Here is a 72,089-nt window from a genome sequence, read left to right on the forward strand (position 1 = left end):
CAATTTCTCATGTACACATACATCAATAATCATTGGACATACATATTTCATTTTCGTTACTAAGGCTCAAACGCAATATAATCACAAGCATATTCGCCTTCGGGACTTAGTTCGGGTAGAATTCAAACGCTCATACATACATAATCAATAATCAATACACATCCATACTTTATTTCACATAATTCAAGTAGGGTCACTTCTTGAGGACTTACCTCGGATGTTGTCGAACGGCTTTTTCGGCTATTCGATCACCTTTTCCTTCCCCTTGTCCAATTGTGGCCCTCTTAGCTCTTGAGCTAATTCAAACAAATTCAATTTATTAAAACCTCATTGTGCTTGCTTATGGCCGAATATGACAAGGAGTTTAAATGGTCATATGGCCACTCTTTAGCTTGAATACACAATGGTCATGCACATTTTATACTACATCAAGCAATTCAATACAATTTATTTGAGCATCAAGGAAAGGCTAAGGCCTTCAATAGGCTACCCAAGGCCGAATATTCAAGATGTCCATAGCCATCCAAAAATACAAATTTTAACTAACATGCAAGAGGCATGAACCATGTTCAAGGATGCATCATGGCCGAATATGAAAATCATGCTCCATTCAACTTCAATCATGGTTAAACACAAAAAGAAAACTCAAAATCTTACTCAAGAGTAGACAATCCATCATTGCATGCATCATCATCAAGCTTCACACTTAGCATGCAATGGCTTTATCACCATAACAACTTTGGCCAAATACCATTTCCATGGCATAACAAAGATTTGAGCCATGGCTAACATGCACATCAAGTTAGCAACCAAAACATGCATGAAACTCCTAACACAACCTCATACATACCTTAATCTTGATGCCAATTTAGCCAAATCACCTTCTAGATCTCTTCTAAACCAAGCATGAAGCAAAAATCCTCTTTCTTCCCCTTATGATTTTCGGCCAAAAAGGATGAGAAAGGATGAACACAACAAAATTTTTTTCTTCCCTCTTTCTCAACTCACACAGGGGGGGATTACCACACTCACACACATTTTTTTTTTTCATTTTTTTATCACCCATACACCTTTGTTTATTATTTCACCCTAATGCACCAACAAAACATGTTTCATGACATGTTTAGCCCATCCTCTCTTGTCATGGCCGGCCACCACCTATAAAAGGGGGAATTTGACATGCAAGTCCTTTATTTTGCATGCATGCTTTAATTAGTCATCACACATTTCCCCATCATACTTTCAAAGTTCACTACTAGGTCCTTTCTAGTGAAATTCACCTTTATAACACTAAACCAATCATCAAAAAATGTCATACATGAATACACACATATTATAGGCATCGAAATAAATTTTAAATTATTTTTATGCCTCGGTTTTGTGGTCCCGAGACCACCTTCCGACTAGGGTCAATTTTGGGCTGTCACACCTATGGTAATGACTTTTCATTATTGACTATTGAGTGCTTCATTTATTGTCCTTAAACACCTCGAGTGATTTGAGTGAATCTTTAGTGAGGATGTGAAACTCTGTGATATTCTGAATCGAAGGTAATTACTTAGATGAGGGGAGACACCTATGTTTTCGGAATAAAATGCTCAACTTTGAATGTTTGAAACTTTTATGTTCTCTTAGTTGAATTCTCAATGTATGATTACCTATGGATTAATTTGAGATATTATTGATAGAAATTATAAGTTGAGAATTTTGCTTAAGGACAAGCAAATGCTTAAGTGTGGGGGTATTTGATAAACCGTAATTTATGCATATTTTTACCCCATGCTTAATGCATTTTATGGATGATTTCCTATTAGAATTGGTGAATTCGATGCTCCTAATGCTTTAATTTCATGTTTTGTACTTAGGAGAGTATAGGAGAGCAAAATGAACGAGAAACGGGCCAAAAACAGAGAAAATGGGACAAAGTACGAAATCAGCACAACCTGGACCTCCTCACACGGGAAAACCACACAGCCGTGTCAATTTGGCAGTTTCGAAGCACGGTTCACACGGGCGTGTCCCTACCAAGCCCAAGTTGAGTCTAATTCAGAAAAGGCCAATTTTGAGGGCTCTTAGGCATCCCAAAGCCTATAAATACACCCTAGAGGAGGAAGAAAAGGGAGACGGAGAATAGGGAGTAAGGAATTGCTCCAAGGAAGCCGATTGATCCATCTCAGAAGTCGGATTCACCATCAATACTGAAGATCTCCCCTTAATTTCCCCTTTAGGAGTTTTGGGTTTTCTTTATGTTTTGTATTTTTTATTATTCTGAGATGTTTTCTTATTTAGTTATAAACTAAAACCCCTAAATACCTAAGGGGAATGAAACCTAAGACGAATCTTGTTATTATTTTCTGAATTGTATGATAAATATTCAACTTGTTCTTAATTATGTGTTCTTAGTTCTTGTTTTGATATCCCAGAATACTGATTCAAGATAATCTCTTATTCGGAGGAGGAATAGATCCTCTCTAAGAGTACATTTGACATAATTAAGCGGAGTTGTTTGCGCACCTAGACATAGGGTGACAAGATTTTGCCGGATTAGGGAGAAACCTAATAAGGGGATCCATAGATCGAGTTAATGCAACCCTAGGGTGTTAATTAGAGAAAGTATCAATTATTCAATCTAGGGATTAGACGTTATTAGTCTTGAATAGGGATAATAACATAACTTAGGGATCTCTACGAAACAAGTTAAATGAATAAATCATCCGATTCGGAGCCAGAATAACAAGTACCGTCTAGGTGGATTTTTCCTTAGGTATTGTCTTAATTCAATCGTTTTCCAAAAGTAATCCCCCAATTCTACTTTTTATGAGTTCTTAGTTTAGATAATTAGTTAGTTAAAACAAAACCTCTTTATTCTTAGGCTAGATAATAAAAAGACAGACATTACTAGTACTTTTAGTTTCTTTGGGTTCGATAATCCGGTCTTGCTAAAACTATACTACTGTTAGATAGGTACACTTGCCTACAATGTGATAATAGTTAGTTCAAGAACGAGTAAGTATAAATATTTAAAACCTATCATGAAATAACGCGATCACAAGTCATGAGATCGAAGCCAATGAAAGTAATCGGTGTTTTTAACGTAGATGTGGTCACCATGTTATCGAATCAGGTAGAACTTTTGAATAAATTGATTGATAGTTTATATGGTTCTACGCAGGTGATGCAATGCGGCACAAATGGAAGAGGGATGAATAATCCAAAACATCGATCCTACAACCCTAGCACAGAGAGCGAACAAGTCAACTATATGGGTAATAATTCTAGACCTCAGAATAATCCCTATAGTAACACTTATAATACAGGTTGGAGGAACCATCCCAATTTCTCGTGGGGTGGTCAAGGAAATCAAAGACCACAAACCCCTCCAGGCTTTCAAAAACAACCATACTAGCAAGAGAAGAAGTTGAACCTTGAGGAGATGCTGACGAAGTTTATTTCAGTGTCAGAAACCCATTTCTAAAACACCAAAACAACACTTAAAAATAAACAAGCATCAATTTAAGGGCTCGAGAATCAAAAAGGTCAGCTTACTAAGATGATTTCAGAAAGACCATAAGGTAGCTTACCTAACAACACCGAAACTAACTCAAGAGAACAGCTTTATACAATTACGGTTCGAGATGAAGAAGGGTTAGTTGAACCTGAACCAGAACTAAGGCAAGAAAGTGTGGTAAGTCAAGGTAAGTTGAGGTAAGCGACAAAGAACAAAAATCAGTAAGTAAGGAGTATAAACCTCGTGTGCCATACCCAAATGTGACAAAGAAAGACCACATAAATGAACAATATGGTAAATTTCTTAAACTTTTGAAAAAGTTGCATATTAACTTACCGTTTATTGAAGCTCTTTCATAGATGCCCAATTCGTAAAATTTTTAAAGGAGCTTTTGGCAAACAAATGGAAGTTAGATGATTCGTCGCACGTGGAGTTAAATGCAATTTGCTCAGCTATCTTGCAGAATAAACTACCCAATAAGTTGAAAGATCCAGGGAGTTTTACTATTCCTTGTTTAATTGGTAGTTTAAGTGTTAATAATGCTTTAGCTAATTTAGGGTGAGTATTAATGTCATGCCCTATAAAATGTTTAAACAACTAGGCTTTGGGAAACCCAAACAAACTAGGATGAGCATTCAATTGGCATATAAAACCATTAGATTTCCTAGGGGTATTGTTGAAGATGTACTTGTTAAAATTGATAAATTCATATTCCCAGTTGATTTTGTTGTTCTAGACATGGATGAGGACAGCGACATACCTTTAATTCTAGGTTGGCCCATTTTAGCAACTGCTAGAACTATTAATTGATGTTGGTACAGGTGAATTGATACTTCGTGTAGGTGATGACACGATTAAACTCCAATCTCGCGATTCTCTTAAGATATCTAGTGATCGAAATGATTATACGAGTTCTGCTAATATAAGTAACATTGTGGCTTAACATTCTATGCAAGAAAAACCTCAAAAGAATGTGATAGAGCCACAATCCAGCTTATATGAAAAAAGTGGATCAACTCATGAAGAACGAAAACTGCAGATCAATGAACTAGATGAATAGCAAACACATGTCAAGGAGAAACCGAGAATACACAATGCAGAGCCAAAGCAACGCCATGACGAGCATATAGATCAAAAGAACCACTTTAAGGTTGGGGACCAGGTAATTTTGGATTAAAAGACCCTCGAATCGCCATTTCAAAGCTTAATGTGAATGGAACAACTCCTTTTATGGTACTTAATGTCTCTCCATACAGTACAGTAGAGGTAATGCATTCTGAATTCGACACTTTTAAGGTAAATATTACTCGACTTAAACATTATTTAAATAAAAGAATTGATAGCAAGGAAGAGGATTTTTGACTCCACGAAGCACCGTGACCGTGCGAATAAGAGGTAAGTCGAGCTTAGACTTTAAATGAGAGCTTCTCGGGAGGCAACCTGAGTTCTAACTTTGTTAATTTCTTAATTTTATATCATAATATTTAAAAAATGGATTTTTAAAACCCACACAGCCTGGGACACACGAGCGTGTCCTTGGACGTGTGGATCTTTTGACTTAGTTTCAAAATTTAAAGAAAATTGACAGTGAGTTACACGATCTTGGCGTGTCCTTGGCGCTGGGACTTAATTTTTCCAAAAATTGACAAAGACACGGCCTAAAATAGTCCACACGGGCGTGTCTTAGGCCGTGTGAAACCTGGAGCTAAATTTTTCAAATTTAAAACAAGTCAGACAGTTACATGGGCACGGTACACGGCCGTGTGCGAGACATGGCCGTGCCACACAGGCATGGGAGAAGTGAAGGAAAATGCATACAGCCATGAAACAGAGCCGTGTGTACCACACGGCCTAGACATACGAGCATGTCTGAGGCTGTGTAAAGACTGGGCATGTAGTGTTAAATCATACACGAGTTAAAATAGAGCCACACGGCCGTGTGGCCCAACACTGGCCTCACACGACGATGTCTCCCTTTTAAATCCCTAATTTCCTTTTATTTTTATTTTTGTTTTGTCTTTTTCTTCCACCCAATCCTAGTCACCTCTTCTATTTCTTTCTCTCATTCCGGCCACCATCGCCCCATTCCGTCGTCGTCTGCTCCACTGTCACCTTTCCGTTCTATTTTTTTTCTTTTCTTCCATATTTCTTCTCCCTTCCGGCCTCAGCCCTCAGCCACCCAATCTCTCCTTCCTCATCTTTCTTCTCCCTCAATCAAACCTCACCCTCCATACACTAACATCGAGCGTCAGCCCCACACCCGACTACCCCCTTCTCCCTCTTCCCTTCCCCTTCTAGCCTTTCAGCCCCGACCAACCAGCCACCCACTCGCCCGAACATCAGCACCTCCCTCACAACCACTCCCTTCTCCCATCACGTACACGTACAACGCCCACCCGAACCACCGTCATTCCCTTTCCGGCTACTTCCACCATCGCACCATTGGTCACCCACTATTCATTCATTCATTATTTTTGTTTTATTTTATTTATTTATTTGATTATTTGATTATCATTTAGTTTTATTTTATTCCTCTATTCTTCTAAGTATTATTATTTATTTTTTTATTTTGATTGTAGTTTGCTTTTTAGTTTTATGTATTATTTTTTATATTCATTCTATTGAATTTCTTATTATTAGTCTCAGTTCATTTGGTTTTATTTTCTTTTCGCACATTATTCTTAGTCTAGAAAAGTTTTTTTTAGTTGTATCTTTAGTTTAGTTTGATTTTCACAGACCTATTATCATGTTTAGCATCATTTTTGTTTGGTTATAACTGCATCCTTTATCTTTTGGCATTTATATATGTTAATTCTTATTAATAGTCTGTTCACTAGTTATTCTCTTAATTTGTTTAGTTCTTGATGTTACCTTATATTAGGGTATAAGATATTGGCTTGCATCTATTATGATGGTTCGTCCATTTAAAATATTTGATTGCTTTATTACAGATTTATTATGACGAACACACAAGGCAAATCTAAGGTCGTTGTCCCCATTTCGAAAAAGAAGAAGGGCCCTGGAGCGACCTCCTCCTCGTGCGGATCCGCCAAGGCTCGCCACCCTTATCTCTGATTTGTGGCGGGACCTCAGGAAGATTTATATCAGCTCCTCCGAGCACGACCACTCGGTTTAGGTCACTGTATCGATTGGGCCGTGTTAGAGCTTACCTTGGAGTTTTCCGCGACGTTTCTTGTACAGCAGGTCATGACGGTTCATGAGGAACTAGGTACCATTACATTTCGCCTTTGTGGTTTGGTGCGCCAGATGAGTGTCCCCGAGTTCGGTGCTGCTATGAGACTCTACACGGAGGGATTTATGAGCACCGAGGACTTCCTTCGACTTCATCAGCATATCCACCACTCGCCATTAGGTTATTGGACTGATCTTACAACTAGCCAGACACCATTTGATGCGAGTCGCTCGAAGGCGACTTCTCTTTCTCCGGCCTTACAGTACATTCATGGACTTTTAGCTCATACTTTAACAGGTCGGAGAGAGAGCACCGGGGTTGTTAACACTCATGATGCTTATTTCCTATGGAGCATGGTGAACGGACATATATTTGATTTGGCATACTTCATCACTCTAGCCTTCCGCCATTAGATTGACTGCCACAGGAAGGCCCCATTTGCTTAGGCCCTTACGTAACTCGCCTCACTTGACACTTTAGTCTACTCGACACACCAGAGCAGTCCTCTACACTGACACTAGTCGGCCAGATGTCCTCTCAGGGAATCTCGAGCATGATACATATGAGGATGATCGAGCGAGATCGTGGAATGGATCCTCCAGAAAATAGATTGTTTCATTCTAACGCTCAGAATGAACTCGGAAACTTCATTGATGATGCTCCTCCCTATCACGAAGACCCACCACAGCCTCCACCATCGAGTCATCGACTTGTTCCTTCTATTGCTACTTTAGCAGACCTCACCGAGCAGTTCACTAGCTTTCGTCAGTACTGGGATCAGAGGTTTGACAGTATTGATGCAGCATTGCAGCAAATATGTTAGTATTTTCATATTTCATCTCCAGCACCGATGACTCACGATGCTGATACGTCTGATAATGAGGACCATTGAGTCTATTTATTTTTATGTTTATTTTTTTTAGTTTTTATTCTTATTTTTCTATTTATTTTTATTTTCCTAGACTTTTTTTCGCTTTTGCATTTTAAACTATATTTTATTTATTATGCCTGTTTCTTTTTTTTTTTAACCCTTTAATCTTTTTTAACATTGTGTTTATTTTCTTATTAGTTGCTCAGAATCATGCACTACATCTACATTTATCTACAATTTCGCTTTTCACTATTCTGGGGATTTCATCCAATATTCAGGGCAGTTTTAATTCTCTCCCTCTCTTATGATATTTTGTTTCTACTGTGTTTATTTTTGCTTGTACATTGATGACAATATACATCTTAAGTGTGGAGAGGTTATTTATATGATTATTAGAAATTCCTAAATTATGTCTTGTGTTCAATTAATTTTCTCATATTACTATTAGAATGAATTCTTATCGATTTGCGATTATCATTTATATACTTTAGATTAAATTAATAGATAATTGTGCATTGTTTGTTTAAAATTTAAGACATGAGAGAACCAAGCATGATAAGTTTATTTTCAGAATTAAAAATTGCTAGGTTGTTTCCCTAAATTGAGGTATTACGTTGAAGTTTGAGATTTGCAAGATTGATACCAAAAACCATAATTTTTTGTGAGATTTTGAGCCTTTAAAGCATACACTTTTCTTGCTCATTTTTTTATTGATTATGAGTATGTCAATATTGATTTGTTATTCTAGAACTTGCTTTGATTATGCAAGTCGAGACGACACCCTTGATTTGATATACTGAGATGATAAAGGCACTTAGGTTTTAACCCACTTATCTCATAAAAAGCTTACCTTCATAATTAACCCTTAGTGAACCCCTTTGAGCCTAACAAACTGTTTCTTAATTTACCCATTAATATTAACCTATTAATCATTTTTGATTTGTTGAGAATTGTTCTCATTTTATTTACTCCCTTTTTGTCGAGATTTGATTTGGTCAGTTGCCTAACTATGTTCTTTTGTTTCAGTTGTTAAATTATCCAGTATTATCCATTGTTCTAAAAAAAAAGTGAAAAAAAATACATATATGTTGATTATTACTAGTTCTATGTTATTTAAGCTTAAACAGTTAATTTCATATTTTGAGAAGAAGCTCGTGTTGTTCTTGATAATTTTCAATTGATGTAATTATTCAACATTAGTTTATTTTTCTAGTTTGACAGTTTATCAATTCGATCTTGGTTCTAACCCTTTTTTTAGCCTTTATCCACACCTTTAACCCAAGCCTCATTACAACCTGTTAAAGACCTTTTGATTTGTGTATCATCTCATTATAGTGGTGGAGATTCGATTTTCATGCAAGCCTATGGTAATGACTTTTCATGTTTGACTATTGAGTGCTTATTTTTAAACCTTAAACACTTTGAGTGAATTGAGTGAATCTTTAGTGAGGATATCAATTCTTGACGATTTTTGAATTAAAGGTAATTACTTAGATAAAAGGAAATACATATGTTTTCATTCTTTAAAAAAGTTCAACATGGATTGCTTGTGTCTTTTGTGCTCTTTTAGTTGAATTATCAATGTGTGATTATTTGTGAATTATGATAAAACATTATCGATGAGAATTATAAGTTGAAAAAGATTAATTTTAATTGTGAGTTGAGGATTTTGCTTGAGGACAAGCAAATGCTGAAGTGTGGGGATATTTGATAAACCATAAAAGTAACATGTGTTAATCCTATTCCTGATGCATTTTTGGATGATTTATCATATAAGTTAGTGAATTTGATGTTCTTAATCCTTTAATTTCATGTTTTTATACTTAGGTGAGCATAGAGGAGCAAAAGTAGCGGTAAACGGGCCAAAATCGAACAAAACGAGCTACTTTCAGGATCCACACAGCCAAGCCATTCCCACACTAGTTGAGCATACACCCGTGTGAGCCACATGGGCTGGCCACCAGCCCATGTGCCAGCCCGTGTCGATATCGCTCCCTGTTTCCCAAACATGCAAAAGAAAAGCTAATTTTTATGGTTTCTGAGCATTCTAACGTCTATAAATACACACTAGAAGAGGATCTAAGGGGGTACATAGAGTAGATAGAAGAAATTACTCGAAGAACGCCGTTGGAATCAACTAAGAAGCATGATCTCCTTCAAGATTAAAGATCTCAATTCAATTTCTCTAGAAGTTTTTGGGTTTCTTTATGTTTTGTTGTTTTCCTAATTTTGAGATGTTTTCCTCCCAAAGTATGAACTAAATTCCCTAGATACCGAGGGAAGATGAAACCTATGATTGGATCTTATTATTTGATTTTTTGGATTATATGATAAATACTTGTTCTTGTTCTCAATTATGTATGCTTATTTCTTACTTTAATATTTTCAGGATATTAATTCAAGTGTGATGTGCTTATTTCAGTGGAGTAAAAGTCCTCATTTAAGAGTAGATCTAGCATAATTGAGTGGAGTTACAAGCAGTCCTAGAAGTAGGACGACATAAATCTATCGAATTAGAGTCAAATCTAATAGGGGAATCTATAGATTGAGTAAATGCGACAATAGGGGTTTTAATTAGAAAGAGATTTTAATTAATCAACCTAGAGTCAGTTGTTCTTATTCTTAAAAGAGATATTAACATAATTTAGGGATTTATATGGATCAAGGAAAGTGAATAAATCGTCTAATTCAGATTCAGAATAATAAGTTAAGTCTAGGTGGATTCTTTCCTGTGTATTGTCTTTCTCTTTGGTTATATTCTAGTATTTTCTCATTCTATTCTCTGTCGCGTTCTTAGTAATAGTTTAGATAAATTTAGATTAAAAACATCCCCTTTAATTTATAGGCTAAATAATAAAAAAATAGTAATTACTAGTACTTTTAGTCCTCATGGATACGATATTCCTCACTCACTATAGCTATACTACTATTCGATAGGTGCACTTGCCTTTGTCGTGAGTTTAGTTAGTTTAGTGACTCACCAAACACCTCTTTTTGAGGCTATTCTAGAGTATAAATCTACAACAAAGAGTTAAAATGAGAAGGTAAATCATATGAGAAGGTTCAAACCCTAGGTTGAGTTTGAAAGATGCCTTTGAGAGCCTTTTTAAGAGAAAATAGTTGAAAGGGTAATGTAACAGGTGAATAGAGTGTTAAGTGGGATGATTTAGGATTTTTAATGAGTAAGGGGGTTTAAAAACACGTGGATCACATGGATATGACCCATTTTATTGTGACCCGGTATAGGTATTGTGATATCCAAGATTGAGTATCGCGATACCAAGAAAAATTTCGAAAATCCCCGTTTTCTAACTGTCAGCAATATCACGATATCTTATGTAAGGTTTCACAATTTTTTGTCTTCCTATTTCTATATCGAGTTTTTTTATATTTTTTTTGAAGTTCAAGAGCATTAGGGTAAATCCTGTGTCTAAAATAGATGATTTAAAAAAAAAAAAACAAGAATTAAATTCATAAATGTGTAGTTAAAACACTAATTTTTGGACTTTCCATCATTCCACCAAATGAAATTTCCACGAATCCTGGGAAACATTAATCTTTTGTTTGTTCATTAATCGATTAATTGGAGCATTTTTCATCAATGTCGAAATTTGATCTTTCCTTGCCTTAGGCTATTTCCCAATATTCCTTCTGAGCCCTTTTTCCTCTAACTCCATCTCACTCTTTTGCATTTCTGGAAGGGTATTTAAAGGTGGAATCACAAACTCAAATTTTATTGAGTTCCCTTTCCTCTAATAAACATATCCTAGTGGATACTTGTCTTTGATTGGTTCATGATGAGGGTTCTTTTCTATGATTTCTGAAAAGTGTGATGGCTCTTCCATATTTACCTCTACAAAGCCACAAATTTCCCCTGTTACGTACACATCTTCATTGGGTATTCCAGTTTCCACTTGGTGTTGGGAATTAACCCTCATGGTGTTGAGGGCTTTCTTCTCCACATCAATAATATCTGGTTTAACACCGTTGTACACGGAGTTTTTCCATCTGGCTTGGTATTGTAAGAGTTCAAGTATTTGGTCCAGCTGACTCTTAATAACTTTCATATTTTCCTGACACTTAGACATTCTATCCTCAAAGGTTTCATTTGCATCAGGCATTTTTGCAATCTTCATTTGGTTCTTCTAGATGTGTTTCCTCCTCTTGCTTGTTACTAGCCACTAGATACAACTAAGTATACCAATCACAGCAAGGGTCAAACCTCTGTTCTGTAAAAGGTCTGTAATCATCCCAGCTAAGTGTAGACTTTTCATTTTCTTCATACATCAATGTTCCCTCAAACCACCTACCATGGTCATCAAACATGACTTTAAATTGGTCATAAATCAAATGGGCTCAAGCTGTTTATCAAAAATAGAAAGAGGAAGGGTTATATCTAGAAATCCTACTTTGGCTACTTATCTTTACTTAAAAGTGTACACTAAATATTACTCAATCTTAAACAGTCTTCCCCAGCAATGGCGCCAACAACTTGATCGGCTGCACGCATGCGCATTAAAATAATGAATTTATGAAACTATTTTTAAAGCTCAGTTTTACTGTAAGCGTACAAGTCAGTTGTAATATTTATAGTGTTACAATGGACACCAGAGTATTTGAAGGATCGAACCCAAAAGAAGAGGCAATTGAGAAATAACTAACATACACAATAGAGTCTAAGCGGCTACTAATATGATTTTATAGTACAACAATTCATAAAAAAGATGAGTGTGTAAAAAATTAAATATATTACTCTAAAGACTGAATTGCAAGAAATATAAACCAAAGGGACTATCCAGCAAATAACTAATGGGGTTGGTTGACTTCAATGTGGTTTACCAAATCTCGAACTAGGGACATAAATCACATAAATTACCAAATGGCTCTATTTTATCTTCCAATCTCAATTTTACCTACTTAGACAAATTAGGTTCGATTTATCTTTCGATCTCATCGGTTAATTCGGGATAATGAACGAGTGCGCGATAAGATTACCTTTCGGTCTCAATTTATCTCGATATTCCCTTAGGGGTGTCACTACCTAAGTTCTTACTCTATTCAAATTAGTCAAATTTGCTACGATTTAGCCCTTTGTCTAAAGATTTTAGTTTATCCCCATGTCCATCAACCAACCTCTTTAAAGGTTTAGTTACACATTCTTAAAGTAAGGAAAGTAAACATAAACATGGAAAATAAGGCAGCCATGAAAGTAAAGGTTGACAAAAATATAGAAGTTAATATTTTTATGCAAGAAAACTTAAATAGCATGAAACCAAAAGCATTTAACAGAGAAATCTAAAGCAAGAAACATAAAAGGAACAAGATTTGAAAGATTTAAAGTAAAATAAATTGAAATACATAAAATTAAAGTTTAAAGAGTCTTAAAAGCAAAGTACAGGGGTTAGAAATGTAAATAATTCTTAGCTATAGTGTTAACTAACTTAAGTAACATAAAGAACAACAAGAACAAGAGGTAAATGCAGAAAAATAAACTCTAATCTAAGATAGAAGAAGAGAAAAATAAAAACCATAGAAAAGTGTAGAGAAAACTAAACCTAAAACTAAGCTAATGTGTGTCTCCTTCTTCTTCAACAATTTTTGGTTGTTTTGAAGTGTGTTCTGATGACTTTTCGATGCCAAAAATACCCCTACACGGGCCTTGTTTGATTGGTGGGCTAGATAAACAAGGGCTACCCTTTTTGTCTAAGTTTGTCCCCCTAACAAAGGCGATAACGCGATACCCAGAAGAGGATATTGCAATATCTAGGGCAGTATTAAAACTTGGGGTCTTTATTGGGATGTGGATATAGTGATACCAAATGGGATATCACTATACCACTAAAAAAACTCCTTGGTCTTCTACACTATCGGAGATATTGCAATTCCAGGGGTTAGATATTACGATACCTTTGCCCTAGATGTCATTCTTATTCATTTTCAACCTCCGAATCATTCCTATAGTACTCAAACACACGTTAGACCTCCTAATGGCACTATCGGCCAATTTGGGTAAAAAATAAACAAAATTGAGACATTTTCACTTATTACCTGAAAATATGAAAATAAAGAAAAGCTATGCTAAAAACTCTATTTTGCTTAAGAAAAAGCTCCTCAAGGGCGTTGGAAAAGCCTAATTTTCCACGATTTGTGGAGATCAATAGCTACTAAAGCGGATTGCCTATTTAGAAATACATATACATACTTTCTTTCAATAAACATCTCTTGAGACTCATTCAATTTCATCACAATACTAACCAAACCAAGTTAACTTCTGATGTATCAAATCCTTATCATAGAACTACCTATCAAATAGATCTCAAGAATTACCACAAAGGCGGATAACCAGATTTTTCCAAGTAGGCATCCCTAAATATGCCACGTAAGCATTTCATAATTTGCCACAAATGCAGTAAAAATTATACCACTAAGGCTTAGCAGATCACGCCACATAGGCAACACACAGAATCACATGTTTACTGTCTTAGTGGACTTTCACAGAATGTGTCATGGGTTTCTCCCTCATGGATTTATACATATCTTCATGTTATGATCTTCCAGTCTGATCTATATATCATAAAAGGCATCACCATGAGTATTCTTATTATCATATTATGTCTTGGGTCTCAGCCATATGGACTTACATATCCTCATGTCGTGATCTATCAGTCCAATCTTCATCTCACTGGAGGCAACACCATGAGTGTATTCGTTGTCATATAATGTAATGGGTCTCTACCACATGAACTAGTGCATATCTTCATATTGTGATCTGCCAGTGGCTTACGCTTTAAAGATAATCGAGCTCATAGTTGTGTATGGCATGACTTTACTAGCAACAGTGGAATTCATAGCTCAATTAAAGAGTTAATGATATCCTCTCATTAGCATTGTGTGCATTGATAAATATGGAACGTGGACACGGGTTGCTTGTTCTCGAACAAGCAATTTATCACAGTAATTTGTTGACAGTGATTATATTAATCATTAAGAAGACATAATGCTGACAATGTGATAAAATATAATTGTATTGAGTGAATAGATTTAACTTAAAGAAATCAAGGATATCATAGGAGGGTAACACATACATGACGAGATCATTGGACAAAGCATTTGGATGAATTGTGTAACACCTCACACCCGTACCCTACGCTGGGACGTAATACGAGGCGTTACCTACGTGAACACATACATTCCTATGTTTCTGAATCATCAGGATCTGGTCAAATTTAAAACTTTGTCTAAACTTCTTCAATATGGCCTACAAGACTCCAAGCATTCATTTAAAAACCAATCGGAACCAATTCGGGTCCTTCAACGAACTTTGAAAAATAACACTAGACACAAGGGCACACGCCCGTGTGACCAATTCGACATGGTCGTGCTATTGGCCCAAGTGGCTCACATTGCTTAAGCATATAGGGACACGCCCGTGTCGGAATTAATTTCAATTTCGAACCTACAGGGGTTTTCACACGGCCTGGCACACGCCCGTGTCCTTGGCCCGTGTCCCTCACACGACCATGACACGCTCGTGTGTAAAAACCTGGACATTTTGTTTCTGACGTCAGCAATTCTTAAGGGTTACACAGCCAAGGCACACGTCTGTGTGCTAAGCCTTGTCCTTCACACGGCTGAGACACACGGCTGTGTCTATGCCTGTGTATTTACTACCATGCATACTAACTTGCAAATTTTACTTGCAGGGGACACACGGCTGGATCGCATGCTCGTGGGGCATACCGTGTGTCACACATGGCCTAGACACACGCCCGTGTGTCTACACGTGTGGGCAAAAATAAGGCTAACTACCAAGCCTCTTTGTCACCCATGCTCACATAACCTACACAAAATCAATCAACACCAATACAAGAATGATCCACATAACTAAAACAACCACAATGGACAACACTTCTCATATGCAATATACTCATCCATGAAAATAGCATCTTTTATGTATATATAACAAAATGAATATTAGCCCTCATTGAATGCTTTTGATAAACGCCAAATTATACAAATCTATACCCCAAATACTTAGCATATTTATGGATGTTTATTACTAGATTTGTGGATTTTGGTGCTCTTAATCCGATTATTTCATGTTTTGTACTCAGGAGAGCACCAAGAGTCGAAATGATCCAAAAAATGAGCTAAAAAAGGGACAAAACAGACCAAATCGAGAAGATAGCACGGCCTAAGCCTTGCCACACAGGCATCTCACATGCCCGTGGCCTTCGGGGGTGTCGACCAAGGTTTTCACGATTCACACGGCATAGCCATTGAGCCCACACGGCCGTGTGCAATTCAATGGATCGAACACGGCCTGGTAATCACGTCACACGGGCGTGGCACACGGGCGTGTTCCTTTTTCAAAGAGTTGTATTTTACACGAAAAATGATACTTAGGGAGGAAGAAAGCCAATCCAAAGCCTATATAAACACCTTAAGTGTGACCTAGAAGGAGGCCGCTCTTTCCAGAACTTTTCTGGAATACAAAACCACACGCCAAGAATTACTTGAAGGAAGCCAGACGATCCATCTCAAAAGCCGGAGCTACTCCAAGACTGAAGATCTCTCTCAGAATTCCTTCAGGAGTTTTAGAGTTTTCTTTATGTTTTGTTATTTTCATACTTTTAAGATGTACTCTTATTTTATTATGAACTAAACCCCTTAGATACCTAACAGGGATAAAACCTATGATGGATTTTGTTATTATTATCTGAACTGTATGATAAATACTTGATTTGTTCTTAATTATGTGTTCTTAATGCTTGAGTTAATATTCCGGGTATTAATTCATGATTTGATGTGCTTATGCAGAGGAGGAATAAACCCTGCCTAAGAGTAGATTTGGCATAATTAAGCGGAGTTAATCAAACGCCTAGAAATAGGGTTACGAGATTTTGTCGGATTAGGGTGAAACCTAATATGGAAGTCCATAGAGTGATTTACTGCTTCCCTAGAGGTTTTAATTAAGAAAGAAATTTCGATTAATTCAACTGAGGGTTAGACGTTATTAGTCTCGAAAGGGATAATAATATAGGTTAGGGAGTCTCACGGATCAAGTCAAGTGAATAAATAGTCCGGTTCAGAGTCAGATAACAAGTGAAATCTAGGTGGATTCCTCCTTGGGTGTCGTCTTTATCAATTGCTTCTCTTCAAATCTTTTTCCAAATTTTCTCTTTGCTTTAATTAAATTAGTTAATTAGTTTAGATAATTAGTGTAATAAACAAACCCTTTTATTTCTAGGTTAGATAATAAAAAGATAGTTATTACTAGTACTTTTGGTTCCCTTAGGTACGATATCCCGGTCTTGCCATTACTATACTATTGTTCGATAGGTGCGCTTGCCTTTTCGTAGTGATAATAGTTAGTTTAGGTTTGATCTTCATTATAAATATTTATTACTTGTTACGAATCACGCGATTAGCTTTATACAAAATAAAGGGTTTTAGCCCAAGCCAACACATTTGGCCAATTCCCAATGACACAAAACATTTAAAGCCTAAGCCATATACATGCCATGCTCAAAACAAGTAATCTAACTATACCGAGTGCTTCGATTGATAGTGTGATCGTTGGCTGCGACATCCGTTGGTCCTCGAGCTATTTAAATGGCACTATAAGAAAATGGAAAGAAGAGGAAGTAAGCATAAGGCTTAGTAAGTTGCATGCAAATAAATATAACAACAATTTTACCATTCATCATCATGCTCATAATACAAGAGAATACATAAGCACAACTTAATCATCACTATCCATTACAAATCATATAGTATATTTTAAGCTCACTTCTCATACATACTAAATTGGTACCTGTACCACTCACAACAAGGTTATACTTCTCTCATTTACTTAAACTATAACTCTCACTGTTGAACCATTTGAAGCACTACCGGATAATCAATAAGCCTGAAACATGGGGTAGAATGTCGATGCCATGTCCCAAACATGGTCTTACACTGGCTCATATCTCAAGTCGATGCCATGCCCCAGACATGTGGTCTTACATTGACTATCGTCATCGAGGCCGACGCCATGTCCCAGACATGGTCTTACACTAGCTCTCACATATTTGTGCCGATGCCATGCCCCAAACATGGTCTTACACTGACACATCTCATAGCTGATACATGTCCCAGACATGTCTTACACTGGCTTACGTCTCGAGGCCGATGCATGTCCCAGACATGTCTTACACTAGCTCTCGTCTCAATGCCGATGTCATGTCCCAGACATGGTGTTACACTGGCTCTCATAATGTGGCCGATGCATGTCCCAGACATGTCTTACACTAGCTCACAATAACCCATACGTCATGGCATAAATATCCGATTTATTCCCTATGGTTCAAACGAAAATTCTACTGTCTCAATTATCATCATGCATTCTCATTTCCACAATCAAGCATTTCATGTTATATCAATTTAGCACATATAATAATGATGTAGTTGTATTATCTACATACAATTTACCTCGGCTTACAAAATATGGCGACTCTCGGTCTAATCTACTCACTTGGCCTTCCCTTATTCTAGGTTCAGATTTTGAATTTCTTGATCAATAATAACAAAATTCACTCGTTTTATCAGTACATTAATCTAGACACCCGAAAAATCATAATTGGGCAAAATGACCATTTTACCCCTATGCTCGAAAATTGATTTTTATCGAATTTCTTCATATCCTAAGCCTAGCTAAACCCTTTTTGCTCTTATAGCAACCCAAAAATCTCTATTATTTCACACATTTATCACTTATTTCACAACTTACGCAAAATGGTCATTTTTAGTGTTTCCATAAGAAATCTCTTCACAAAAGTTGTTTATTTCACCACTATGATTCATTTTCTTACATAAAATATTAGAAATCAACATGAACATACTCATGGTAAAACCCTAGACTTTCAACCATTTTGCAAAATAGTCCCGTCATTTGAAAGCTCATGTTACAAGGGTTCTAAAAGTAAAAAAATCATCAAGAAAAATCATCAAAATCACTTACTTGTGGAGAGACTAAATGGCTAAAAATTCAAGCTTCAAAAACCCCTCTAATGGCTGATATTTTCTGTCAAGAAGAATGAATGGAGGAAAAAGATGATGACTAGGCTTTTAGGGTATTATTTTATTGCACATTATGTTATCACATACCTAATACCTTGACCATTAGGCTTTATTTGTCACATGGCCGGCCGAGCTATAGTCTAAGGGTTTATTTGCCCTTTAAAGACCCCCAATTTAAGTTTCATGGCAGTTTAACTTCCTTAGCTATCAAAATTGGACTTTTGTACTTTATGCGCTCATAAACGCTAAGATTTCTTCACCAAATTTTTCATGCACTAATATAAATATATTATAATCTTAAAATAATAATAAAATACTTTTTCCAACCTTAGATTAGTGGTCTCGAAACCACTGTCCCGGCTAGGCCCAAAATCGGGCTGTTACAAATTATTTTCGTAAGGAGTATACAATAAGGAGTTTTCAATCATGGTACTTTTTGTGTACTAATTCCATGATTAAGTAATTGCGAATTATTGGAATGATGATTGTGAACATAATTGCAATCACTAGAGCCTAATTGTATATGTCTAATTGGTCCCTTCACTAGCTCAACAAAAAGTCGATCAGACTGCATTTGAATTAGAAAAAAATTATATGACTTTAGGAATAATTTAATTGAGTCGATTTTTTCAATGTGGAAATAAATTAGGTGGTCGTAAGAATTATTCAACTAGAGAATCTGATTAAAGAATTTTCTTGAAAAATTAATTTGGAAAAATTAACTTTGTTCAAGTAAAATTAAATTAATCAAATCAATTAAAATTAATACGATATTTTTAAAAGTTATTTTTCAAGTTAGACAATTGGCCCAATGAGTAATTGAACTTGAAAATTGGACTTAATATTGTAAATTGGGCTCGAGAGCCCAAAATCGAGATCAAGACCCAAAAATTGGTCGAATCGAGCCTGATATGTGAAATTAGGTCGACAGTCCAACAGGTGGCTAGACCGGATAAGTCGGGTCATCATTGACCTGGACCGAACCGACTCGGGGTGCTGTAAGGGTGTTGCACCTGCATCACTAGACACGGTGGTACCGGTGGCTGTGACAGCGACATTCCGATGGTTGGCAACAGTTGGTCTTTTGTGGTTGAGCACTGGAAGAGTTACACTCCTACTTGGACTGTAACACCCCTAACCCAAAACCGTCACCGGAATAGGTTAAGAGGCATTACCGGACTTTTAACCCAAATCAGAACAATCATATATCCAAAAACATCTTATTTCAGTCAATATCATTCATTCACATTCAATATGTACTTAAATCAAACATACAAAACTTTAATCATGCATTCGGGACTAAATCAGTAACATATTAAAATTTTGGAAACTTAGAAAAATTTCAACATTTCAAATATCACACGCCGGTGTGAACAGGCCGTGTGCCTCACAGAGCTAATAGACACGCCCGTGTCTTAGACCATGTGAAAACAGGGCATACATACTGACTTGTACCACACGGCCGAAGGCACGCTCGTATGTCATGGCCATGGGAAAACTGGAGGGGTTACTGACTTGGGTCACACGACCGACCACAAACCCATGTGTCAGCCCATGTGCCACACATGGCCAGTAGACACGCTCGTGTGTCTAGGCTGTGCCAATAGGGTATACTGACTTAATTCGAAAAGATACCCTAGGGACACACGGCAGTGCAACATGACCGTGTGTCACATACGACTGAGACACACGCCCATGTCTGTAACGCCCCAAAAATCCCGAACTTTTTTTTTCAGTTTTGATAAAGGTGTGCTTAATATTCCTAGTCAAGTGTTATTTATGTGATAATAGGCCTTGGTTAAGTTTTGAGTTTGAACTTTGGGGTGAAGGAAATTATAGTTTAATAATTAAAAGAACCTTGATGGCAAGTAGTTTGGGTTTTTAAATAAATGAAGGAGGAATTGGACACAAGGAGCCTTGTGTTGAAGTGGCAAGTAGTGTCACATGTGGGGCTTAGAGGTGGCGTCACATGCATGGCAAGAAGGTTTGGGGTTCGAATCCCTCCTTGCTCAAAAGAAGGATTTATTTTTGCTCAATAAATGGCCAGTAGTGGTGTTGGATGTGAACTTTGAAGGGAGTGATCAGAGGAGAAATTTAAGGAAGGGATTAATGAGTTATCAGGGAGAAAAGTTAAGAGATGAGGGGTGTAGAGAAGTGAAGCCGACTTGGGAATTTGGGGATAGGTAAATTCGGCTATAGTTTATATAGGTGTCGATTTTGGGAATTCAAAGCTAATGTTGAATTCTTCCTTTCTTTTTACCGAAAACACTTTTCTCTTCAAATATCTAAAAGTCAAAATCCCTTATTCTTGCTCTTTTAGTTTGTGCCGAGTTCTTCCCTTCCTTTCTCATCAAACTCTTTTCCTTCTCACTCTTAGTTACTTTCTCTAGAGCCGAATATCTTTTGGCCAAAATCTTGTGGTGCCGCCACTTTTTTTCTTCAACGTTGGCCGACCGATTCTTGTGTAAGTGCTTTACTTTCTTTTAGTTGGTCTTCCTAGTATCGATTATTCTCCCCCTCACTCTTTGTAAATCCATTTTGGTAGGGGATTAGTATCGAATCTCGGATTTTAGATCTCTGTCGAATTGCTCCTTAGGTGTTTTGGGGTTTTGGGTGAGTATTCCTCTTTTATTGGTTAAGGTTGACCGAATGATCATGGATAATTTAAGAGTGACTTAAGATGATTTGTGAGTCACTTGTGTTTAGTTCTTAATGATTAAGATTGATGCAGATTTAAGAAATACTCATGATTACTGATCAAGAAGGGTTGTTAAGGCTTGTCGTTCAAGGTAAGGCAAATGTGAGATTTTCGGTTTTTGGTGATCGTATTTGATAAGTGTGTGATTAATCATTGGGTGACATCATTTTTAGGTTTGTGGCTAAGGAGATCGCGACACGTTTTAGTACCAGGTGTGTACATACACTGTACACACACAGTAGACTGATAAATCTCGAAATGCCGAAAAGCTGGAAGTTTGGCTAAAATAGTCTTGCGAGTGCGCAAACACTCATAAGGGGGAAAACCGATAGGTTATCAGAGGCCCCATGAGTGATTCCATGGACTTGGCCCACGTATTGGCCACCCGGGCCAGAATGGGCTAAATGGGCTGTGGGCCTATAATAGGCAAAATTGGCAATTTGATACTATGTGATGAAAAATCATATGAATGCATGACTATGAATGTGATTGGGCCCGATGGGCCATATGAATGAGATTGGGCCTAAAGGGGCCAAATGAATAAGTATGGATCTGTTAGTGTTTAGTAAGGGGTTGTGGACCCAGTTTTTGCTAACTACTCAATCAGGCATAAAACTTAAATAATTAATTAATTGTGACTGTGGACGAGTCATAAGGTTAAGGTGTGACAGTGGGTATATGCATGTCTAAGATTGGATCTAGGGAGAGCTTGGTACTTAAGCGGTCTTGATGACTCACCTCCTCTTCTCTGGAATCCTACCTGGTGCATAGTGTCTATTCACTTTAGCCAACAAGGACTTGTTAACGGGACAAGGTAAGTAATAAACCCATAATAAGGAGAAATTACCGAAAATGCCCCTAAGGGCAAAAATGACTAAAATACCCCTATGTGTGGAATGTAAGATTTATGGATGTTACATGTATACTTGCTGCATTTATATGATATTCTGTTTAGGTTGCATATGGGTTGGAAATTATGGAACGGAGGAGGTATATGAGGATCGCATGGTTGCTTGACGACCGTGGATCCACTGATGGCTATTAAGCCTCATATTTGATTAGCAACTTGCTGCAATGAAGGTAGTACCGTAACTGGGCTGCCATTGGAGTGTACCGGATGGGTGTGTCGATATTTATATCCCCACATAGTGTGTATCGGGGGATGGAGATGGTGTGTAGCGGTTAGATGGGTGGGATCCGTGCATATTTGATTACTTTACATCTGTTCTGATATTGAATTGGGCTCAGGCCCAAAAAGACTTGCTATTCATGCTTTTCTATTTGCCGAGGGTTGTACACACTGAGTTTTTGAAAACTCACCCCCTCTTTTATTTTTCTCAGGTGATCCTCAGTAGGTGGTTCGACGGTTGGAGGGACTCCGAGGTGGCCAGCTAGCAAGATGACTTGGACTTGTTTTCTTAATCCTATAATTTCTAGTATTTAAAGTTATTTCAGTCCGAAATGTAATAAGGCCTTTCCTCTGGTTATTATTCAAATTAGGATTATATTTATTATTATGCTTTATAATGCTAGAAGTAGAACATGGTTTTCTTAAAACCATAACTGTTGTTAAATACTACGTTTCCGCAACTCAATTTTTAAATGAAAAGTTTTCATAGATCATCGGTTTTAAATAAAGCTTCCGCAATTAAAAAGAGATTTTACAAAGTAATTATTATCATACAAGAAGGAGTAGTTTTTTTAATACACCTCGCTTTGAAAGTAACAAATACAAGCTGGGATTTTACTCTAGGTTTTTATTTTAAAGAAGGGTTTTCAATGAAAACAAGACTTTTGATAAAACACTTCAATGTGACACGCTGGATCTGGCCATAACGTCCGGGCCGGGATTAGGGTGTTACAATGTCCCTGCCCGTGTGGACAAAAATAGGCTATTTGTAAAGCCATTTTGCCACCCTATAAACACAAGCATTCATGAGCATAGATAACCACATTTTTACAACTCAATAGACAGTCAAGATAACTATTTCAATACACATTATTTGCCATGCCTAAGTACCTATTTAACATCATGCATAATCCATTAATTTAACAACTACATATCAAAACTTCACTTGCAAAATTTCATTCCATCATTACCTTGCCAAAACATGCTATAATTGAACACTTATACACAACCAAATATGATACCAAAATAAGTCAAATCACATGGCTTAACTCATATACAAAATATATCAAAACCATGATATCAAGTAACTTAGTTACCATCTTTTAAACTAACCTATACATGCCATATTTATGAATATTCACAAGTTCAAAAGCACCAATCAAAAATTGGATACTGTGATGTGCAACTCTGACTTGTCCGAAACGAGCGAGCTAACAAGCCTCTATAAAACATAGAAAAAGAAACAGAGTAAGTTTTATAGCTTAGTAAGCCCGTATAATTCAGAATTAAACTTACCATTTAAACCAAATCAATACAAGTAACTAAGGTAAACTCCATACAATTTCCAAATGCCTATCACAAGTACTCATCCATAGGTTAGACATATTAATACATGAAATCATCCACTATCACAATTCAATACTCAATATAACTAGCATTAATCATTTCATTCTTAATCATATAATCAATAATCCATTCAATAACATTACTCATCCGTAATAACAGAATTTATTCCCATTGAACATATTAGAAATTCAAAGGATACTCGGGTGAATAACATCAGTAATCTGTCAATTCATTATCATTTATGCTCTTTCGAGCCATAATTGGTAAGCTCTTCTTGAGCTGATGAACAGTAAGCACTATTGAGCTAAATCGGTAAACTCTATTGAGTTCAACAGTAAACTCCAATGAGCTGAAACAATAAGCTCTTATGAGCTGATATATCGATAAGCTCATACGAGCTGTGGTGAGTCCGCAACAAATGCAAGAGCTTGACGAAATCGGTAACCCTAGTGACATGTCACTCGTATCCTATGAATTCATATAGTTCAAACGGGGCTTAGTAACAATATAAAATATATATCACTAAGGCATTTTTTTTTCAAATATATCAATTACTCAATCACAAATATTTATTTCAAATATTTTCAAATATATAGAAGTTCGATTCTAAATAAAAACTATCGACTATTCGTCCATTTTTCGTTTTCCACGATCTAGTTTCGGTATTTGCTTATCTTGATCTATATAATATCAAATTAACTTATTCAAACTTTCATTCAATTCAATTTAGCCTAAAACATTTATTTTGGATAATTTACAATTTTACCCCTAGACTTTTGACTACTTTGCAATTTACTCCTTAACACATGAAAATGCAAAATTGCACAATTAGACCATAACCCATGGTAGCCAAATTTCCTATATACTACTAGAAGCTCATATCTTTCAGTATTTCACACTTTTAACCATGAATTTTACACATTTCTCAATTTAGTCCCTTTTTGACATTTTTGTCAAAAATAACTTTACAAAACTTGTATATCTATCATTAAACCTTCATAATCTATCATTAAACATTTAAATACTCAAGCATTAAACAATGGAATCATTCAAAATATATAACAGTTTCAAAAACGAAGGTACGGGCTAGCTAGATTAAGCTACAACGAGCTTAAAAATGTAGAAATCATTAAAAACCGAGTCAAAACCGTACCTTAATCAAGAATTCAAGCTTGGCCGAATGGAAAACCTAACTATGGCTATTTTATTCTCTTTAATTTCGGTCAAGATGATGAATGAAACTATAATTTTGTTTTGTTTTACTTTAATTTAACATAATTTACTAAATTACAAAACTAACCTTAAATAAAACATATAAAATCATTTAAACAATGTCTAAATATGTCCACTCATTCTAATAATGGTATAATTACCATGCAAGGCTCATTCAATTCATTTCTATAGTTATTTGATTCCTTTAACTTAGAGAACTCATATTTTACGCCTTACGCGATTTAGTACTTTTTACCGAATTAAACATTTAAATGATAAAATTTCTTTACGAAATTTTCACACAAACATTTTATCATACTGTAAACCTCAAAAAAATAATAAATTAAATATTTTGACTTCAAATTGTGGTCCTGAAACCACTGTTCCAATTTGACCCAAAAACAGGCTGTTACATGGACTCTACCAAAGAATTTGATTTTAGATTAACTATTCCAAAAATAGTATTATTTTAATAGTTTAATATTAAATTGAATTTAGTACTTATCTTAATAGTATTTTATTAATTTAATATTAAAATATTTATATTAATATTAAATTTAATTCAATGTTTATCTATAAGATAAAATTCTATTATTTTAATAAGATTTAATATTAAATTTAATCTAATATTTATCTTGATAAATATTATATTAATTTAATATTAAATTAATTAAGTTTAATCATAGTTGAACTCTCTGAACTCTCCTATATAAAGAAAGTCTTAGGTCATTATTTACATACGCTTGAATTCAAGAGGAAGTTGTAGAGAGAAAATTCTCTAAAGAGATTATTCTAGAAAATTTCTAGAGATATTTTTACAACTTAACTCAAAAGTTCAGAGAAATTGTAAAATTACCCCACTAGTAATTTTTGTGAATTTTTTTTATTCGAAGCGAGCCCACACTCGGCAGACATGAGCTTGAGGATAGCGGAGAAGACTACTTGATCGAAGCGCTCATCCTAGAAAAATCGAAAAGGTACAATTTTGATTAATTGTTTATAACTTTAGATATCACAACCAAGATCTTGTTTTGAAAAATTTTTTGAACTCTAATTTTTCCCTAAATTTATTTTCCACTATGTTTTCCAAACCCGTTTTTCCAACATTATCAACATACATATCTCTAATTGAATAGTTCACATGCAGGAGCCAAGATAAAGAGTCACATGATACTTACCTAGACTGCAGCTTGGAGTTCCAAACCCGAACATCCCTCTTAAAGCAGCAGTAGCAACTGCTTAAAGAACATGGAACCATCATTAAAACCCATTTACAGACAAATTTCTAACATCTCAATTACAGACAACCCCCATGAGGGCTTCTTATTCATAACTTACTGTTCATATGTTCTTAATACCCTTATTCTTTCAAAAACTTAACATGCAGAGCTATCAGACTTACTAGGAGGTGGAACATCCACCGATTAATGCAAAAACCTTAGCTTGTAGCTTTATAAAGGAGAAGAAAACATATAAGTTTAAGAAGAAAACCAGAGTAATATTGAAGGAAAAAAAAGCCCCCAGAAAAACTCGTCACACCATATATATACACCTAGTTCCCCTTAGTGTAACTTGACAAGTGTCGATTGTATCCAAAATTTATCCTAATAATTGACTACAAAATCTGAGAGAAATATAAATGTGAATCTTATACAAATACTATTTGACCAGTCAATTCAGTTGGCTCCTAACCAAATCACGTTACAACACCCAATTAACACATTGCTCAAGCAAACCGGGTGTACTATACTTTTGGCGGTAACTCTCACTAGGCTTACTCTTCCCTTGTCATATTATGTTCTTAAATAGCAGAATAACCTGAGATAAAATCTTTAATTACTTCCACAACAGATTCTTTACGCTAAACTTTAATCTACCAAAAGACAGCTAATAGGCGAACTAAATTATGCCAAGCATATAACTTCACATGTACACATCTTCTAATCGAATCCTTTAGATTTGGGGTGTGACAGAAAGTGTCTCGGGTCTCCATCTTTCCACCAACGCGCTGATGAGTGTAGGATCGAGTTTGCAGCCCCAGAGCATATGAGTCACATGCAAGAATCCCATGTCTAGCAAATAATCACGAATTTCAGTGTCTAGACTCTTTGACAAATTATGTACGAACCTTGCAAAACACGATTATCCACCTATTTATATCAACGAAATAAAATAATATAAAAAAATATTAATTTAACTTAATTGAAAAAAAAATTAAATTTTTTCCTTACCATTATAGCTTAAGCAACGAAAATGTGCTTGTTGCCAAACGAATCAGAGAGCTTGCCATTTGTAAAATTTTAATCAAAATGAATATACGAAATAATTAAATAAAACTATAGTATTTTTAAACAAAGTGTATAGAAAAAATTTGAACAAAAATTGAGAGAATTGAGAGTTTAGAGAGAACAGAGAAAGTTGGATTTTAGCAAAAAGAATAAAAATTGAGATGGTATTTATAGGGAAAAAAATATTACCATTGGCCCTTTTAAATAATTTTACTGTTGCTAACGTTTAGAAAGTCGTTGGGGGAAAATGACTGTTGGAGGAAAGCGCATCCAGCTGGTCGCGTTTTCTACACAAGTGACAAGAGCACGTCTTGCTTTCAATCACTCTCTCCAAAAACGACCTATTTCCTTAAAAAAAAATTTAAAAAGAGCCTAAAAGGCCAATTAAAAAAAACGACACATTTGGCTTATTTAGCCATTCCCAGAAAGAAAGTTCATATATTTCAATGTGTTATTTAAATATATAAAAAAAAAACTCATGTTATTTTTCATCAATTCAAAAAATAAAAATTAGACTAAGGCATTACTAATAAAAATTATTTTTTTTCATTTTTTAAAATTATCTTTTATTTTTAAAAAATATATTTTTATTTCTCAAGATATCTATCAAAGCGAGTCTAATAACTAATCCTCCGCATTCTGTAAACCCATTAAGGGGATAGATGCTGATCACAAATTTTAAAACTGCTCTATACCTAAGACGAGGATCAAACCCTCAACCACTGGTTAAAAAATAATACATTTGATAAAAAAAATATTATTAATAATAAAAATATAAAAACTCTTGTTGATTTTTTTTTATCTAAGAGAGAGCTGACTTCTTTTCTCGCCATTTATGTTATACAAGTAAGACTTTGGTTGTTTTTTTTAAAATATTGAATTCATTAGTGCTCTTTTAAATGCACCTCAATGATTGTTAATATTTGTCCGTATTATCAATTTTTAGTTAATTCAACCAATTCAATTTTTAATTAATTCAATCAATTCAATTTATCGATTCAACCAATTTTTAGTTAATTCAATTAATTCATATAATTTTTTTATCTAATCAATTTCACTTTCAAGATCAATTCTCTGATAGATTCTCAATTCAGCCGGTTTCAATTCAACTGATCATTCCGGTATAACACTGATTTAAACACAGTTAGCTAACATTCATGATTGCTTCCGCCGCAAACTCTGGCCTCTGATAATGGGAGTGGGCCACACAACATTATTATTGCTTCAATTCGTAAATGACTTGGTTTTCTCAACCTCATCACTACCACCATACATATACCATTGCCAGGAAAGGCAAGAGGGGCATCCACATAATTGTGTTGGTCATGGGTTTTAAACTTTCATGGTTATCAAGAAGGGCAGAAGCACAAAAAATTGGATATGCAAAATACTAATAGATACCCAAAACCAAAATTTCAGGAAGCAATCATATACCCAAACCAAAATTTCAGGAAGCAATCATAAAAAAACTACTTATATTTGTTTACTTTTCAACTTGGCACCAAATGCTAGAAATGCTCCCGCTAAGCAATATGCATTGAAAAACTTCTGAGTTTTCAATATCAATGGCAGAAACTGCGTAAATACTTTTTCATTTAGCATTGAGGCTGAGACTGCTGTTTTTTACACAAGAATTTAATAATCTAAGATTTTTCACTTAATCCAATCTCGTTTCCTTGATACATGCACAAAAATTATGACATTTACGACCAAAATCCGATAACTTATGCAACATTACAAATGCAGAAGTGGAAAGCATGTAAATTACCTCCTCAATTGGATTCGAGAATATAAGGAATAGATATGCATATCCTTTTTTATTTCACTTGTCCTTTGCTTTTGAACTCCTCACCAAACTAAGCCCTTTTTTCTCCTAAATCTGTCAACACGGTCCGTGCTCATTCGAGACTTCTCAGGCTTGTTTGACTTCTTTGACTTCTCAAGTCGGCTATCTAAACTGTTCCTTGAAACTTCTGGAAGGTCAGCACCCAATTCGAATGTATCCGAAGTTCCACCCTCCGATGGTTTGTTGCTCCATTTGTCAGAGTTGACCACTACTTTTTCAGAACCATTAGCAGCAGCTGCTTTTGATTTGTTTAAGGATAGTACAAACTTCTTCAGATGTCTAATGAATTCTGGGTAGATCTCAAGATTGCAATGTCCTCCTCCATTAACCCACAACGGATCGTACTTATTCTTGCAAAGCTCCCAAAGCTGTTTTCCATGAGAATGATGAACAACTTCATCCGCTGTCCCCTGCCAAGACAAAAAATTGAGCTTCATCACCACTTTTAAAATAAAAATTCAAAATAGACGTGTATAACAGTTCTCCTAAATATCAATATATTTAGGTAGCATGAGCAAGTGAACAAATGTCTTCACTTGTCAGAGTTAACAATTCAATGGACTTGGCAACCTCTGTATGCATGTTGCGTTCCATGTTTATTTCCCGAGTCAGCCATGTAGATACACAGAAAAAATTACCAAATGTGTCAAATCTTAAAAGTTAATACAATATATATATAGAATTGTTGTGTTAATTGTGGTTTAAATATGCACAATTTCAAAGTGCCACACCGCTTACCCCAAACCTGACCATGGAGATAAAAACAAGAACAAAGACAAACTACTCTTTGTTCAAAGACCCAAAAATTGTCATATGTATTTCTCTCTCTATGTTCAAAAAGAAAAATATATATACCTACTCTCAATAAAATCTTAAATTCTCGAAACCTACCCAACATATGGCACAATGCAAAGTACTAAATATTGATTAATTCATTGGTACCTAAAAACAGAAATGTATTACTAGTGGATAATACTGTCATCTTTATTTAATTTCACATGAGAACCTCAATAATGTAGTCATCACAGACAAAACAATAAATCAAATCTAGACTGATTGAGCTAAAATGCATAAGAAGGTTTAACTATTCATTTAGAACAAGTATCTTTTCGACAATCTGTGACCTGTGATATTTTTGTCAAATTTGAGTCTCTTCAAATCAATCTTTAAAGATTTTCTTTCATTGATTATCTGGGTAAACTTTTTATGATGGTATTTGTTCACATTTTGGAACTTCACATCACAGCACATCACATGGGTGCATAATAATGGCAAATCACCTACTGACCACAACAAACATATGATATAATATTAATGTTAACATCGCAAATCAAGAGAGAGAGAGATGACGATGATGATGATGAAACAAGATGGGGAGGATAAATGCCAAAACTAAGAACAATACTTACATGAATTACCAAGACTTGGCAGTTTACTGCTCCAATTTTGTCAATATTCTGAAAGGATGGGGGGAAAACCTGGTAATGAAGGTACACATACAAGACAAAACAAGAAACTAGAAATAGGATGAATAGGACAGACTTACCTTATAAATGTCAAACCAGTAGGTCCTTTTGACAGGGTACAATACTCTCATGCCAGACAAAATTGGGCTATGTAGAACCACACCTCTCAAGTTTGGCAAACGAGAAGCAAGATCAACAGTAGGTCCACTACCAACTGACTGACCATATAATATCAAATCTTCATCTTTAACTCCATACCGTTCCTTAAGGCATGTATATGCTGCATCTATGTCTGCATATGTATTACACTCAGTTGGCTGTTTCAAAAAAAGAAAGTGAAAATTAGAATACAGATCTCCATCTAAGAGCAAAATATTCATATATTAAAGACAAGAAATCAAAGTAACATGTCTGCATTGAATATTTATGGATTCTGTAACACGCTGAACACGGGAAATAAATGAGAAACCCCACAAATTTAAAGAAATTAGTGCATAAATTATCGAAATGATTGTAAAGATTAAAATGTTGAAAACATATGGACCAACATTGACCAATACAACCGATATTATACAAAATAAAACAAGCTGCCTTATAGGTTTACTCTGAGATTTTTAAGAGCTCAAATCTTGCAAATTAAATGAACACTGTATTAATCTACTTCATTAGAAGAAAAAGTGAAAGAATGAGTTGGATTGGCCCAAGATAATGTGCAACTATTTAACGTGAATCAGGGCAATTTTTGCTCCCAACATTAGCAACTAAGAAAAGAGAAACCAGGTACCTTTCCAGTTGATTGTCCATAGCCAGAGTAATCATACCTAGAAAAGAAAAAAAGTGTGATCAGTTTAGAAAAATAAACAAATAGAAGAAAAGACTAGACTAAAAAGCAGACCTCGCAAGAGAATGGATGATAAATATTCTACTTTCAGGAATTTTAATTATATATACACTCCTAGGATGAATCACTCAAGTATTGTCAAGAAGAACTTTAAGGGACAAGGAATTCTAAAATTATTGTTATTATTATTTTGGACAAGACTTTAACAAAAAGCTTTAAATGCTTAAGAATGACAGAATGCAGTTCATTAGTCTTTGGCAGATTGAGAATCCGATAAATGTTTCTTCATTTGTATGAATGGAAGCTCAATCTTGAATAACTCGAAAAACTTTCAGAAGAGCTATATATACAAGGATTGAAGACTATGAAGTTCACATTCTCCCACAAAAGTCTCCACGGACTCACATTATTTTGCGGTTCAGTAGGTAATAGGTCAGTGCCTAATTCTGAGGCAAACTTTTCTAATTCTCTTAGAGAAGTCCTGTCTGCAAGGAAGCAACAAGCTGTCTTTTTCTTCCCTTTCCTATCATTTATTGAAGTTTTTATATACTTATGCATGCAAGCACCTTCATTAGGGTACTAAAGTAGTACACTTATCAACAGAAAAACATTTTGTATCAATTAATCAAATTCAAACCAGACTGCCTGCATATAGAATGCAACCTCAACCTATGTTGCTTTGACTCTTCGTTTTTCTTGAAATACTCATGTCTAACACTAGCATCCAGCATGAATGCGTAGATATGTCCCTCCAAGAATCCTCCAAATACATGGGAAAACTTGAAAAAATTGATACATACTGTGTTTGACTTGTACTTGTATCCGACACACACCTGAGTCTCATAGACCTTAACAGTTTTACATCAAGCAAATCCAGTAATGGTAAAGTAGACGCAGACCAGAGATGGTCATTTCCAAGTGGCCGCCAAGCTTGATATTTACTAGTACTAGTTTCTAATGTCACATGAGTTGCATGTGTTTTTATGCATTTAATTTTAATTAGTTTTAAAAATATTATAATTTTAATTAATATAATTAGTGTAAAATAATATTCCTTATTCGAATTGTTAAATATAATTAAAATACATTAAATTATTTAACAATTCAAATGTTATAATAATAAATTTCAATTCATAACTAAAGCATTTCTAACATATCCAATATACAATATATAGTATAATTTTACTTCATATAATTAATGCAAAGCAACATTATTCAAACTAATAACTAATTAACATATACTAATTATTTTGATAATTCAAATATAGTGCTAATAAAAATTCTAATCATTATTAGAACATTTGAAAAATTATAAAATTTTATATATTCTACATTAAACTCTTCGCTATTCAATTTTTATTTTTTCCCTAACAATTAATAAATGGACCATAATAATATTTAGATAATATACAATTAATATAAATATAATACATTATATTATACAAATATATTATTTATAAAATTTTATATATGAAATATAAAGTTAGTTATTATATAAATAATTAAATTTACTATTTACAACAATTTTTTCTTTGTACTTTTTTGTTAATGGAAACATAATAATTTTACAGCTAGCTATCACCGCAAAGTCTGCCCAAATAGTAGTTGAACAACTACTCTGACCAATCAACTACATGCATAGCATGGTGCGGACTTGATTAATCGGATCCTATCATTTGGACTTAAAAGGAGAATATTTCCTTCTACTTCATTTCACTTTATCTTGTTATGTGTCATCACTAAATTTTGTAGCATATCTTTCGATCCTGTACATGCATATCCCCACATAATGCTCCATATAAACCTGCTCACGTTCATCCTCTGTTTGTTATGTACTCATACTGCAGTCCAAGTTACCCAATATTGTTTCCAAGTAAACAGAGATAAGCAACAATTATGAGATACTATCTAATGATAATAAACACGGCATTATGGGTCTGGAAGTGGTAATGGCATAAGAAAGGAACAACAAAAGCAGGATAATTTACAAACGTAGAATTAAATGAAAAATAAGGCAAGATAAACCTTTTTCTGAAAACTGAAACTCAAGACTTCATCCTTCCAAAAGTACCAAGACAAAAACTAAAAATTCAGTAATAGGATACAGTAAATATAAAGCTTCCCTAACGATTTAAAAAGTGTAAGACAAAAACTAAAAATCCAAATTTGAGAAATATCTCCAGTTAGGCATAGTTCCTATGGAGGAACGGAATGCTATTAACATGAGGTAGCCTATACTCTACGGAAATAAAACATCCAATAAGAAAACTACACAATTACATGATTAAGATATCACCTTCTAACATTCTAATCATACTTTAACACATTATTCACTGCTTTCTGACAACTATGTTGCTCCAACTCTTTGTTCTTCTTAAATTACTTACATTTGTCACCTGCATCCTACACGGGTATACGGCTATGGCCCTCCAAAGATCCTCCGAATACATGAGAAAACTTAAAAAAATCAAGCATACCCATGCCATACACATATCCATATTTGACACTCAAACTTGTATCTAAGTAACATAGCATGTTAATGCCCTTAGGCATTAAAAGCTTCAAAGCATTGTTTGCAAGAAAAAGTATAATTATCATATCTAGCACCTCAACAAGAAGCAACCACTACAAATATGACCTAGCCAGAAACCATCTTCTACCACATTGCCTTAAGTAGGTGCGCTTGATCAGTTAAAAGCACAAAGTCCAACAGCATTTTGAATTAGCTGTCTACAGCATTCATGCGTAGATAACATTAAAACATTGCCGTCACAATGCAGCAGCTATAGTAAAGAAATGATAAATAAAAACAAAACTCTGAACACCTAGGTAGCTTAAACAACAATGCCTTCGCCAATAATTCTTTCCAAGTCTTATTAAAGCCAAAGTGCAAAACCACTACCACTAGTCTTACAATGTAACAAATATCAAAATCAGCATAATTCTCAACAGGTTGGGTTCCAGTCCACTACTTTCAATGCACTCTTCATTACCATTCAGATGTATTTGATCCACTCAGTAATTGTGAAGTCAAATTTGTGAATGTGACTAACCATGTATTGAAAAGTAATGAATGAGAATCGGATCCAACTCTCACTTACTGCCAGCCTAAAATCTCTCCTTTCCCTAACATTTAGCACCTCGTAATCAGACAGGTGAACCTAGAAAGTTCAGTTTTACAAGTAATATAGTAAATAAAACAGTTAAAAGTGCTTTACACTAAAAAGAAGGAAACAAAAAATCACCAAAATTATCCCAACACTCATAAGACCTCAAAATCCCAAGAAAATCACACAAAATCAAACAAATAAAAAGCCACAACCAACCATTTTCACTAAGCTAAATCAACTTCAGTTTAAGCAAAATAGTTAAAACCTAAGACTAACAAAAAAAAAAATCATGTTTCACATGGGAAAAAAATTCTATTAAGTAATCAGAATGTCTATATGCGTATAAAAGAAAAAAGAAAGAAATTACCCCATAATATTAACTCGAAGGCGATTACACAACTCGACGAAAAGCTCAAACATTTGTCCCAAATCAGCGGCATTTCCATGAGAATACAAGAGAGTAGCGGAAGCCTTGGGGTGCTTTATATGGACAGCCACAATGTCGTTACCACAGCGGGTGCGTAGCTTCAAGACGTCGACGTCATCCCTCCTCGGCACCTCAGGTATATACAGCCGACCGCCACACGCGTCGTCCTCTACTACTGTGTAGGAGGGGGGATTTGGCGGGAAAAAAGCGAATTTCGAGGCGATAGACGACGTGACTCCACCCATCTTCTTCTTAGCATAAGCTGATGTTCCTCTTTCATTAAAATTACCAAAACTAAGACAACTCAGTCGCTTCGAAACCTCAGCTAATATCCACCATCGGATCTTCTTTTTCAGATCTTTCTTTTAAAAAGGAAAGAGGTGGTGCGTGGAATGAGAGCAGCCGTCGTAACAAAACGAAATTGTTACTAGGGGCTTCTCATCTTGTGCTTTTTGACGTTTCGATTCCAACGTTTGGAACTCATCTCGTTTGTGTATTAAGAGAAAAGGGCAAAAAAGGGCGCGTGAGCGCGTTGGTATAGGAAGGGTCGCCTGACGGCGACTTAGACACATGACATGCATCTCTTTTGCTTTCTATGTTACAGCTTGCCTTTGGATTGTTGGCAAATACTTTTATTCAAAATGGATCAAGTTTTTAGTTTACATTTATTTATTTATATTATTTATATTTTATCTATAAATTATATTAATTTCTTGATTCAATTAGTGTGACAAGTCAATTTAATTTAACTTAATTGAAAAATTATTAAAATATTATTAATTTTACAAAATTAAAAATTTCAATAAGAGGGTTTTTCGTGTTTTAATAAAATAATGTTGTAATATTATTGGATTTGATGCATAAATTTTAAATTTTAACTTAATTATTTCATACAATATAAAAAAATCTAACTATTTCAATCAAAGCCTCACTTATTTAATATAAAATTTTTATAAATATATTTTTAACATAAATTTTTTCCTTTACATAAATTTTTTTCTACCTACAATGTAGATATGTCAAAAACTAATTATATATGAAGATTGTGACTAAGTTTAACATCATGAGTTGAAAATACCAACTCAATTAAGCAGCTTATAAAAAAAAACCAAATCAAAATATTTACAATAAACAATTTTTAAGGTTTGTGTTGAAATAAAAACTAAACATAATATTAATCATCCTGTAATTTTTTTCATTTTGCTTATTAAAGAAATCTTACACTTAAAAAAATTATTTTATTTTTATCAAAATATAATTTCTTTTATTTTAATTTTTCTTTTAAAATTTATTATTAGAAAATTGATTAACACTTAATTTGATATAAAATCATGCAAATCAACATGTTATAAAGATTAGGCAAAACATATCACAAAATTACATTTCATACAAAAATGATAATCTATCGAGAATAACTCAAATCAACATTGCATAAGTGAATCTGATACCATTATTGGATCATCAAAGCATTATTAGCACTACGAAAAAAAAAATTTCAACAAACTCTCACCACAAATCCATGTTCAATAAACAAAATCGAGTTAAAAAGAAGGTTGAAATTATACATTAACCTATTTGAGTAAAGAAAATTCGAGGTGGGGCAAGAAGCTTTTTATGCAAAAATCAAACCACAGCTCGAATGGGTTCCCTCTTATCTCTACCATATTCACCCAACAAGCATAATTAGAATTTTTCTCTAAACCTTTCATAAAGTGTTTTTAAATTCTTACTGTTAGACTTTCAAATTCAAGTGAAGAAAAAAAAGGGGTATCACTTGTATTTTTATTCAAAAAGTTTTTTAATAGCTAAAATAACATAGAGGGATTTTAGGAATTTAATTAAAAAACATGATACCTTTTACAAAATGAGTAAATTTTTTTAATCCTAAAATTACTCATTCATCGAAGTTTACCAAATAACCATTTAATAAAATTGCTCTGTGATAATATTATAGTGTAGTACAACCCTTTGTTCGTGATATTCGGATTAAACACAAGTCATGAAACTGCTATACTTATATAATCTAATCTTTTATTTCTTGAATCACGAATAGACAAAGATAAACAAATGAGTCTAATATCTCATATTAATATCAACTCATTTGATCACATTAATGCGTTTCTAGTCTCACTCAATTAGGGGTCCAATACAATTAGTCATTGCAATTATATTTTAATTTTACAATTAAATTTATTTGGGTCCAATACAATTAGTCATTGCGTTATATTTTAATTCTACAATTAAATTTATTTGCACATAGAATATGTAATAAAGTCATCATGATTTTATTAAAATTAAAAAAAATTGTGTGAATTATTTAATTGAATTAATTAATATTAAAATAGTTATTTATGAATAGAAAAACTTAGTATTTGAGTTAGATAATTATATAATTAAACTTGATACAAGATTGACCCAAATAGCCCACATGGGACTTGTTTCCATAGTACAACTCCTTGGTGCCGTCGTCCATAGGTAAGCTTGAACCCAGAAATTTTATTTGGGGCCAAGATAAAATTATAAAATTTTGGAGGGGTCAAGGTTAAAAATTTTGTGTTAAAATATTTAAATTACATTATTTTTTTTTTGGAGAGGCTAAAAATATAAAAGTTTCATATATTCAAGGGTTAAAAAGACTTAATTTGAATGATTTATATTTTAAAAGAGGTTAGATAAAAAATTTTTCCATTTAACCAAGGTTGTCCAATGCCCTGTCTTCACCATCGGCCATAGGGAGTAGTACAAGGATCACTCTTTTCATTATTAACTAATTATTTTATGTTTCTTCCAATTTAAGTATGGCTTTTGTAATTTTTTTCTAGGGTTAAAAGTGAAAATTTGTTATAATATAATAGGTGAATATTGAAATTTGACATTATATTTATATTTGCTATTATATTTTAAAATTATGAGTAAATTTATCATTCAACCTTTATGTGATTAAATTTTACTACTAAACTTTGAATTCTATTAAATTTTACCATCAACTTTTATTTTTAAACTAAATTTTACACTCAATATTAATTTTGATGATTTGAGAATAAATTTAATGACAAAAATCCTTTCAAATATTTTATTTTAATAGTTAACGATAATTTGACTTAAAAATATTAAAGCTAATAAATTAAGTTAGAAATTCTATTAAATGAAAAAATGCATATACATAAAAAGAAAAAAGTTTAAGTTAATTTTTTTTTATAAAATAACCATTTTTACTTAATTTTAATATTATATTAATTAACTACCTAAGAAAATATGTCATAGCTAAAGGTTACAAAAAAAAAAAAGTCTACTACTCTAGCATGTCTTGGTCTACTTCTCTAGCACGTTTCGTTTTTAGGGTTTTTATTTTTATTGTTTCTTCATCTTCTTTTTTGATCTGTTTCTGCGACAGTAGTGATTGGGGAGCTTTTAGTCTCTTTTGATTGATTTTGGACTGTATGGAAAATGATTTGGCGAATCTTTCTTTGGATGATGAGGAGGAGATCTTACAGATCCAAAGTGAGGTTGAGCCTGTAAAGGAGATATATGATCTTTGCTTGGTGGGGTGCTTTCTAACTGTGAGTGTGATTCACTTCCATGTAATGAGAAGCACTATGGCTAATCTCTGGCTCCCAGTGAGAGGGGTCCAAATTACAAATCTGGGAGAAAAACGTTTTTTTTTTATTTCGCTTCTTTCATAAAATGGATCTAGATCGGGTGCAAAATGGTGATCCTTAGACGTTCAATAATCATCTTTTGGTGACTTATTGATTGGTGGATGGAGAAAATCCTCTAAAAGTACCCCTTACTTTATGTAAGGTTTTGGGTACAAGTCCATGAATTACCACCGAGTTTTTTTCTCTAAGCATATAGCAAAACAATTCGGGGATTTTGTGGGGGGAATTCCTAGAGTATAATACTAAAAATTTAGAGAGGTGTTTGAACAATTATATGTGGATCTGGATAAAAATGGATGTTAGGTGTCCTCTCAGAAGAAAGAAGAATCTTATGTTTGCCCAAGGTAAATGCTCATTTGCTAGTTTCAAGTATGAAAACCTAACTCTATTTTGCTTCTTTTATGGTCGTTTGGGACATAGTGATTCGTTTTGTCAAATCCGAATGGCGAATGGGTTGGAAGTAGTAGAAATGGGATGGGATTTGTCGATTTGAGCCCAGTCAATGAGAGCTATGACAATGAGTAGCAGTTAGTTAAGAGGTGAGGTATAGGGAAGACTCAAGGTGATGTTATGACTCAATTTGATTCGGTCTTAGGATTGAACTTAGTAGGAGACACATATTTCAGGGAAAATAAAAAAAAAAGGATCAAATATATATGAAGCACGATTCGAAGGATGGATTCAAAGGAGGTAACGGTAAGAAGAGACAAATGAGAGAATAGGGAAACCAGAACGAATTGATTGTGGCCAGTTCTATGATAGGGAGAAATGAACCTTAATTGACTCGATATCATATATTATCAGTGGCAGCTAAGGGGCAAGCCGACTGGTCGCAATGAAACTTATGAGTTAGAATTTTCGTGGATTGGGGAGTTCATGGACTATCAAAAGGCTTTGGCATATGCTGAAGATGTATAATCCCCAAATGGTCTTCTTTATGGAGAAAAAATTAGATAAAAAAATGAATGGAGAAAGGTTAGGACGAGATGCGGCTTCGTGAATGGAATTGATGTTATGGCTGAGGGTACACGAGGGGGTCTAAGTTTGGCATGGAAGGAAATGGTCGAAATTAGTTTACAGAGTTTCTCCAAAAATCATGTTAAGGGGGCTGGTTAGGATAGGGAGTGGAGGTTTATTGGATTTTATGGAACTCCATTTGCAAGTAATATAAGAGATTTGTGGAAAGTTCTAAAAAATTTGTGTTAAAATTAGGAACATCATTGGCTAGTTTGTGGAGATTTCAATGAGATAATGTATTCCTCTGAGAAGGTAGGGGTCATTCCAAGAAAAGATAGAAGAATTGAGCTATTTAGGGGTGCCCTAGATACGCGTCACTTACTAGATGTGGGGTTTTCTAGACCTTGGTCCACATGGGAATGGGAAATCTGCCAGAAACTAACATTAAGGAGATACTAGATAGAGGGGTAACTACTGATGAATGGATGACTATGTTCCCTGATGTGGTAATTAAACACTTACCATATTTTTTTCTAATTATTGTCCTCTATTATACATACAGACAGGGTAGTACTAGATAGAGACAAACAATTTTGTTTTGAAACATGGTGGACAATGGAGGACTCATTCGAATGAAAGGTAAGAAGAATCTGGGATTTGGCTTTAGATGATTTGTTTACAAAGATAAGAAGTTTGAGAGAAGGTTTGGAAGTTTGGGCGAACATGATTAAGCTTGGAATGGTTGGATTGAAAAGTTATTTGACTAGAAAGTTGGAACAGCTAATGGAGAAGGATTGGGATGATGAAAATTTGGCGGAGCTTATTGACACAAAAGTTTAGTTGAACCTGGAAATTGGTAAAGATGAAATCTTTTGGGAGTAAAGAGCACGTGCAAACTGGTTGAGGTTGGTTGATAAAAATACAAGCTTCTTTCTTAAATTTTCCTTTTATAGCAGACGTATAAATATAGTTAAGGTTTTAGAAGACGATGTTGGAAGGAAAGTATTGGAGGTAAAGGAAATGGAGGCTGTGGCATGGGGCTTTTTTTAGAATTTTTTTGCAACCAATGGGATAGAAGACTTGGAACACATCTTATATAGTGTTTATCTATGCATTACAAATGATTTGAACATGATGCTGGTTATTAGCTACACGAAAGAGGAGATTTTTAGGGCGCTGAAAGGTATGGGTTCAAAAAAGGCGTCAGGGGTTGATGGTTTTCCAGCTTTAGTTTTTCAAAGATGCAGCCACATAGTCAAAGATGATATTACGTCATTTTGTTTGGGTGTCTTAAACGAAGGGAAATAACTAAAGCGTATGAATGAAACTACTATAATGCTCATCTCTAAGGTATCGTACCTTAAGAACATGGTGAATTTCAAACCAATCAGTCTATACAATATGATTTACAATGTCTTAGCAAAGGCAATAGCTAACCGTTTTTAGAAGGTACTTGAGGTTTGTATAGATCAGGCCCAAAGTGTGTTTGTGCCAGGAAAGCTAATTACTAATAACATGTTGTTAGCATATAAGATACTACATACATTCTGTTAGAAACAATTAGGGAGGAAGGGCTTTATGGCACTTAAATTGGACATGAGCAAGACCTATGACCAGGTAGAATGGGGTTTTATAAGGGTGATGATGGAGAAAAATGGGTTTTGATGAATGATGGGTGGGCACTATTATGAGGTGTGTTATGACAGTTTTGTATTCTCTATGTTTTAATGGGAGAGTGGGTGAGTCCTTTCGACATTTACGGGGTCTCAAATAGGGAGACCCACTAGGAGACCCACTAAGTCTTTTTCTATTTCTAATTTGTAGTGAGGGACTTTCTACTCTTATGAGACATGCTTTAAACGATGGGATGATTAAAGGGGCAAAAGCTAGTAGGAGGGGTCCTCAGATATTACACCTTATCTTTGCGGATAATTGTGTTATGTTTGGAAAGACCTCCGAGCAAGGTGCCAACATTTTAAAGAACATCTTGAAGGAATATGAAATGTGCTCAGGTTAGTGTGTCAATTTTGAAAAATCAACAATTTTTTTACAGTTCAAATACCCTCAAAGAGTCTCGGGAATCGATTTCAAATAGTTTGGGGTGTTTGTTATTCAAATAATCCAGAGAAGTATCTAGGCTTATGTAACACCTTTAACCCGTATCCGTACCCGAAATAGGGTTACGAGGTATTACCAATCAATATACATCACATAACATACATAACTCATATATTTATACATACATATTCCCATACCATTCATTACAATCAGATTGTCCATTATTAGGGCCTATGAGACCTTAAACATGCTTTAGAAGTGGTTCGGGACTAAACCGATAACATACGAAAATTTTGGAAACTTAGAAATTTTTTCAAAACATACAAGGGTCACACGCCCGTGTGAACAGGTCGTGTGCCTCACACGGCCCTAAACACGCCCGTATCTTAGGTCTTGTGAAAACAGGGCATACATACTGACTTGGGTCACACGGCCGAACACACGCTTGTGTACCTTTTGAAGTGGCCACACACGCCCATGTGCCAGGCTATGTTCTAAGCCGTGCCAAGACTGAAGGGTATACTAACTTATGCAGCATTGTAATGCCCCGTACCCGAGTCCGTTACCGGAATCGGACACAAGGTGCACACAGACTTAACTATTTTCACAGTCCATTTAGAAATTTCCAGACTAGCTGGTCACTGCGTCACCGTCGCCTTAAAAATAATATCTTGAGTTTCAAAGCTCAAAAATTTGTTTCGTAATTTTTCCCTGAAACTAGACTCATATGTCCATCTACAGATTTTTTTCTATAATTTTTGGTCAAGCCAATTAGTACAGTTTATTAGTTAAAGTCTCCCCTATCCCAAGGTTCGACTACACTGACCTTCGTGCGTTACGAATTGAATATCTCCTTGTACAGGGATTTAATACTGATGTCGTTTGTTTCTATAGAAACTAGACTCAGAGAGGAATCTATACATATATGGCATGACTCCTAATTATCTCTGGTTAATTTAAAATGAATTTCCAAAGTCGGAACAAGGGATTCAGAAACCGTTCTGGCCCTGTTTCACGAGAACTTTAATATCTCTTAACATATAACTCATATGACCGTTTCGTTTCTTCCACATGAAAGTAGATTCATCAAAGTTAATTTACATAATTTATTCAATATTTAATACCATTCCTACTATTTTTAGTGATTTTTCACATCCACATCACTGCTGCTGTCAGCATCTGCCTTTAAGGTAGGCTTTACCTATTTCATGATTTCCATGATTCAATTGGCCCCTTTTGCATACATAGCACAAAGTGTGATCATGATTAACCATCCCAATGGCTAATCGTTTCAAAACAATTCCATACCTCATAATGATCAACAAACAAACGATTATGGTACTAGGCTAAAAAATTATATAAGCCATTTTCACATGGCCATCCAAGTTTACACAAAACCGAAAGGTACATGACCTTCAACAAAAGGGTAGTCCTATACATGCCATTTCAAAGTTCAACCAAAATTGTACCAAAATGGGGGCTTTGATAGTGTGGATGACTTCGACTTGATGATCCCGAATCCGATAGCTAACGAGCAAAATCTATAAAACAGAGAAAGCAGAGAAGACGGAGTAAGCAATTTATGCTTAGTAAGTTTGAGCAAGAGATTCCAAGACAACAAAAGCATAGCATTCATAAAGCTAACGGATAATTTCATATGCACAAATTCTCAATATCATACTCATTTCACATTCCAACCCCTATGTTCATACATAAGGGATCATCTTAGCCAAATACCGAAACCCATTACTCGATCGAGCGAATATTATTGAAGGAATCAACTAATTCAAGCACATACGAACATACCTCATTGCTGGAATTTTTCAAGCGTATTAACTGAAAATTTTATAGCAAGATCGCTCATTCTCGAATCACGTACCTTGAATTTAACCGGATATAACGACTCGCTCAAATGCCTTCGGAATGGCCCGGTTATAGTGACTTCATACGAATGCCTTCGGACTTAACCCGGTTTAGTAACTTGCACAAATGCCTTGGGCTTAGCCAGATTTATTAACTCGCACGAATGCCTTTGGATCCTAGTCCGGATATAGTCACTCAGCACAAAGCCTTCGGGACTTAGCCGGACATCATTCAATAACCGAGCACAATTATCAATAAATTATGACACATTCAGTATTTCATTTTCATTAGCAAAACTCAAACACAAGGCACTATTCACACTTGAAATTTCGGCTCAATAGCCACACACAAAGAGCATGATTTTAATTTGCTTTAAACATGATCTAATCAATTCGAATTTAAGATCTATTACTCAAGTACTTACCTTGGATGTTGTCGGCGATTTCGATGGCTACTCGACTACTTTTTCCTTCCCTTTATCGGATTTAGCTCCCTTTGCTCTTGAGCTTAATTTGACAAATAAATTGATTTAATCATTTGAGCATCGAAGAGGAATTCAAGGTACTTAGCCAATATATATACTCATTAGGCATCAAAGTCGCATATGTACGAATCATGAATCGAACTCAACACATTAGTTAATATTCCTCTTAGTCAATTTTCTAAGCCAAGAATAGGCATCAATATGCTTGCCTCTAACCGAATGCATGCACACCAATTTCCCTCATGTGGCGAATATGCATGTCCATGTTGAGGCCAATTATACACTTATTACCATACAAAAACAGCATACATTTTACTAACTAATGCATTCCATATTGTAACTCAATACACATCTATCATTTCCTTCATAACCAAACATCATCATAAGTAAGTATATACCTTGAGATAGTATATATATGTCATACCAATACATCATGCTCAAACATATATACATATATATATATATGCTAGAGCCGAATCTCAAGTTGATTGTAACTAAACATGAACATGATTTGAAACACAAATCTTACTTTCCATGCAATGAGCATAAATCACACTTATGGATGTACCATGGCGAATACATCACGACGCCATAATTTTGGTCATGATTACACAAAGAACTTAGTATCTCATTCAAAAATGCTTAAAGAAAATCTAAGAGTCCTCAATCCACCATCACATGTATCATCATCAAGCTTCATATATAACATGCAATGGCATTAACTCAAAATCCACCTTGGCCAAATACCATCCCCATGATATAACAAAGATTTGAACCATGGGCTAATAAGAACATCAAGTTAGCAACCAAAAACATGCATGAATCTCATGGCACAACATCAAACATACCTTAATCTTGATGCAAGTATAGCCAAACCCTTCCTAATCCTCTTCCAAACCAAGCATGAAGCAAAACTCCTTCCTTATCCTTAGTATTTTCGGCCAAAAAGAGAAATGGATGAACAAAATTTTTTGTTTTCTTTCCTACCTACGGCAATGGGGAGGAGAGAAGCCTTCACACACATTTTTTTATTCCATACTCCTTATTTTATTCATTCCAACATAACCCACTTACCAAACATGTTTCATGACATGATTTTGCCCATAATTCCTTGTCATGGCGGCCACTAGCTATGGGGGAATTTGACATGCAAGTCCATTGTTTTGCATGCATGCTTTAATTAGTCATCACACATTTCCCCATCATACTTTCAAAGTTTACTACTAGGTCCTTTCTAGTGAAATTCACATTTATAACTCTAAATCAAAACATCAAAAATGTCACACATGAGTTAACACACGTTATAAGAAATAAAATAAATATTAAATTATTTTTATGCCTCGGTTTTGTGGTCCCGAAACCACATTCTGACTAGGGTCGTTTTAAAGCTGTCACAACTCTCCCCCACTTAAGAAATTTTCGTCCCCAAAAATCTTACCGGTAAATAGATTTGGGTATCGCTCTTTCATAGAGTTCTCGGGTTCCTAAGTAGCTTCTTCTATTCCGTGTTTGAGCCATAACACTTTCACTAGCGGAACCCTTTTGTTTCGCAACTCTTTTACTTCACGAGCTAGGATACGAATCGGTTCTTCTTCATAACTCATATCGGCTTGAATTTCAACCTCTGATGGACTAATTACGTGCGACGGATCGATCTATAGCGTCGAAGCATTGAAACGTGGAAGACGTTGTGAATCTTTTCGAGTTCGGGGCAAAATCAAACGATACATAATCGGGCCAATTCGTTCGGAGATTTCAGACGCCCAATGAATCTCAGCTCAACTTGCCCTTACGGTAGAATCGAGTATCTTTTTCCAAGGCGAAACTTTAAGAAACACTTTATCTCCCACCGATACTCAATGTCCTTTCGTTTCAAATCCGCGCACGATTTACGACGATCGTGGCCGCCTTCGGACTTTCACGGATTACCTTTACCTTCATTCAGCATCTTTAATCAAATCCACTCCGAAAATTTTGTTTTCACCGAGCTCGGTCCAAAACAATGGTGTACGGCATTTACGCCGTACAAAGCCTCGTAGGCGCCATCTTAATACTTGATTGAAAACTATTGTTGTGGCGAATTCAATCAAAGGTAAATACCGTTCCCATGAACCACCGAACTCGAGAATGCAACATCTCAACATATCCTCAAGTATCTGAATTATCCACTCGGATTGACCATCGGTTTGAGGGTGAAAGGCGGTCTTGAAATGCAACTTGGTACCCAAAGCTTCTTGCAATTTCTTTCAAAATCGCGAGGTGAACCTCGGATCTCTATCGACACATGTAAATCGGTACCTCGTGTAATCTCACAATCGAGAAACGTACAATTCAGCTAGTTTATCCAATGAAAATCCGTGACGACAGGATAAAGTGAGCCGACTTAGTCGGTCTATCAACAACAACCCAAATCGCATCCTTCTTACTTGCTGACAATGGCAGTCCGGACACAAAGTCCATTGTGACTCGATCCCATTTCCATTCGGGTATCGTGATTGGCTGAAGTAATCTTGAAGGCACTTGATGTTCCGCTTTCACTTGTTGACATATTAAACATCTCGAAACAAAGTCGGAGATGTCTCGTTTCATACCATGCCACCAAAACCGACGTTTCAAATCATTGTACATCTTCGTACTCCCCGGGTGAATTGCCATTCAGCTACAATGGGCTTCGTTCAGAATTATCGAAATGAGTTCCGAATTCTTTGGAACACACAGACGACTTCTGAACCTCAAACAACCGTCATCATCAATTTGAAACTCCGATTCCTTGTTGAACACACTCACCCGCTTTTGCAAGTAACTCATCGTCAACTTTTCGAGCCTCACGAATTTGATGAGTTAACAATGGTTTGGCCTTTAATTGGCTACTAAAACATTGTCGGGTAGAATAGACAGTGTACATTCATTGCTCGTAAAAGCAAACAATGATTTTCGCTTAAGGCGTCCGCAACCATATTAGCCTTTCCGGGTGATAATCAATGACGAGCTCATAATCTTTTAACAACTCGAGCCAACGTCTTTGTCGCAGATTTAAGTCTCTTTGAGTCATCAAATATTTGAGACTTTTGTGATCCGAGTAGTACATGGCACTTCTCACCAAATGAGTAATGTCGCCATATCTTTAAGGCAAATCGATGGCGGCCGATTCGAGATCATGGGTCGGATAATTTTTCTCATGTGGCTTTAATTGTCTCGACGCAGAGGCCACAACTCGACCTTCTTGCATCAATACGCAACCTAACCCAAGTAGGGAGGCGTCACTATAGATGACAAACTCTTTGCCGATTCGGGCGCACTAAACCGAGCTTCCGTCAAATGAGTTTTCAATTGATCGAAACTTTTCCGACACTTTTCCGTCCATTCAAACTTGACATCTTTCGAAGCGGTTTACGTCATGGGTGTGGCTATCATTGAGAATCCTTTTACAAACCGTCGGTAATGTAAGCAAGCCCCAAAAGCTCGAACCTCGGTAATATTCCTCGGAGGCTTCCAGTTAAGTATGGCTGAAATTTTACTCGTCGACTCGAATACCGTCTGAGATACCACATGACCCAAAAGCTAACCTCTCTTAACGAACTCGCACTTCTTTGAACTTAGCGTATAACCGCTTGTCCCGTAAAACTTGCAACACTACTCTCGGGTGCTCGCATGTTCGGTCTCATCTCTTGAATAGACAAGATGTCGTCAATGAACACAACTACGAACCGATCCAAATACGGTCTGAAGATCCGATTCATCAAATCCATAAATCTGCAGGGCATTAGTGAGCCCAAACGGAATCACTAAGAACTCGTAGTGACCATATCTCGCTCAAGGCGGTTTTGGGTATATCCGATCTCGATTCAAGAATCGATAATAGCCCGATCTCAAATCTATTTTTGAGAACACCGAGGCTCCTTCAGTTGATCGAACAAATTATCGTCTACGATAGCGGATATTTGTTCTTTATTGTCACTTTATTAAGTGGCGATAGTCGATGCACAACCTCATAGTTCCGTCCTTCTTTTCACAAACAACACCGGTGCACCCCAAGGTGAAAAACTCGGCGAGCAAAACCTCTATCCACCAACTCTTGCAATCGAGCTTTCAACTCTTTTAATTCGTTGGTGCCATACAGTGCGGAGCTATCGAAATTGGTGTGGTCCTGTACAAGCTCAATACCAAACTCTATCTCCCGAACAGGTGGCAAACCCGGTAATTCTTCGGGAAAAACATCCGGGTAATCACAAACCACCGGCACAGATTCGGGTTTTACTTCTAACTCCTTATCATCAAGTACATACGCAAGGTATGCTTCGCACCCCTTTCTTACATATTTCTGGGCCAACATTGATGATATTACAGCTGGCAACCCCTTTAAGTCCGTAAATTCAACTCGGATCATCTCGTTATTTGCGCACCTCAAATCAATAGTCTTGCTTTTGCAATTCACAACCGCATCATGCACGGTCAACCAATCCAACCCAAGAATAACATCAAATTCATCGAACGGCAAAAGCATCAAGTCCGCCGGAAAACAGGAATCTCGAATTACTAGGGGACATTTCTTACACACTTTGTCGACCAGCACGTAACGACCCAAGGGATTTGACACCCGAATTACGAACTCAGTAGACTCAATAGGTAAAGTCTTCTTTGGATGCTAAGGTTTCGCATATATAAGAGTGAGTAGAACCAGGATCAATTAAAGCAATCACATTAGTATCAAAGAGAGTGAAAGTACGGTAATAACATCCGGCGAGGAAGCATCCTCATGTGCACGTATGGCATAAGCCCTAGCAGAGCCGAGCCTCGGATCCGGTCGTAGCATCTCTAGATCCTCTCGACCACCACTAGCATTGCCCGTATTTCCGGATGGTCTACCTCGGCGGTGGTAGCACCGGTTTCCCACTCGATTTGTATTTTGTTCAGCAACCTCGGGCAATCTTTAATAAAGTGGTCGACCGATCCGCACTTGTAACAGAGCGGTCACGGAACCTCGACTTCGAATGCCATTTGCCACAATGTCGACACTCGATTCGTCTCGACGTTCATTCCCAACACTTGGCGATCAAGTGCCTCGTGTATCCATGTGGGGTCGATCACGATCTCGTCTAAAAGGCACGGAGTGCCTCTAGACCGCCCACATCATCTCTAAATTTCTTCGATGCATGTTGAAGAGACTTTCCGAGGATCTTTTACCAAACTCTCCAATTCCAACATCAACTTTTGTTTTTCTTTTCTAAGCTCTTGACTTTACAAGCTCGCTCGACAAGTACTACGAACTCTCGTATTTCAAGAATGCCAACGAACATTTTATGTCTTTATTCAGCCCATCCTCGAAGCGTTTACACATGATGACCTCGGACGAAACACATTCCCGGCGTATCTACTAAGACTAGCAAATTTTCGCTCAGAATCGATGAATCGACATAGAACCTTGCTTAAGCTCAAGAAATTCCTTCCGTTTTGATCAACAAATCTCGATCGATATACTTTTTCAAACTCGGTTTGGAAAAATTCCCAAGTTACTTGCTCTCGGGGCACTGTGAAGTCGAGTGCTCCACCAATAGTAGGCGTAATCACGTAGCAAGGAGATAGCACACTTTAGGCATTCATCGGTGTACAAGATAGCTCATCGAGTACCGGATAGTGTTGTCCAACCAAAATTCAGCTTGCTCGGCATCGTCGTTATCCGTAGCTTTGAATTGATAGCCCGTGTTTTCGGATTACATCAGCTGGGGCTTATTCGACCTTATTTGGTCGGCCATCAAGGCATTGTAGGTCTTGAAATGTGTTTGTTGGGAATGGAGGTTGTGGAACAGCCGTATTAGTTCGAATGTCTTGAGTTTCAAAGCTCGAAAATTTGTTTCGTAATTTTTCCCTAAAACTAGACTCATATGTCCATCTACATATTTTTTCCTAGAATTTTTGGTCGAGCCAATTAGTACAGTTTATTAGTTAAAGTCTCCCCTATCCCAAGGTTCGACTACACTGACCTTCGTGCGTTACGAATTGAATATATCCTTGTAAAGGGCTTTAATACTGATGCCGTTTGTTTCTATAGAAACTAGACTCAGAGAGGAATCTATACATATATGGCATGACTCCTAATTATCTCTGGTTAATTTAAAATAAATTTCCAAAGTTGGAACAGGGGATCCAGAAACCGTTCTGGCCCTGTTTCACGAGAACTTTAATATCTCTTAACATATAACTCATATGACTGTTTCGTTTCTTCCACATGAAAGTAGATTCATCAAAGTTAATTTACATAATTTATTCACTATTTAATACCATTCCTACTATTTTTAGTGATTTTCACATCCACATCACTGCTTCTTTGTCAAGATTCCGCCTTTAAGGTAGGCTTTACCTATTTCATGATTTCCATGATTCAATTGGCCCTTTTGCATACATAGCACAAAGTGTGATCATGATTAACCATCCCAATGGCTAATTGTTTCAAAGCAATTCCATACCTCATAATGATCAACAAACAAACGATTATGGTACTAGGCTAAAAACGTATATAAGTCATTTTCGCATGGCCATCCAAGTTTACACAAAACCGAAAGGTACATGACCTTCAACAAAAGGGTAGTCCTATACATGCCATTTCAAAGTTCAACCAAAATTGTACCAAAATGGGGGCTTTGATAGTGTGGATGACTTCGACTTCGATGATCCCGAATCCGATAGCTAACGAGCAAAATCTATAAAATAGAGAAACAGAGAAGACGGAGTAAGCAATTTATGCTTAGTAAGTTTGAGCAAGAGATTCCAGCACAACAAAAGCATAGCATTCATAAAGCTAACGGATAATTTCATATGCACAAATTCTCAATATCATACTCATTTCACATTCCAACCCCTATGTTCATACATAAGGGATCATCTTAGCCAAATATCGGAAACCCATTACTCGACTGAGCGAATATTATTCGAAGGGAATCAACTAATTCAAGCACATACGAACATACCTCATTGCTGGAATTTTTCAAGTGTATTAACTGAAAATTTTATAGCAAGATCGCTCATTCTCGAATCACGTACCTTCGGAATTTAACCGGATATAACGACTCGCTCAAATGCCTTCGGACGAAGCCCGGTTATAGTGACTTCGCACGAATGCCTTCGGGACTTAACCGGGTTTAGTAACTTGCACAAATGCCTTGGGCTTAGCCCGAATTTATTAACTCGCATACGAATGCCTTCGGATCCTAGTCCGGATATAGTCACTTAGCACAAAGCCTTCGGGACTTAGCAGGACATCATTCAATAACCGAGCAATTATCAATAAATTATGACACATTCAGTATTTCATTTTCATTAGCAAAACTCAAACACAAGGCACTATTCACACTTGAAATTTCGGCTCAATAGCCACACACAAAGAGCATGATTTTAATTTGCTTTAAACATGATCTAATCAATTCGAATTTAAGCTCTATTACTCAAGTACTTACCTTGGATGTTGTCGGCGATTTCGACTGACTACTCGACTACTTTTTCCTTCCCTTTATCGGATTTAGCTCCCTTTGCTCTTGAGCTTAATTTGACAAATAAATTGATTTAATCATTTGAGCATCGAAGAGGAATTCAAGGTACTTAGCCAATATATATACTCATTAGGCATCAAAGTCGCATATGTACGAATCATGAATCGAACTCAACACATTAGTTAATATTCCTCTTAGCGAATTTTCTAAGCCAAGAATAGGCATCAATATGCTTGCCTCTAACCGAATGCATGCACACCAATTTCCCTCATGTGGCGAATATGCATGTCCATGTTGAGGCCAATTATACACTTATTACCACACAAAATAGCATACATTTTACTAACTAATGCATTCCATATTGTAACTCAATACACATCTATCATTTCCTTCATAACCGAAACATCATCATAAGTACGTATATACCTTGAGATAGTATATATATGTCATACCAATACATCATGCTCAAACATATATACATATATATATGCTAGAGCCGAATCTCAAGTTGATTGTAACTAAACATGAACATGATTTCGAAACACAAATCTTATTTTCCATGCAATGAGCATAAATCACACTTATGGATGTACCATGGCCGAATACATCACGACGCCATAATTTTGGTCATGATTACACAAAGAACTTAGTATCTCATTCAAAAATGCTTAAAGAAAATCTAAGAGTCCTCAATCCACCATCACATGTATCATCATCAAGCTTCATATATAACATGCAATGGCATTAACTCAAAATCCACCTTGGCCAAATACCATCCCCATGATATAACAAAGATTTGAACCATGGGCTAATAAGAACATCAAGTTAGCAACCAAAAACATGCATGAATCTCATGGCACAACATCAAACATACCTTAATCTTGATGCAAGTATAGCCAAACCCCTTCCTAATTCTTTTCCAAACCAAGCATGAAGCAAAACTCCTTCCTTATCCTTAGTATTTTCGGCCAAAAAGAGAGTGAAATGGATGAACAAATTTTTTTTTGTTTTCTTTCCTACCTACACGGCAATGGGGAGGGAGAGAAGCCTTCACACACACATTTTTTTTTTATTCCATACTCCTTATTTTATTCATTCCAACATAACCCACTTACCAAACATGTTTCATGACATGATTTTGCCCATAATTCCTTGTCATGGCGGCCACTAGCTATTGGGGGAATTTGACATGCAAGTCCATTGTTTAGCATGCATGCTTTAATTAGTCATCACACATTTCCCCATCATACTTTCAAAGTTTACTACTAGGTCCTTTCTAGTGAAATTCACATTTATAACTCTAAATCAAAACATCAAAAATGTCACACATGAGTTAACACACATTATAGGAAATAAAATAAATATTAAATTATTTTTATGCCTCGGTTTTGTGGTCCCGAAACCACATTCCGACTAGGGTCGTTTTAAGGCTGTCACAAGCATGGCCGACTCAAACGCCGTGTGCTAGGCCGTGTGCCAATTAGGGGGTATACTAACTTGTACTACACGGCTAGTCACATGCCCGTGTGTGAGACCGTGTGAAGCATACTGACTTCATTTAATATCAACACAAGGGGACACACGACCGTGTAACCTGACCGTGTGTCACACACAGCTGAGAGACACGCTCGTGTCTCAGACTATGTGGACAAAAATAGGCCATTTACAAGGCCAATTTGCCACCCTTATTGCACCTACCTATATAATCTCAATTGGTACCATTTCAAGACATAAATATGCAGCCAAAAGTCATCAACCAATACACAATCATACGTTATCCATTTTAACCAAATTCAATACTCATGAAATCAACTTCTAAAAATCATACTTCATCAAAGCCTTTCTCTGGCATTATACTCCACAATTCAATTAACCATTTGCAACTACAATACCATAATCATTGTAACACCCCGAACCCGAGACCATCGCCGGTGTCGGACACGAGGGGTTAACAAACCAAGTTCACTTGTTTTGCCCACCAATTTGACATTTCCAGTCAGGCTGGAAAACTGCGTCACCGTCGCCTTAAAAATCATATCTCGAGTTTCAAAACTCGGAAACTGGTTTTGTAAATTTTCCCTGAATTTAGACTCATGTATCCATCCATGGATTTATTTCTAGAATTTTTGGTTGGGCCAATTGATACAGTTTATTAGTTAAAGTCACCCATGTTACAGGGATCGACTGCTCTGACCTTTGCGCGTTACAACTTGAATATCTCACTGTACAGAACTTTAATACTGGTGCCGTTTGTTTCTAATGAAACTAGACTCAAAATGGAATCTGTACATATAAGGAATGACTCCTAATTCTTTCTGGATAATTTAGAGCAAATTTTTAAAGTTGCGACAGGGGACCCAGAAACCGTTCTGGCCCTGTCTCACAATAGCTTTAATATCTCTTAACATGTAACTCCTATGACCATTTCGTTTCTTCCATATGAAAATAGACTCACCAAGGTTCATTTACATAGCTTATTCACTATTTAATACCATTCCTACAAATTTTGGTGATTTTTCACATTCACGTCACTGCAGCTGGCAGCATCTGTTTTTAAGGTAGGTCTTACCTATTTGGTAGTCTCCATGAACCAACTAGTCTTGCCATACATAGGTTCATATATGATCATTTTAACCATGCCAATGGCTGATCATGTGACCAACATTCCCATTTCCAATCCATGGTCACATCATGACACCAAATATATACATATACAAACCGCAAATAGTCTAAGTCGATACTTCACTTTTACGAGCCATTTTCGCATGGCCGTACACAAATACATCACAACATATTTAACCAACAAGGGGTAGTCCTATACATGCCATTTCAAAGTTCAACCAAAAAATTTATACCAAAATAGAGACGTTGATAGTGTGGATGACTTGACTTTATTGATCCCGAATCCGATTGCTATCGGCGAAATCTATAAAAGAGAGCCAAAGCAACGGGTAAGCATTTTTATGCTTAGTAAGTCTCAAGGAATATAATCAACTCTAATTACAGCAATACATTCACATAGCCAAATGCATCATTTCATTAATACACATTCTTACTTCACACTTCATCATTATATACTTTCACAAAGTATCAATCAATTCAATAACTGAAATTCATTAGTCGATTGAGCGAATGTTGCTCAAACATGTCGACTTTCAATGCACATATAAGCGTACCTTATTCTTTGGGCTTCTCGAGTGTACTAATTGAATTTATTACAGCAACCAACACTCACCTCCAGCCCAAGATTCTTGAATATAACCGGATATAACCACGTGCACAAATGCCTTGGTCTTAGCCGGATAGAATGTCTCGCACGAATGCCTTGGTCTTAGCCGGATGTAGCCACTAGCACAATTGCCTTGGTCTTAACCGGATATAATTTTCAACATAATTGTCTTGGGGCTTAGCCGGATATCATTCAATTTCTCATGCACACATACATCAATAATCATTGGACATACATATTTCATTCTCGTTACTAAGGCTCAAACACAATTATAATCACTAGCATAATCGCCTTGGGACTTAGCCGGGCATTATTCGAATACTCATACACACATAAATCAATAATCAATACATCCATATTTCATTCCACATAATTCAAGTAAGGTCACTTCTTGAGGACTTACCTCGGATGTTGTCGAACGGCTTTTACGGCTATTCGATCACTTTTTCCTTCCCTTGTCCAATTGTGGCCCTCTTAGCTCTTGAGCTAATTCAAACAAATTCAATTTATTAAAACCTCATTGTGCTAGCTTATGGCGAATATGACAAGGAGTTTAAATGGTCATATGGCCACTCTTTAGCTTGAATACACAATGGTCATGCACATTTTATACTACATCAAGCAATTCAATACAATTTATTCGAGCATCAAGGAAAAGCTAAGGCCTTCAATAGGCTACCCAAGGCGAATATTCATGTACATGTTGAGGCCAATTATGCACTTAATACCTCACAAAAACAGCATGCATTTTACTAGTTAATGCTTTGCATATTGTAGCTCAAAACTTATAATATAGCATCAAGCACTCATATGTGTGCTAGGCAGAATGTGCTTGCAATTTCACAATCATTCTTCAACATCTTCTTCTTTAAACAACCATATTCATCACTTAGTTCATAACCAAAACATCATGTGCAAACATATATATACATATATGAGCATGGCGAATTTCAAGGTGTCCATAGCCATCCAAAACACAAATTTTAACTAACATGCAAGAAGCATGAACCATGCTCATGAATGCATCATGGCGAATATGACAATCATGCCCTTTTCAACTTCAATCATGATTAAACAAAAGAAAACTCAAAATCTTACTCAAAAGTAGACAATCCATCATTGCATGCATCATCATCAAGCTTCACACTTAGCATGCAATGGCTTTATCACCATAACAACTTTGGCCAAATACCATTTCCATGGCATAACAAAGATTTGAGCCAAGGCTAACATGCACATCAAGTTAGCAACCAAAACATGCATGAAACTCCTAACACAACCTCATACATACCTTAATCTTGATGCAAACTTAGCCAAATCTCCTTCTAGATCTCTTCCAAACCAAGCATGAAGCAAAAATCCTCCTTCTTCCTTAGTTTTGGCTCAAAGAAAGGATGAACAAAATTTTTCTTTCTTTTTACGCAACTCACGGCAATGGGGGAATACCACACTCACACACATTTTTTTTTCATTCTTTTCTTACCCATACACCTTTGTTTATTATTTCTCCTAATGCACCAACAAAACATGTTTCATGACATGTTTTGCCCATCCTCTCTTGCCATGGCCGGCCACTTCATGTTGGGGGAATTTGACATGCAAATCCCTTATTTTTGCATGCATGAGCAACTAGTCATCACACATTTCCCCATCATACTTTCAAAGTTCACTACTAGGTCCTTTCTAGTGAAATTCGCATTTATAACACTAAATCGAAACATCAAAAATGTCACACACAAATTAACACATATCATAGGCATCAAAATAAATTTTAAATTATTTTTATGCCTCGGTTTTGTGGTCCCGAAACCACATCCCGACTAGGGTCAATTTTGGGCTGTCACAATCATATTCATACCAAACATGCCAAAATAAACCATTACTCATGGCTATATATACAACCAAAACATATACATTTACAAGCCATTTCTATAAGCTAAACACAAATCAATATTCACATCATTTACAAGCCAACTCTCATGGCTATAACCATAACCAAAATACCACAACTAGCCTATACATGCCATATAAAATAATTACAAAACTCAAATGTACCAAATAGATGTCTAATAGTGCGATGATATTCCCGACAACTCTCGAATCCGAGCTAGCCTTAATTCTCTATAAACATAGGAAAAAAAACACAAAGTAAGCTTCATAGCTTAGTAAGTTAGTATTAATGTAATGAGCAACTTCACTATTCATTCCCAATTCAAACAATATAAATACAAGATAACACAAATACATTAAATCTCAAGTCATTTGATCATTCATTCACTAGCTTTCCCAGAATTTATCCATTTCATGGATTCAATGTTTATAAACTTTACTCACATACCTATACCAACTCGTGCCAATCTCATTCTGATCCACATCTTTCATTTTTCCGTTGAACCATTTGAAATAGAAGTCAGATATTCAAGGATCTTAATCAATAAGTACCTATAACATTGCCCGAAGCCAAATCAAGGCAATTTACCTCCGAAGTGTCTATACCATGGCCCGAAGCCAAATCAAGGCATAACTTGCACCTGAAGTGCCGATATCATGGCCAAAAGCCAACTTAATACCCTAATGACATGTCATTAATATCCTAGACTATTCCTAAGGTTCAATCGGGAATTTCCAATACCAAATCATAGTCGAATCATTTCGAATTACTATCGAATCATATTCGAACAAGTCCGTAGTCTAGTAATTACAATTATGCATAATCAAAGCATTTAAATACAATTATAATAAAGCTCGTTACATACGAACTTACCTTGTGTTCAGAATTTACGGATCGGATCGACTATTTGACAACCTTGCTTTTCCCCCGATCTAAATCTGAATTCTTTTTTTCTTGATCTATATGAATTTAAAGTTAACTTATTTATTCATATACTCATTCAATTTAGTCCAAAATTACTCACTCAGGCATTTTTACACATTAGCCCTTAAACTTTCACATTTAATCAATTTAGTCCCTATTTTACAAATACACAAAATTCACACAATTCAACAAAACCCAAGCTTGGATGAATTACATATAGGTCCCTAGCAGCCCAAAACTTTCACTTATTTCATATTTCAACCACTCAATTTGCATATTTCACAATTTAATCCCTATTATGCATTTTCATAAAAAATCACTTAATAAAGCATGTAAAACTATCATCAAGCTTTCATAATCTATCATAAAACATCCAAGAACTCATAGATTCAATAATGGAAACTCTCAAAATCTTTAATAATTTTAAAATTTAAGGTACGGGCTAGCTAGATTGAGCTGCAATGATTACAAAAACATAGAAATCCTAAAAAACTAAGCTAAAACCGTACCTTAATTAAGCTAGGAGTTGGCCGAATATCTCAAGCCCTAAAATGGCTTTCTTCTTCCTTTTTTTCGGTTGAAAAGATGATAATATGAACAAATTTAGCTTTTGTTTTATTTAATATATGTTTATTAACATTTTTACTAAATTAACCTTAGTTAAAAAACTTTAAAAACACATAAACCATGTCCATTAATGTCCATTAACACTACCAATAGTCTAAGATCATCATAAGGACTTTTAATTTATTAAATCATAGTAATTAAGCACTTTAACAAATAGTATGCAACTTTTGCATTTACGCGATTAAGTCATTTTTCTCAAATTGAGCAATTAAACGATAAAATTAACTCACGAAAATTTCAAACATATATTCTATCATGCTATAAACACATAAAATAATATTAAAATAATTTTCTGATATCGGATTTGTGGTCCCAAAACCACTGTTCTGATTTAGCTAAAACCGAGCTGTTACAGTTTACCCAACATGGTAGGTAGAAAGAAAAGGGCATCATTCCAACTATTGAAGGAAATAATTAAAAAGAAGATTGATGGTTGGCGCACTAGATTTTTATAGCAAGGGGGTAAAGAATTTTTTATTAAGTCAGTGCTCTAAGTCATTCCAACATACTCTATGGCCTTTTTTTGTTGCCAAAAACTTTGTACGGTGAAATGGATAGTATTATGGTGCGTTTTTGGCGGCAAAAGGGGCGTGTGAGAAAGGGGATTAATTGGTGTGACTAGTATTGTCTCTGTGTTTTGAAACAGGAATAGGGTTTGGGGTTTCATAGTTTGAAGAAATTTAACATTGTCCTGTTGGCCAAATAGGGATGGAGACTTCTACATAATCCTGATTTGTTATTAGCCCGGGTTTAAAAGGCAAAGTGTTATCCAAGTTTTGATTTCTTAAATGTGCGTTTGGGGAATTTCCCCTCTTATACTTAGAAAAGTATTTGGGTTGCGATGGAGTTATTATAGGGTGGCTTATGTTGGAGAGTTGGATCGGGTGAAAACATTTCAATTGCTGAGCATGCATGTATACCGGGTTCGATTAATTATCGACTGAATGTGAGTATGAATAATAATAACGTTTCAATGGTTGTGGAGCTGATAAACAGAAATAGCAGAGAATGGAATAAAATTGGTTATTAATACCTTCTCAGATGTTGATACGAACAAGATATTGAGGATTCAGCTGGCGAAGGAATACCACGATGACTTGGTGGTCTGACGCAATGAACTTTCCGGTGACTTTTCTATTCGGAGCGCCTATAAACTATTACAACTAGGTATTCTAGGCCCCAATTTTAATTATTTACATACCACCTCTAGAGACTTTTGCAGACAATTATGGAACCTACAGCTTCCAACCAAGCTAAAAATTACAGTATGGAGAATTTCTAGAAATTTTATTACTATACTAGTTAATTTGAATCATAAACGACTAGTGGCGAATATGGCTTGCCCAAGATGTGAAGGGGAAAATGAGAATCTTGACCACATCCTCTGAGAATGTCCTGTTTCAGTTGAATGGTCAATTTTGAACCTTTCCTAGATGCTAACTAAACCATATCTAGAAGTTTCTGAGTGGCTTACCTAGGTGTTTATGGTGAGTTCTCTAGTTCAATGAAGACTATTCGGATGCGCATTGTGGGCTCTATGGACTGATAGAAACAAGTGTGTTCACAAAAGATAGGTGATGGGCGTAAAATCCACCAAAAATAATTCCTACAAAATAGCTCTAATTAGTAGTAGAGTGGTAGTAGGGTCGAGTCCACAGGGATTGGTACTCTAATCAACTTTCGAGTTTGGCTTATGAACAGAATGTCGTGTCAAGGGTCGTGGCTAGAGTCGTGCCCACGACTCAAAACGTACAAGCTGAAAAATAAGCAAATAAATAAGTGAAGCAGGGGATTTTGAAATTGAGTAGAAACTAAATAATTAAAATTGCTAAGATAAATAATTAAATAAATCATAAATTAAATTGGGATTTGCAATCAAATGTAATAAGCCTTAGCCTTAGACTCGGTAAATTCCGTGTTGAGAATCAATCCTTGAAAATTGATATTCTCCTTCAAACGATAAGCTGGTTATAGTGGTTAAGAACGTCCTAACCACCAATTCTTCCTCTCGTAGCTGGTCCCGGTACGACCTACAAACCAACCCTTACCGATTATCTAACCTAGATACACGTGTTCCTGATTCAAGATTCCAGTAGCCTTGCATTTTGAAGAACCCAACTCGAATTAACGGCCTCAACCGCGTGGGTCATTTAAACCCGATCACCTCTTCCTTGATTTGTTCTCGGAGATCCAAATACAGCACGGCCGATTCGTTTCTCCAACTGTCAGAAAACACGACTCCAACCTAACGAGCTCTTTTTGACTTGAAATCGAATTATCCTTAAGGGATGAGTTGTTAATCCAGATACTTAGGAAAAAGGTGAATACTGATTGGAAGGATTTTAGGCGCGAGTACGAATCTCACAATTCTCGACCGGAAAGAACACCGGCCTAAAGCTAAGATGGAATTTAGTGGAACATGAATTTATTCATGTTTGAAAGTTGTGGAAAATGATGGATTTATATGAAAGGTGATGGAAATTGAAAAGGAAGGGTACTTGGTAGGCAATTACCCCGATTTGACAAAAGAAACAAAACCAAATGAAAAAGTGGCAGAATGCTAAACTCCAATTTGAAAAGGGAAAAGGAGAGTATTTCTATTCCAAATAGAAGTAGGAATACAAAGACAAGAGATGATTTTCTAAGAACTAAAAGCCCCTATTTATATACATAGGGTTTACTAAAAATAGGCTAAAGCTAAATTAATAAAATAAAAATAAAAATAAAAATAAAAATAAATAATAAAATAAAATAAAATAATATCTTCTAGTTTTAGCTTTTTACAAAGTCAAAATTGATGTTAAATCCTTAGCTTTCCCATCTTTATGATTTGACCCCAACTTAACGATTTGTCTTTCAATTTGGCCCCTTTTTGCTCGTTTTTGACCAATTGCATCCCTGACAAGATTAATCCATAAAAACACCAATTAAGCATGGATTAATTCAAAAATAAGCCAAATTAAACACAAGAATCATCTAAATTAACATGTTTATCAACTCCACCCTACTTAGCTTATGCTTGCCCTCAAGCATGTTTGTTCTTTCAAACATTAAACTTGTTCTACAATTTATTTAAAATCGAACGTTTTTTCTCATACTTAATCAATGTAAACAACTTAGGCAAAAATAAATAAATGCTTAAGATATAAAGTTTGATCAACAAGTGTCATAAGGTTGAAATATGTGAACTAAATAATTTCATTAAATTGAGTTTGAATCCAATAATTTGCAAGACATTTATTAATTAACTACACATTAGAAAAATAAAATTATTGACCTGGTCAAACCTTTTTACGCGAACTAGGATGACAACCCAAGCACCCTAGCCCGGTTACTCAGTTCAAACAGTCTTAAAATTTATTTATTTATTTATTTATTTATTTTTTTGAAAGCTCAGTTAGCGGAATGTTTATAAGTTATCGACTTGTCACTCGAACCTTTTTACGCGAGATAAGATGACAACCCAAGCACCTTACCCCGGTTACTCAATCCGGTCACTCAATCCGGTCACATTTTCGAAACTTCACTCATAACAAGCAAATAAAATTTTTCAAACAATCAATTTATACGGAAAAAATTTAGCTACATATATCAATTTTATGACACAAATGTTGACTAACCTATATACTTGAACATTTTAATTCAAACTTTGCCCAATTGTCTAAATTAACCAAGTTGAGATTAAAGGCTCAAAGGTTTAAATAAATTATCGAATGAATTTAACGTAAGGTGAAGCACATGCAAAAGAGAGACATGCAGCAAAAATCATGCATATTTACCATCCATGCCCCCTACTTAATTGATGCTTGCCCTCAAGCATATATTATATGAAATAATAGCCAGCAGCCCAAATAAATAAAAAGAAAAAGTAAAGGATACTCCCCATATATGTTAAGGACGTTGTTGGTGTTGGGAGTAACGATTCTATAGGATGTCGAGGATTGTGGAGACTTGGGTTTCCATTGTTCCAAGTCGAGCCTCGATTCGACTTAAACAGTCCTCTACGGTCGAAGGTTGTTCCTCTTGTTCTCGAGTAGCGAAATGTGGGGGTTGGCGAAAAACCATATTCCTACGAGCAGTCCGTGTACCTAGAGGAACAAAATAACACGTAGTAGGGGTGCTGGCAAGAAAACCCATAGAATCCAAATAGTATTTATCTAGGCTGTCCATATGATATGCACATGTCAAGGACGAGAAATCAATTTCAGAAAGAAAAAGTGTAGAGGTTAAGTTCGTAATATACGACCCAAGTATTAGAGGATGATTACAACGCAAAATAGCATGAAAATTTCGTGCAAACCAATATCCTAAATTAAATTTATAACCGGAATGCATACACCACAAGAAAAATAATTCAGTTATCATTAAAATAGCGGATGAATCATTTCGTCCTGAAAAACTAAATGCCAAAAATCAGTGAATATATCTCAAAGCAGGTTCATGCACCAATAAGTCTTTTGTGGTTTTCGGATTATAAAGTTGATTAGAATTGGTTAAAACATGATAGGCATCTTGAGAATTAGAGTCGCTTGGAATGTCTAATAGAGCAATATGATAGGAATCGGAATGAATATTGTCAGGGTCAATGAAACCCATGGCAATATTAAAATTAGATATCAACATTCGAAAGTCCTTTCCAAGCAGACGAAAACAGATAATGTTTTGTGTTTCAACTGTCTGTAATGCATTAATACTGAAGCTAAATGTTGTGTAAAACTCATATATTAACTCATAATATGCATTGCAAGAAATATTGGCAAATGAGCTCCAACCAATAGCATCAAAATAATTAATCACAACATTATAAATATCTAACATATCAAGAGTGGTGGAATTGATTTGCTTATAGACCGGGATTGGACATTGTCGAATGTCATCGTATCGTGTGCGATGCTCTGGGGTTGAAAAATCTAAAAACCCTCGCAATCGTCCTTCGGTGGGAATGGTGTTGCCACGACCTCGTCTATTACGCTGACTGTTTCGTGCTGGTCGAAATATGCGTCGGGTGAGGGGGTGGACATGAATTTTCAGCAGCATCAGTACTGCTGCTCGGTGGTGTCAGTGGCTCACGTCTCAACTATCGACGGCTTTGAGTAGACCATGTTTAGTGTGGACTGACACGTTCATTCGTGGTCGAAGGAGCCTCGACATGGTCGTTAGAGGTTTGAGCCTCATCTGAATTACCTACATAATATGTTAGTAAAGGCAAAGGAGGTTGAGGTTCAGGAATCGACCTTTCGATAGGAACGAGGTTGCTGTCCGAGTGTTCTATACTGACCAGAGTCGGGTCTCGTCAGCGACAAGTTCTCGTTTGTGGGGCCATTTGTTAGGAGGAGGTGGAGAAGGTTCATCGTCGCTATATCGACAATTGAAGGTGCGGAGAACCGATGTCGATTTCGATTAAGTGAAACCAAGATATTGTCTGCCGTTTGGTTCCAGGTTCGAACCATTGTGTTCGTATAGATGACACAAAAAGTCAGCTCTGGTGACGGTGGTGTACGGCGTGGTGATGACGACGGTGACGGCAGCTAGGTTGGGCTGATTTTTGAAAGAGTGTTTTGGGGGTTTTGGTTTTGATGATGGGTGGTGGGTTGGGCATTTCAAAGAGAAGAAAAAGAAAAAAGAATAACAAGAAGAATAAAAATGGGGATTGGGGGGCAATGTGCGGCGGCACACAGCGGTCAGGGTTCTGGTCGGCGACGACGGTGCGACGTGGGCGTTGGGGACTTGTTCGGCCATGGTTCGGCGGTGGGACAGGCGTCAGACAGCGAGGGGTAAGAGGGAGGGAAAAAGAAAAGAAAAAAACGAAAATAGAGGTGGAGCATGGGCGCGAGGTCGACGGTGGCGCGGCGTAAGGTGGCGATGACGGGTGTGACGACGTAAGCCCAACGATGGTGGTTCCGACAGCGGCGCAGAGAGTGACGGTGATGGTCGGCGGTTTGGGGATTATTTGGGGGTTGGGTTTTGTTTATGGAGAAGATGAAGATGGAGAAGAAATTGGGAAATTAGGGATTTTGGGTGTTTAAATTTTTATTTTTATTATTATTTTGTATTTGAGTTATTTTAGGTTGGGTGAGGTATTTGGGTTAGGTGTTGGTGATTGGGCCAATCTTGGGTATTGGGTTTATGTGGGTATTGGTTATGGTAGGTTGTTTGGCTAGGTAAGTTAATTGGTTTAGGTTGACGGATATTGTGTAACGTCCCCTTACCCGAGACCGTCGCCGGAGTCTAGCATGAGGCATTACTAAACTTATTTTAGCATTTAAACAAGTTCAAAAAGTTTTCATTAGTAAACTGTCCATCCGCGTCACAGTTGTAAAAAAAATCATATCTCGAGTTACGAAACTCAAAATCCAATTCAGTAAATTTTTCCTGAAACTAGACTCATATATCTACTTACTAATTTTTTACTAGAATTTTTGGTAGGGCCAATTAGTACAGTTTATTAGTTAAAGTATCCCCTGTTTCAGGGTTCAGCTACTCTGACCCCTATGCACTACGAATCAAATTTCTTCTTGTATAGAGATCCAATAACTATACTGTTTGTTTCACCTAAAAATAAACTAAATAAAGAATCCATACATATAAAGTGTGAGTTATAATTATTTTTACACAATTTATGGTGAATTTCTAAAGACAGAATAGGGGATCCAGAAATTACTCTGACCCTATTTCACAAAAATGTAAATATTTCATAAAATACAACTCTTTTACCTATTTTGTTTCTTCCACATGAAAATAGATTCATTAAGCTTCAATTCCATATTTTATTCATCATCTAATTCTATCTTTTCTATTTTTAGTGATTTTTCAAACTTACGTCACTGCTACTGTGTGATTCTGTTTTATAGCCAATTTCACCATTTTATGGATTTCCATAGATTAGTTAGCACATAAAGCATACGTGTTATCAAATATAATCTCGATTAGCCACTCCAATAGCTAATCATTCTCAAACATTTCCATGCCGTCCATGAGCTATATCATAAGATTATATACACAAAAGGATTATAATGCTATACATGCCATATTCCCAAAATATGCAAGCCACCATACCGAAATGGTCCATTGATAGTGTGAGCGTGCCTCCGACCGTCCTGATCTCCAAACTGGCTTGTCAAAACTACAAGGAATGGAAGGGAAGGAGTAAGCATAAATGCTTAGTAAGTTCACATGCAAATAACAAATAACTTAACAAAGCAATTATACCAACCAACATTAGCATAATATCACCAAAACATATATCACATTTCTATTCATCATTCATCGTCTTACTACATTATTGTTGTCGTATCAAGTCTCAACCCGAGGGTTAAGTACATACCTGTCCAAAGTGCCCATTCCACAACACTTACCAATATGTCACTTGCATCTTGAGTATTCTTCCATTTCACTAGAATTTTTACCCGTTGAACACATCAGAATATAACTCGGATACATGGAAAGTTTGCACACAAGTGCCACATATGTAGCCAAGCTACCATGTAACCTGCCCATAAGTGAACTCGAACTCAACTCAACAAGAGCGGGCGTTCGCATCCATAAGTGAACTTGGACTCAACTCAACGAGTTCGGATGCCTAGTTACATCTCACGAACTCGGACTCAACTCAACGAGCTCGGAACTCAAATATCTTAGAGACATGTCACTTGTATTCTAATCTATTCCCAAGGTTCAAACGGGCTTTTTCCTTGATCACACATCTTTGCCGTCTTCCACGGAATATCGAAACCGATACTCGGTAGCAATTCATATTTAACAAGTAGCACGCATAATTTGCATATTACTCAATAATAACCACAAAACATAATATTTCATGATATTAATCATCATATCATATAAATAACATTAAATTACTTAAAATGACAATTATGTTACAACATTTACACCTGAACTTACCTCGATACAAAATGAGAATAGTCGAGCCTATTCCTCGTAAACTTTATTTTTCCCCCGATCTTGACTCGAATCTCTTTTATCTTGATTTATAATACCAAATTAATTTATTTAATACACACATTCATCAAAAAATCCCCTAATACTAACTTTTGCAAAATTACCATTTTGCCCCTAAACTTTCATATATTTACACTTTTTCCCCAAGGCTCGTAAAGTAAACCTCATCCTATTTTCTTATGTTTTATGACATGTTGATCATTTTTTCCTTTTATAGCAACAGAAAATTCACACTCTAACATGTACTTATGAATATTAGGTATTTTTACCGATTATGTCATTTTACTCGTTTTTAGAAAAATCACTTAGCAAAAGTTGTTTAACACAATCTCAAACTTCATATTCTACCATAAAACATCAAAATTCATACATATAATCCATGGGTAAAATTTTAAATATAAACCCTAGCTCAAAATATTGGTAGAAATAGGTAAACCAAGCTACGAGGATTTCAAAAATGTAAAGAACATTAAAAACGGGCATAGAAATCACTTACAATCAAGGCTTAAAAGTGTTGAAACCCTAGCTATGGTGGACAGCAAAATTTGGCAGCAACTTATGGAGAAGATGATCATTTTTGTGTTATTTTTCCCATTTTATTTCTTTTAATATCCAAATGACCAAAATGCCCTTCCTTACTAAACTTTCAAAAATTCCATTCATGTCCAATTTTTGTCCATAAACTTTGAAATTGGTCAAATTGCTATTTAAGACCTCCTAATTAATATTTCAAAGCAATTTCATATAAGAAACTTCTAGAATGCAAGTTTTGTAACTTATTCAATTTAGTCCCTAACTTCAAATTAAGCACTTTATGCATAGAATTTCTTCATGAATCATGCAATCATTGCATAGACCTCAAAATAATCATAAAATAATTATTTTTATCTCGAATTTGTGGTCCTGAAACCATTATTCTGATTAGGCCCTAATTCGGGATATCACATATTGGGCTGATGGATGGGTAGTTTGGTATTTGGGTTTGGGTTAAGTGGGTTAAGTGAGGTGGATATTTATTGGATTTTGGGTTTTGGGTATTTTGGTATATGGGTAAATGGGTTTGGGTAGGAATTTAGTTTATTTTGGTTTTTTTTTGGGATGAAGGTAAGGAAATTTGGGTACTTTTTTTTTCAATCACCAAATTAGCAAGTCGGGCCCACGCCATCATCATTATCCAAGAAAATTCGTATCCTCCCTTACGTTCTTGAAAATATCAAATGAACTAAATAAAAAATTTATTTATTTACACCCTAAATTCTACTTAAACTAAAAATTAAATAAATAAGAATAAATGCAAATGAATTTGGGTTGCCTCCCAAAAAGCGCTATTTTTTAACGTCGTTAGCTCGACGACCTGGAAATTTATTCAACCGGCTCTTCGAGGACTAATTCCTCAACCAAGTGGACTTGGAAGTTTTCGTAAAAAGGCTTTATTCGCTGCCTGTTGATTTTGAAATTTTTTCTGGATTTTTCACTTTTAACCTCGACTGCACCATATGGAAATATGTGAGTAACAATAAAAGGCCCTAACCACTTAGTCCGTAGCTTACCTGTAAAAATTCTCAATGTAGGGTCATAAAGTAATACTTTCTGGCCTACCATAATTTGTTTGCGATTTATCTTTTGGTCATGGTAGGCTTTGACCTTATCTTTGTAAATTTGGGCACTGTCATACGCTTCTCGTCGAATTTCTTCAAGTTCCTGGATATTTAATTTACGATGCTTACTTGCAGCTTCCAATTCCATGTTGCATAGTTTGACCGCCCAAAACGCCTTATGTTCTAGCTCACAAGGAAGATGGCACGGTTTACCAAAAATTAGTCGATAAGGAGACATACCTATGGGTCCTTTATAAGCTGTTCGGTATGCCCACAATGCATCGTTAAGTCACAAACTCCAGTCTTTCCTATCTGGCTTAACGGTCTTCTCCAAAATCAACTTGATTTCTCGATTCGACACTTCTGCCTGACCGTTCGATTGTGGGTGATAAGCTGTAGCGACTCGTTGCACCACTCCATATTTTTTCAAGAGCGTATCAATTACATTGTTGCAAAAATGCATCCTTCGATCGCTGATTAAAGCTCTCTGTATGCCAAACCTAGAAAAAATACAGCTTTTCAGAAAATCGACTACTGTTTTGGCATCAGCATGACGAGTGGCTTTTGCTTCCACCCATTTTGACACATAGTCAACAGCAAGTAAAATATAAACATTACCGAATGATGAGACAAAAGGGCCCATAAAATCAATGCCCCATATATCGAAAATTTCATAGACATGCACAAGGTTTAGAGTCATTTCATTTTTTCTGCTCAAGTTTCCTACCTTTTGACATTTTTCGCAAGTTTTACAAAATAGATATGCGTCACGAAAAATATTTGGCCAATATAGTCCACATTCAAGTACTTTATGCGTAGTTCGTTTGGGGCCAAAATGCCCACCACATGCATAAGAATGACAAAAGGATAGAATTGATTTTACCTTAATTTCAGGAACACATCGGCGAATTACCTAGTCAGAACAGTACTTCCAAAGATAGGGGTCATCCCAAATATAATATCGAGACTCACGTTTGATCTTTTCTTTTCCAGATTGTGAAAGGTTAGCAGAGACCATACCTGTAGCGAGATAATTCACCATGTCTGCATACCAAGGAAAAATCATCTGGGCAGCAAGTAAGTTTTCATCCGGAAAATCATCGTTAAGTGGTGTTACATCCTTTGATGAAGGAATTCGGCTCAGATGGTCTGCCACCAAATTTTCACGTCCTTTTTATCTTTTATTTCAAGATCGAATTCTTGCAGAAGTAGTATCCACCTTATAAGTCTCGATTTTGCTTCTTTTTTCCCGATCAGATATTTAAGGGCTGCATGATCAGAAAAAAACACAATCTTAGTTCCTAATAAATATGAACGAAATTTTTCTAAGGTAAAGACTATAGCTAGAAACTCTTTTTTAGTGGTTGAATAGTTGCTTTGGGTAGCGTCCATGGTTTTAGAAGCATAAGAGATGACGTGTGGTTCCTTCTCGGTCCTTTATCCAAGGACTGCTCCCACGCTATGGTTACTAGCATCGCACATTATCTTGAAAGGATAACTCCAATTTGGTGGTTGAACAATAGGTGCCGAAACGAGCTTATGTTTGAGCATGTTAAACACTTCTCTGCATAACTGGTCAAACTCGAATTCCTTGTTCTTCTGTAATAGGTTGCAAAGAGGTTGTGCAAATTTTCGAAAAATCCTTAATGAACCGTCTGTAGAAACCTGCATTACCAAGGAAAGATCGAATCTCCCTCATAGTAGTGGGGTATGGTAGTGAGTTAATGATGTCGATTTTTACTTTATCGACAGAAATCCCCTTAGCAGAAATAATATGACCTAGAACTAAACCCTTGTCTACCATAAAATGGCATTTCTCATAATTTAGAACAAGATTAAATTCTAAGCATCTTTCCAAAATTTTTGCAAGGTTAGCCAGACATGTAACGCCCCCACACCCGAGACCGTCGCCGAAGTCAAGTATGAGGTGTTACTAAGCTTAGTTTAACATTTTTAGAACTTTGGATTATTTGTTTCTACATTCACAGCTTTTAAGCTACTTGCGTCACAGTCACAAGAAAAATCATATCTCGAGTTACGAAACTCAAAATTAAGATCCGTAAATTTTCCCTGAATCTAGACTCATATACCTATCTACTAATTTTTTTCTAGAATTTTTGGTTGGGCCAATTAGTACAGTTTATTAGTTAAAGTTACCCCTGTTTCAGGACTCGACTGGTCTGACCTCTGTTTACTACGAACCACATTTCTCTCTGTAAAAAATTAATATGACTATTAGGTCTGTTTATACTAAAACTAAACTCAATAAGGATTCTGAGGATATAAAATACACCACCTAATTATATCTTTACAATTTATGGTGAATTTCTCAAGTACGAACAGGGGATTCAGAAACTGCTATGACTCTATTTCACTAAAATTCAAATATCTTCTAACATATACTTCCTTTACTTGTTTCATTTGTTTCATGTGAAACTAGACATAATAAGATTCAATTTGATATGTATTTCACCACCAAATTCAATTTCTATGATTTTTAGTAAATTTTCAAACTCGCGTTAGTGTTGCTGCAGTATTCATTTATGGTAAATTTCATCCTTTTATGAGTTTTATGCACTAAGTATCTTAATAGTTTTCCTTAACATCAAACATAATCTAAACTAACCATTTTCATAATTTATCATTATCAAGCATTTCCTCAACCATTTCACAACCATACCATAAGATCATTTACACAAAATGGGTATCTTGCTATACATGCCATACTTAAATTTACAAGCCATTTACCAAAAGTCTTCGGATAGTGTGGTGAGCCTTCGACCTATCCCGACTCTCGAATGGCTTGTCCAAAACTACAATGAGTAAGAAGGAGGAGTAAGAATAAATGCTTAGTAAGTTCATATGCAAATAATAAGTAACATAACAAACAGTCATACCAATCAACATTAGCATGTATCACTAAAACACATATCACATTTTAATCATTTTCATCATCTTATTACCTTATCGTGGTTGTATCAATACTAAACCCGAGGGTTAAATACATACCTGTCCAAAATATCCATTTCACATCACTTACCAATACATCTCTTTACATCTCGAATATTCCTCCATTTGAGTAGAACTTTACCCGTTGAACACATCGAATATAATTCGGATACATGGATAACTTGCACATAAGTGCCATATATGCAATCAAGCAATCATGTAACCCGCCCATAAGCGAACTCGGACTCAACTCAACGAGCTCAGCGTTCAGATCCGAAGTGAACTCGGACTCAACTCAACGAGTTCGGATGCCTAGTTACATCTCACGAACTCGGACTCAACTCAACGAGTTCGGACATTCGCATCCATAAGTGAACTCGGACTCAACTCAACGAGTTCGGATGCTCAACCATCCTAGTGACATGTCACTTGTATCCTAATCTATTCCTAAGGTTCAAACGGGATTTTCTCGAACACTTATCCTTGCCATCTTCCGTAGAATGCCAAATCAATACTCGGTAACAATTATATTTAACAAGTAGTTCACATAATTTACATATTATTTGAAATTAACCACAAAGCATACATTTCATAATGAAATTCAGCATAACACATAATTAATATCAATAACTTAAAAATAAAAATTATGCTACATTATTTACACATGAACTTACCTTGGTACCAAAATACAAAGATTTTGCAATTTAGTCCACAATCTTTTCTTTTCCTCGATTGAGGTCGATTCCATGTCTTTCTTGATCTAAAATAACACATTTAGCTTATTTAATACTCACATTATCAAATTAATCCTTAACTCAAATTTTGGCAAAATTACAATTTTACCCCTAAACTTTTGCATATTTACATTTTTGCCCCGGCTCTGGATTAAACTTTATTCCTTATTCTTATGTTTTACAACATGCTGATCACTTTTCTCTTCTATGGCAACATCAAATTCTCACTCTAACATGTACTTGTGACTATTAGGTATTTTTACCGATTAAGCCCTTTACTCGTTTTTGCTTAAAATCGAGTAGTACAAGTTGTCTAACATAATTTAAAACCTTATATTCTATCATAAAACATCAAAATACACAAATTTCACCTATGGGTATTTTTCCAAATATAAACCCTAGGTTAAATTATTGCTAACATAAGCTTTATCGAGTTACCGGATCTCAAAAGCGTAAAGAACATTAAAAACGGACTTGGAATCACTTACTATGGAGCTTGGAAGCTTGAAACAAACCCTAGCTATGGAGAACCCTTGAAATTTCGGCCTAATGAAGAAGATGGACAAAATTGGCTTTTAATTTTGTTTTTAATTCATTTTAATAACTAAATGACCAAAATACCCTTACTACTAAACTTTCCAAAATTCCTTCCATGTCCTAATTTTGTCCATGAACT

General features: G+C 35.7%; 1 protein-coding gene across 1 annotated transcript; it reads right to left on the minus strand.

Annotated features, from left to right (window-relative positions):
• Positions 1-28,863: 28,863 nt before the first annotated feature.
• LOC108489617 (uncharacterized) lies at positions 28,864-35,642 on the minus strand. The gene is made up of 5 exons (XM_017794283.2): positions 34,941-35,642; positions 31,407-31,443; positions 30,703-30,939; positions 30,566-30,613; positions 28,864-29,566 (listed from the first exon to the last, which is right to left on the minus strand). The coding sequence occupies exons 1-5, from the start codon at positions 35,243-35,245 to the stop codon at positions 29,159-29,161; spliced, it is 1,035 nt and encodes a 344-aa protein (XP_017649772.1). The 5' UTR covers positions 35,246-35,642; the 3' UTR covers positions 28,864-29,158.
• Positions 35,643-72,089: the final 36,447 nt, after the last annotated feature.

Source organism: Gossypium arboreum, chromosome 7 (assembly GCF_025698485.1).
Source record: "Gossypium arboreum isolate Shixiya-1 chromosome 7, ASM2569848v2, whole genome shotgun sequence".
In the NCBI taxonomy this organism is placed as follows: Eukaryota; Viridiplantae; Streptophyta; class Magnoliopsida; order Malvales; family Malvaceae; genus Gossypium; species Gossypium arboreum.

Coding starts and splice junctions, on each gene's coding strand:
- LOC108489617 (XM_017794283.2), bottom strand. CDS start 35,245: ATGGGTGGAGTCACGTCGTCTATCGCCTCGAAATTCGCTTTTTTCCCG. Junction 30,940..31,406: donor ATGGACAATCAACTGGAAAG/GTACCTGGTTTC, acceptor TTTTTGAAACAG/CCAACTGAGTGTAATACATA. Junction 30,614..30,702: donor ACTGGTTTGACATTTATAAG/GTAAGTCTGTCC, acceptor CCATCCTTTCAG/AATATTGACAAAATTGGAGC.